Here is a 72089-nt window from a genome sequence, read left to right as displayed (position 1 = left end):
CACAGCTCCTACCTTTATTCCAAATCAAGGGGCTGTATTACCTACTAGGTCCCTCCTATGGGTGGGACCAGGAAGGGGGTGGTTACACCCCCTTTCCTTTGTCCAGTTTCGCACCAGAGCTGGGGCTGGAGTGCCCCAGCACCGGTTTGAACTGGTGTATGCACGGGGACACCTTGTGTGCCCCAGGCATGTCTGATTCTATTCAGCCCTCCCTAGCCCACTACACAAAATCCAGTCTGGGTGGTGCTAGCACCTCCCAAGGCAGGAAACCCTTTGTCCCAGCCTCCCTCGCTGGAAGGACTCCGAGCAGCAGGAGGTCAGACTTGTGTACGTGGTGGCAGCATCCATTTTGTGATGCTGAGGCTTTGTTTAACTTTAACCGGGGTTCTAGTCAGGTACATGTTGTGTCCCTCTAGAAGGGTGGAATGCTACCCCCGTTGCCAGAATAGGCGAGGGGGTAGTATTCCAAATCGTATGACACCTTACTCGACATGTTTTGATAATGTCAAACCATAGTTAGCATTTAACCGCGAGGTTCATAATGCACTTAAGAGTATATGGTAAGACGCTATCATGAAACAGCTAAAGGACATGGTTCCGAAAGCTGCAGACAGGCTCAGCTCATGCTAGAGCACCATCTCACTCATAACCAAGCACTCTGCCTCCAGGATTGTTAAGGCCTGCCATAGGAGTGACTTATAGGTTACTATGTGTCCATATATAGGTTAGATATAGGTATACTATATCTAAAGCAAAGGGTGATTACACCACCTTGCCCCAGCTGAGGGTTTACCAGTTGTGTCAAATGTGGAGGCCAGGCCAGGGGTGGCACAATACATGCTGCAGCCCCTGGTAGGCCTTGGATGCACCTATGCCCTGGGTACCTAGGGTACTCTGTACAGGGGCTCACAATGTGATCCATGATCCAATTGGTAATGTACCTAGGGTACATGGAGTCCATTTTAAAGAGAGAGCAGGTAGCCTGGGGTCCTGAATAGCAGGATCCCAGGCCAACTAAGTCGAAAACCAGCTAAACACTAGGCAAAAATTTGGGGGCAACCATAGTCAGGTATCCACCTTCCTACACAACCCCCCCAAACGAAAGGAGATGAGGCTATCCTTGACCAGGTAAGCCACTATTGCCTAAGTGGCCATATGAGGAAGTACCTGCACTGGCATGGTTACCCCCTATCTCATGGTCCACTAAGCAATCCCTCACCCTAAGGGTATCAGAGGGTCTCCACCATAGGGAATCTCTACCTGTGGTGTGTTTTGGCAAAGTAAAAGGCTGGTGTGGGAATGGAGTATTGGAGTGAGGCTCCACTAATGTTGGGCTCAACTTCCTCCAATCACTATCCACCATATATGCCTTTCTTTCCATGACTGAGTTGCAGTGTGCTCTCAGGGTCAACCTCTGGCTACCTAAAGCTGGAGGCTGGGTCCCTTCTGTTGGCTTACTGGAGAAAAAGGTCAGGTTTGGGGCCCTTAGGTCCCAGGTTTGGCTGTGCCCAACGGAGTCCATCTGGGGGAGGTTCCTAACTGAGTGTAAGGGAGATCCCTCAGGAGTCTTTGGAATTATCACCTTGCTAGGGCTGCTAGCTTTGGTGCCCCTAATCTGCTGATGGGGGGTTCCTGTGGACAGGGGGCCCTTTGTGGTCCACTGGCCTCTCTGAGCTCTACAGCCCTGGGCTGACTGATGCAGGGTAGAGAGGGGCAGGTTACCTGCTCCAGACTGGGGCCCACATTGGAAGGGTGCACTGACATCAGGGGCTCTGCCAGGCTAGGCCTGACTACCCCTGGGTCAGTTCTTTCACAAGGGGTAGAGTCAGTTCCCTGAGGAGGCTGACTCTCACCTACTGTCTGGTGGGAGGGAGACTTTTCTTCCTCCCCAATGCGCTCTGTCTGAGTGGAGTGATCCATAGTTTCAGGCTTCACAACACTAGAATCTGTTGGAGTTTGAACTGTGACCATCACAACCCTACCAACCTTTTCAGGAAGGAACTCTGTCTGGGTGTGGGTTGTGACCATCACAGCCCTGCCAACCTTTTCTGGGAAGTCTGCCTGAGCCTGGGCTCTGACCATCGCAGCCCTTCCAACCTTGTCAGGAAGGAATTCTGCTTGGGCTGGGGCTGTGGCTACCACTGCCCCAATAACCTCTTTGGGAAGGCCTATCATTCTGGAATGTGTTTCTTGTTCTACCTCAGCCCATGCTGAGATCTCTAGATCATTCCCCAGTAGAAAATCTACAGGCAAGTTTGTAGACACTGCCACTCTCTTGGGGCCAGTGACACCTCCCCAGCTGAGATTCACTGCTGCCATGGGATGATCTACCTTCACTCCTTCAATGTTGATCACCTGATAGGTGAACCCAGGTAAAAGTTGTCCTGAGGGGACTAGACTGTTAGTCACCATAGTGATGCTAGCCCATGTGTCTCTGTAGGCTTCAACTTTCTGGCCATTGATGAGGGGCTCCTGTCTGTACTTTCCCAAAGTGTTGGGACAAGTGGTGAAGTTGGCAAACCCCATGCCATTTTCACTGACAAGAGTAGCTAAGTTAGGGGACCTGGTTAGGCCAGAGTCCCCATGCACTCCCAAAGTAAACCCAGCCAAATTCTTGGGGGCACTCCCACCACCTGGGGGATTACTACTAATAGTAACAGGAGGTTTGGGAGTATTACTGGGGGATATGTTCTCCTTATTGTTGGCCTTTGGGCAAATGCTGTCATTCTTTCTGTGGCAAGGCTTTTTACAGTCATGACAATAAGGTTTCTTTTGGGTAGAGCCTTTGGTTGGGGTCCTGAATAGCAGGATCCCAGGCCAACTAAGTCGAAAACCAGCTAAACACTAGGCAAAAATTTGGGGGCAACCATAGTCAGGCATCCACCTTCCTACAACGACTACAACGAATCCAGAACGCCTCGGCACGACTGATCCTCGACGTCCCCCGACGCAGCCACATCACACCCCACCTGAGAGGCCTGCACTGGCTCCCCGTCAACAAGAGAATCACCTTCAAACTCCTCACCCATGCACACAAAGCGCTACACAACACCGGACCAACATACCTCAACAACAGACTCAGCTTCCACACCCCCACCCGCAACCTCTGCTCTGCCACCGTCGCCCTCGCCACAGTTCCCCGTATTCTGAAAACCACCGCCGGTGGCAGATCCTTCTCCTACCTCGCCGCCAAGACCTGGAACGCTCTCTCTACCAGCCTATGACAGACCCAGGACCTGCTGGACTTCATAAGACTTCTCAAGACCTGGCTCTTCGATCAGCGGCAGCCCCCCCCCCAGCGCCTTGAGACCCTCACGGGTATGTAGCGCGCTTTACAAATGCTTGATTGATTGAGAGTTGTTTAACCTGCTTCCAGTCATCTAATTGTGACAGCTGAGAGTGCTGAGATAAAACTATTTCCCCAGGATCATATATCTTGCTCAAGAGACAAAGCCATGATTAGCACCAAGGTTTCCTTGTTCCTCTGTGGGCACTTTCACTAGACCGAGGCCCCATTTCTCCCTTATGTGCTGTTGGTGTAATGTGCGAGGTGTGCACAGCCCTGTTCTACAGCTGGCACCCGTGGCACCCATATATGCCCTGGCACCATTCACTGGCAGCCACGTGTGCACCTAGGGTGCCTCTACAAAAGAGGGCTCTAGGGATCCGGGGACACCTCAGACCAGTGTGACACTTTAACCAACAACAAAGTGTCACTGCACATGCCAGCCGTCATCTATGCAGCTTCCAGCGAGGGGCCGTGTGCAGACACCCTAAGGAAGTGTTTCCAAAGTGGAGGTCCATGCAGGAGGCTCTCTGCAGGGGCGGTGGGAAGGGATACCTTTCAGGGGGTACTGTGAGATGTCTCTGTGAGAGGGCATGTGGCACTGGCTCCGCACCGAGGCATGTTGCTGAGGCATTGTTCCATGCCTGTCTATGTAAAACCATTGCGCTGGGATGAATGTACAGGGCACAGTGCAGGTCTATGTTATGTAGAGTAGCACTGTACACGTTTGGCATCCGACGGTCATTTACAGAGCTATTGTGCATGGGTCTGTTGAAGAGTTATAAGGAAGGAGTCGTGTACTTAAGACTTGTCCTGTGGGCAATGGACAGCAGCATCGCCCAGGGGGCGCCGAAGAGAGAACAGGGTGAAGAGGCAACGTGTGTGTTCTTGCAATGAAGCATGATGCAGGAGCATCAGGCAGGGTTTTTTTCATGGCTTTTCGGTCTGCAATATGATGGGGGCGATATGGGCACTGAACACAGACGTGTTTACATGAAAGGGTTTCGACTTGGACATTATGCATTCCACAAATGTAAAACCGAGTTTACAGCCCAGGTCCATCCTGGCCTCAGTGTTTATGGTCTGACAAATGGCTTTGAGGTCCCAGTCTTTGCAGCCCCTCCTGGCAGTGGAAAGAAGCAAGCATAGCCTCAGGTTGCATTGAGGTAATTTGTGAGGGCATGAACAGGGGCCTGGTAGGGTGCACAGCAGAGCAGACTGGCAGTGGAAAGAAGCAAGCATATCCTCAGGTTGCATTGAGGTCATTTGTGAGGGCATGGACAGGGGCCTGGTAGGGTGCACAGCAGAGCAGACTGGTAGTGGAAAGAAGCAAGCATAGCCTCAGGTTGCATTGAGGTCATTTGTGAGGGCATGGACAGGGGCCTGGTAGGGTGCACAGCAGAGCAGACTGGTAGTGGAAAGAAGCAAGCATATCCTCAGGTTGCATTGAGGTCATTTGTGAGGGCATGGACAGGGGCCTGGTAGGGTGCACAGCAGAGCAGACTGGTAGTGGAAAGAAGCAAGCATAGCCTCAGGTTGCATTGAGGTCATTTGTGAGGGCATGGACAGGGGGCCTCGTAGGGTGCACAGCAGAGCAGACTGGCAGTGGAAAGAAGCAAGCATAGCCTCAGGTTGCATTGAGGTCATTTGTGAGGGCATGGACAGGGGCCCGGTAGGGTGCACAGCAGAGCAGACTGGCAGTGGAAAGAAGCAAGCATATCCTCAGGTTGCATTGAGGTCATTTGTGAGGGCATGGACAGGGGCCTGGTAGGGTGCACAGCAGAGCAGACTGGCAGTGGAAAGAAGCAAGCATAGCCTCAGGTTGCATTGAGGTCATTTGTGAGGGCATGGACAGGGGCCTGGTAGGGTGCACAGCAGAGCAGACTGGTAGTGGAAAGAAGCAAGCATAGCCTCAGGTTGCATTGAGGTCATTTGTGAGGGCATGGACAGGGGGCCTCGCAGGGTGCACAGCAGAGCAGACTGGCAGTGGAAAGAAGCAAGCATAGCCTCAGGTTGCATTGAGGTCATTTGTGAGGGCATGGACAGGGGCCTGGTAGGGTGCACAGCAGAGCAGACTGGCAGTGGAAAGAAGCAAGCATAGCCTCAGGTTGCATTGAGGTCATTTGTGAGGGCATGAACAGGGGCCTGGTAGGGTGCACAGCAGAGCAGACTGGTAGTGGAAAGAAGCAAGCATAGCCTCAGGTTGCATTGAGGTCATTTGTGAGGGCATGGACAGGGGGCCTCGTAGGGTGCACAGCAGAGCAGACTGGCAGTGGAAAGAAGCAAGCATAGCCTCAGGTTGCATTGAGGTCATTTGTGAGGGCATGGACAGGGGCCCGGTAGGGTGCACAGCAGAGCAGACTGGCAGTGGAAAGAAGCAAGCATATCCTCAGGTTGCATTGAGGTCATTTGTGAGGGCATGGACAGGGGCCTGGTAGGGTGCACAGCAGAGCAGACTGGTAGTGGAAAGAAGCAAGCATAGCCTCAGGTTGCATTGAGGTCATTTGTGAGGGCATGGACAGGGGGCCTCGCAGGGTGCACAGCAGAGCAGACTGGCAGTGGAAAGAAGCAAGCATAGCCTCAGGTTGCATTGAGGTCATTTGTGAGGGCATGGACAGGGGCCTGGTAGGGTGCACAGCAGAGCGGACTGGCCGTGGAAAGAAGCAAGCATATCCTCAGGTTGCATTGAGGTCATTTGTGAGGGCATGGACAGGGGCCTGGTAGGGTGCACAGCAGAGCAGACTGGTAGTGGAAAGAAGCAAGCATAGCCTCAGGTTGCATTGAGGTCATTTGTGAGGGCATGGACAGGGGCCTGGTAGGGTGCACAGCAGAGCAGACTGGCAGTGGAAAGAAGCAAGCATAGCCTCAGGTTGCATTGAGGTCATTTGTGAGGGCATGAACAGGGGCCTGGTAGGGTGCACAGCAGAGCAGACTGGCAGTGGAAAGAAGCAAGCATATCCTCAGGTTGCATTGAGGTCATTTGTGAGGGCATGGACAGGGGCCTGGTAGGGTGCACAGCAGAGCAGACTGGCAGTGGAAAGAAGCAAGCATAGCCTCAGGTTACAGCAGAGCAGACTGGCAGTGGAAAGAAGCAAGCATAGCCTCAGGTTACAGCAGAGCAGACTGGCAGTGGAAAGAAGCAAGCATATCCTCAGGTTGCATTGAGGTCATTTGTGAGGGCATGGACAGGGGCCTGGTAGGGTGCACAGCAGAGCAGACTGGTAGTGGAAAGAAGCAAGCATATCCTCAGGTTGCATTGAGGTCATTTGTGAGGGCATGGACAGGGGCCTGGTAGGGTGCACAGCAGAGCAGACTGGTAGTGGAAAGAAGCAAGCATAGCCTCAGGTTGCATTGAGGTCATTTGTGAGGGCATGGACAGGGGCCTGGTAGGGTGCACAGCAGAGCAGACTGGCAGTGGAAAGAAGCAAGCATATCCTCAGGTTGCATTGAGGTCATTTGTGAGGGCATGAACAGGGGCCTGGTAAGGTGCACAGCAGAGCAGACTGGCAGTGGAAAGAAGCAAGCATATCCTCAGGTTGCATTGAGGTCATTTGTGAGGGCATGGACAGGGGCCTGGTAGGGTGCACAGCAGAGCAGACTGGTAGTGGAAAGAAGCAAGCATAGCCTCAGGTTGCATTGAGGTCATTTGTGAGGGCATGGACAGGGGGCCTCGTAGGGTGCACAGCAGAGCAGACTGGCAGTGGAAAGAAGCAAGCATAGCCTCAGGTTGCATTGAGGTCATTTGTGAGGGCATGAACAGGGGCCTGGTAAGGTGCACAGTAGAGCAGACTGGCAGTGGAAAGAAGCAAGCATAGCCTCAGGTTGCATTGAGGTCATTTGTGAGGGCATGGACAGGGGCCTGGTAGGGTGCACAGCAGAGCAGACTGGCAGTGGAAAGAAGCAAGCATAGCCTCAGGTTGCATTGAGGTCATTTGTGAGGGCATGAACAGGGGCCTGGTAGGGTGCACAGCAGAGCAGACTGGCAGTGGAAAGAAGCAAGCATAGCCTCAGGTTGCATTGAGGTCATTTGTGAGGGCATGAACAGGGGCCTGGTAGGGTGCACAGCAGAGCAGACTGGCAGTGGAAAGAAGCAAGCATAGCCTCAGGTTGCATTGAGGTCATTTGTGAGGGCATGAACAGGGGCCTGGTAAGGTGCACAGTAGAGCAGACTGGCAGTGGAAAGAAGCAAGCATAGCCTCAGGTTGCATTGAGGTCATGTGTGAGGGCATGGACAGGGGCCTGGTAGGGTGCACAGCAGAGCAGACTGGCAGTGGAAAGAAGCAAGCATAGCCTCAGGTTGCATTGAGGTCATTTGTGAGGGCATGGACAGGGGCCTGGTAGGGTGCACAGCAGAGCAGACTGGTAGTGGAAAGAAGCAAGCATAGCCTCAGGCTGCATTGAGGTCATTTGTGAGGGCATGAACAGGGGGCCTCGTAGGGTGCACAGCAGAGCAGACTGGCAGTGGAAAGAAGCAAGCATAGCCTCAGGTTGCATTGAGGTCTTTTGTGAGGGCATGGACAGGGGCCTGGTAGGGTGCACAGCAGAGCAGACTGGCAGTGAAAAGAAGCAAGCATTGCCTCAGGTTGCATTGAGGTCATTTGTGAGGGCATGGACAGGGGCCTGGTAGGGTGCACAGCAGAGCAGACTGGCAGTGGAAAGAAGCAAGCATAGCCTCAGGTTACAGCAGAGCAGACTGGCAGTGGAAAGAAGCGTGCATAGCCTCAGGTTGCAGGCTGTGTGGTGTAAACTTTCGGAAAGGAAATCCCAGGAGGCCCCAGCCTTGTCTTCTGACCTGGCCAGGGACTTTACAGTTATCATCTGTTCTGTAAACTGTGATTTGTACATTGCCAACATAAGATGCAGAACTGAAATGGCTCTTGACTTCCAAGAAGTTGGACAGGAATGAATGGCACCGACCGTGTTGCACGTCATCATGTGTTAATTAGAACTTACTGAAATATGAATGAAATGAAATGAAATTTGATTTGTAAAGCGCATGGCTGCCCGAAAGCGTCCCATATCTAAAGGCTGTACATATTGCAAAAACAGGTTTATTTTTGCAGTTTTAGATAGCACTTTATGAACCTACTTGCTTTCTCTAATTTGCTTGAAAATGAATAATTTGCCCACTCTTTTTCCAAAATTGTTGTGGGGGAGAACCCCCTGAAACCTCATTATGCAGTCAGCTCATTCGCTACCAGTCACTCATCCTGAACATTTACGCCTCACCACTTTCAAATGTCACCAGCCGCCACTGTTTTAATGCGTGAATGCTTTCCTCTACCCGCTTTCCGCTTGCTTCGAGTTTTCTTGTTTTGTAATGCTTATTTCTTTTGTTTTCCCCCAGCTCTGGTCTTATAATGTGCCCCAATGAGAAGCTTGCACAGAATGGCGGAGCGCAGCGATGTCAAGGTAAGTTGTACTAAGCGCTATGTTATGTTTGCTGTTGCAGATCTGTCTCTGTCATATTTTTTGTTTAATCCTTATTTCTTTTGTGTTTCCCCAGCTCCGGTCATTTTTTAGTGCTCATTTCGGGGTTTTTTTTAGCTCCGGGCGACATATGCTGCTTGTTTTTTACACCTTCTTTCCAAGGCAGGGAGGCGCCTTCTTGTGAATGGCCCTCGCTCTGCCATCAGTTTGCATCTTGCACAAGTGGAAGATTCAGTCTGATGACTGTTTGTCACCTTCGCACAGTCACAAGTAGAGTCTTTCTTATCGACGGCGCCACCATTTACAACTCATGAATAGCGCCTCGAGCTGCAGCTTGGCGCGCCCTTTCAGCCTCACTACGCGTGTTCGTACACCCCCTTCTATTTGCTAACACTGGTTTGGCTTTGGTTCCACTTACATTTCAAAATAACAAAAAAAATATATCCCTTGTAGCTCTTGGACCTTTCTATACGAAACACAATGTCTATACTGATGTAATTAAAAATATATTTGATGTATAATGCGTGTTGTATTTGCTTTCGCACTAAAAGGAAGATATAATGTATGTGTCGGGTTTGTTACACTCTATTTGTCGTGTCTTTCTTTTCTTAACATTGGCTCCACAGACCTGAAGAGAGCACAGCCTGGAAAAAAACGCTTTTTTTATTCACATCAGGTTGATTTATGGGCAACATAAGTTTTATCGCATTCCTCGAGGCTTCGTGGCACTAAAGGCGCCGACCAGCATTGCAACATTAGACCTAATAAAAGCAATTTACAAAGGGTGGGAATGTTTTGCTTCAATGGTAATTATTTAATGAATAACATTTTACACACGCGTTACTCATAGTTCATGCCTTTCACACGTGAATATGTTTAGAACCTTTTCAGGGGGAGCTATATCAAAGCGCTTTAGATTTTGGGATCAGTGTTAAAGTTTTAAACCATCTTGTAGTAAAGCACTTCCGTTGTTGTCTGTCTGTCTTTCCACCTTTGGAAGCGATCTCTGCAAGAAGTGGCCTGCTGCGTGGCACCGGCTGGTCTTCACCGCCGAAAGCTGCGAGGCGCCCTGAAGTCTCACCCACCCATGCAGCGCCTTCTTCACACCTTCTCGTCTCTGTCGCCACGTTCCGCCCCCCGCTGTGCTCGACCCGCACAAGTGGACCCCCCTCGACCCGCCCTTTCACCCTTGACCTGTGGCCTTCGCACCTCCTCTGCAGACGAGGAAACATTACAAAGCATCCCGAGCTTCTGGTGACACTAAAGGCGAGGGCGAGGCCTTTGTTATTTAACGCCCCCCCCCCAAACTAGTTGGCTACTTAAATGCCCCCAAACCAGCATCACCCGCTCTTCTTGATACGCCACACCTGGACCTCGCAGACGCTCAGAGCTCCACGACCTTTGCTCTATAGACAGTAAGTTTCACAAAGTTTACTTGCGATCGCAGCGCGGGCTTCAACCCGCTGCAGCGTTCAAGGCTAGGATAGGACTGGGGGCTGTGCTTCCTTTTATTAATAATGTACCAGCCGAGAACAAAATTTGGCATGCTGTGTCTGCTTTACAGGCTTGTATGCGGAGTCTGCGCTCCTGCGCGTGTGTGTGCGTGTACGTGTGTGTGCGTGCCTGCCCTCAGCACATGTAAGCTTGTGATTCACTGAAAGCAGCAGTCTATGAGGTGCAGCCCACCCACATGTCGTGGTGCTCCCAGGCACATGTGTGTGTGTGCGTGCGTGTGTGTGCGTGTACGTGTGTGCGTGCCTGCCCTCAGCACATGTAAGCTTGTGATTCAAAGCAGCTCTCTATCAGGTGCGGCTCACCCACATGTCGAGGTGCTCCCAGGAACATGCGTGCGTGCGTGTGTGTGTGCGTGTGTACACAGCCCCTCACCACCTTGTGATTCAGCTGAAAGCTGCTCTCATTGGGGTGCAGCTCACCCACATGTCCTGGTGCTGTGTTATATGTACGGTGCACCCATGAACATGGCCGTATATTTGAAAGCGAGTATGCTCCACCATTGCGAGTTCACCCCTGGCCTTGCCTTGTGCGGTTCCCACTAAGGAACCTGTTTATTTATTATATTAAATGTGGTTCTTGCGATTTCGGCTTCTGGGCGACTTCAGTGTAAAACGGCTCTTCCAGCTTCCATTCCACAGCACCCTTCCACAGCACCCCTGTGGAAGAGGTGCTGTGTGAGGGGTGCTGTGTAGGGGGTGCTGTGTGTGGGGTGCTGTGTGTGGGGTGCTGTGGAAGGGGTGCTGTGGAAGGGGTGCTGTGGAAGAGTGCTGTGGAAGGGGTGCTGTGTGTGGGGTGCTGTGGAAGGGGTGCTGTGTGAGGGGTGCTGTGGAAGGGGTGCTGTGGAAGGGGTGCTGTGTGAGGGGTGCTGTGTGAGGGTTGCTGTGGAAGGGGTGCTGTGTGTGGGGTGCTGTGGAAGGGGTGCTGTGTGAGGGGTGCTGTGGAAGGGGTGCTGTGGAAGGGGTGCTGTGTGAGGGGTGCTGTGTGAGGGTTGCTGTGGAAGGGGTGCTGTGTGAGGGGTGCTGTGTGAGGGGTGCTGTGTGAGGGGTGCTGTGTGAGGGGTGCTGTGTGAGGGGTGCTGTGTGAGGGGTGCTGTGGGACAGTACTGGGAGTCATGTGTGTATGTATTTGGGGTGGTGCAATGTTTCTATCCAGGGCCGTAGCCTCCCCCTTTCACGTGCCATTGTAGTGTGCGCCATGTGAACTTGAAAATACTGGGAGTCATGTGTGTATGTATTTGGGGTGGTGTAATGTTTCTATGCTGGGCCGTACCCTCCCCCTTTCACGTGCCATTGTAGTGTGCACCATGTGAACTTGACAGTACTAGGAGTCATGTGTGTATGTATTTGGGGTGGTGTAATGCTTCTATACAGGGCCGTACCCTCCCCCTTTCACGTGCCATTGTAGTGTGCGCCATGTGAACTTGACAGTTCTGGGAGTCATGTGTATATGTATTTGGGGTGGTGTAATGTTTCTATCCAGGGCCGTACCCTCCCCCTTTCACGTGCCATTGTAGTGTGCGCCATGTGAACTTGACAGTACTGGGAATCATGTGTGTATGTATTTGGGGTGGTGTAATGTTTCTATCCAGGGCCGTACCCTCCGCCTTTCACGTGCCATTGCAGTGTGCACCATGTGAACTGGACAGTACTGAGAATCATGTGTGTATGTATTTGGGGTGGTGTAATGTTTCTATACAGGGCCGTAGCCTCCCCCTTTCACGTGCCATTGTAGTGTGCGCCTCGTGAACTTGAAAGTACTGGGAGTCATGTGTGTATGTATTTGGGGTGGTGTAATGTTTCTATACAGGGCCGTACCCCCCCTTTTACGTGCCATTGCAGTGTGCGCCATGTGAACTTGACAGTACTGGGAGTCATGTGTGTATGTATTTGGGGTGGTGTAATGTTTCTATCCAGGGCCGTACCCTCCCCCTTTCACGTGCCATTGTAGTGTGCGCCATGTGAACTTGACAGTACTGGGAGTCATGTGTTTATGTATTTGGGGTGGTGTAATGTTTCTATAAGGGGCCGTAGCCTCCCCCTTTCACGTACCATTGTAGTGTGCGCCATGTGAACTTGACAGTACTGGGAGTCATGTGTGTATGTATTTGGAGTGGTGTAATGTTTCTATACAGGGCCGTAGCCTCCCCTTTTCACATGCCATTGTAGTGTGCGCCATGTGAACTTGACAGTACTGGGAGTCATGTGTGTATGTATTTGGGGTGATGTAATGTTTCTATCCAGGGCCGTACCCTCCTCCTTTCACGTGCCATTGCAGTGTGCGCCATATGAACTTTACAGTACTGAGAGTCATGTGTGTATGTATTTGGGGTGGTGTAATGTTTCTATCCAGGGCCTTACCCCTCGCCTTTCACGTGCCATTGCAGTGTGCGCCATGTGAACTTGACAGTACTGGGAGTCATATGTGTATGTATTTGGGGTGGTGTAATGTTTCTATACAGGGCCGTAGCCTCCCCCTTTCACGTGCCATTGTAGTGTGCGCCTCGTGAACTTGAAAGTACTGGGAGTCATGTGTGTATGTATTTGGGGTGGTGTAATGTTTCTATACAGGGCCGTACCCCCCCTTTTACGTGCCATTGCAGTGTGCGCCATGTGAACTTGACAGTACTGGGAGTCATGTGTGTATGTATTTGGGGTGGTGTAATGTTTCTATCCAGGGCCGTACCCTCCCCCTTTCACGTGCCATTGTAGTGTGCGCCATGTGAACTTGACAGTACTGGGAGTCATGTGTTTATGTATTTGGGGTGGTGTAATGTTTCTATAAGGGGCCGTAGCCTCCCCCTTTCACGTACCATTGTAGTGTGCGCCATGTGAACTTGACAGTACTGGGAGTCATGTGTGTATGTATTTGGAGTGGTGTAATGTTTCTATACAGGGCCGTAGCCTCCCCTTTTCACATGCCATTGTAGTGTGCGCCATGTGAACTTGACAGTACTGGGAGTCATGTGTGTATGTATTTGGGGTGATGTAATGTTTCTATCCAGGGCCGTACCCTCCTCCTTTCACGTGCCATTGCAGTGTGCGCCATATGAACTTTACAGTACTGAGAGTCATGTGTGTATGTATTTGGGGTGGTGTAATGTTTCTATCCAGGGCCTTACCCCTCGCCTTTCACGTGCCATTGCAGTGTGCGCCATGTGAACTTGACAGTACTGGGAGTCATATGTGTATGTATTTGGGGTGGTGTAATGTTTCTATACAGGGCCGTAGCCTCCCCCTTTCACATGCCATTGTAGTGTGCGCCATGTGAACTTGAAAGTACTGGGAGTCATGTGTGTATTTATTTGGGGTGGTGTAATGTTTCTATCCAGGGCCGTACCCTCCCCCTTTCACGTGCCATTGTAGTGTGCGTGTCGCGAACTTGACAGTACTGGGAGTCATGTATGTATGTATTTGGGGTGGTGTAATGTTTCTATCCAGGGCCGTAGCCTCCCCCTTTCACGTGCCATTGTAGTGTGCGCCATGTGAACTTGACAGTACTGGGAGTCATGTGTGTATGTATTTGGGGTGGAGTAATGTTTCTATACAGGGCCGTAGCCTCCCCCTTTTACCTGCCATTGTAGTGTGCGCCATGTGACTTGACAGTACTGGAAGTCATGGGTGTATGTATTTGGGGTGGTGTAATGTTTCTATACAGGGCCGTACCCTCCCCCTTTCACGTGCCATTGTAGTGTGCGCCATGTGAACTTGACAGTAGTGGGAGTCATGTGTGTATGTATTTGGGGTGGTGTAATGTTTCTATCCAGGGCCGTAGCCTCCCCCTTTCACGTGCCATTGTGGTGAGCGCAATGTGAACTTGACAATACTGGGAGTCATGTGTGTATGTATTTGGGGTGGTGTAATGTTTCTATCCAGGGCCGTACCCTCCCCCTTTCACGTGCCATTGTAGTGTGCGCCTCGTGAACTTGAAAATACTGGGAGTGATGTGTGTATGTATTTAGGGTGGTGTAATGTTTCTATACAGGGCCGTAGCCTCCCCCTTTCATGTGCCTTTGTAGTGTGCGCCATGTGAACTTGACAGTACTGGGAGTCATGTGTGTATGTATTTGGGGTGGTGTAATGTTTCTATACAGGGCCGTAGCCTCCCCCTTTCACATGCCATTGTAGTGTGCGCCATGTGAACTTGAAAGTACTGGGAGTCATGTGTGTATTTATTTGGGGTGCTGTAATGTTTCTATCCAGGGCCGTACCCTCCCCCTTTCACGTGCCATTGTAGTGTGCGTGTCGCGAACTTGACAGTACTGGGAGTCATGTGTGTATGTATTTGGGGTGGTGTAATGTTTCTATCCAGGGCCGTAGCCTCCCCCTTTCACGTGCCATTGTAGTGTGCGCCATGTGAACTTGACAGTACTGGGAGTCATGTGTGTATGTATTTGGGGTGGAGTAATGTTTCTATACAGGGCCGTAGCCTCCCCCTTTTACGTGCCATTGTAGTGTGCGCCATGTGACTTGACAGTACTGGAAGTCATGGGTGTATGTATTTGGGGTGGTGTAATGTTTCTATACAGGGCCGTACCCTCCCCCTTTCACGTGCCATTGTAGTGTGCGCCATGTGAACTTGACAGTAGTGGGAGTCATGTGTGTATGTATTTGGGGTGGTGTAATGTTTCTATCCAGGGCCGTAGCCTCCCCCTTTCACGTGCCATTGTGGTGAGCGCAATGTGAACTTGACAATACTGGGAGTCATGTGTGTATGTATTTGGGGTGGTGTAATGTTTCTATCCAGGGCCGTACCCTCCCCCTTTCACGTGCCATTGTAGTGTGCGCCTCGTGAACTTGAAAATACTGGGAGTGATGTGTGTATGTATTTAGGGTGGTGTAATGTTTCTATACAGGGCCGTAGCCTCCCCCTTTCACGTGCCTTTGTAGTGTGCGCCATGTGAACTTGACAGTACTGGGAGTCATGTGTGTATGTATTTGGGGTGGTGTAATGTTTCTATTAAGGGCCGTACCCTCCCCCTTTCACGTGCCATTGTAGTGTGCGCCTCGTGAACTTGAAAGTACTAGGAGTCATGTGTGTATGTATTTGGGGTGGTGTAATGTTTCTATACAGGGCCGTACCCCCCCTTTTACGTGCCATTGCAGTGTGCGCCATGTGAACTTGACAGTACTGGGAGTCATGTGTGTATGTATTTGGGGTGGTGTAATGTTTCTATCCAGGGCCGTACCCTCCACCTTTCACATGCCATTGTAGTGTGCGCCATGTGAACTTGAAAGTACTGGGAGTCATGTGTGTATTTATTTGGGGTGGTGTAATGTTTCTATCCAGGGCCGTACCCTCCCCCTTTCACGTGCCATTGTAGTGTGCGTGTCGCGAACTTGACAGTACTGGGAGTCATGTGTGTATGTATTTGGGGTGGTGTAATGTTTCTATACAGGGCCGTAGCCTCCCCCTTTTATGTGCCATTGTAGTGTGCGCCATGTGACTTGACAGTACTGGAAGTCATGGGTGTATGTATTTGGGGTGGTGTAATGTTTCTATACAGGGCCGTACCCTCCCCCTTTCACGTGCCATTGTAGTGTGCGCCATGTGAACTTGACAGTAGTGGGAGTCATGTGTGTATGTATTTGGGGTGGTGTAATGTTTCTATCCAGGGCCGTAGCCTCCCCCTTTCACGTGCCATTGTGGTGAGCGCAATGTGAACTTGACAATACTGGGAGTCATGTGTGTATGTATTTGGGGTGGTGTAATGTTTCTATCCAGGGCCGTACCCTCCCCCTTTCACGTGCCATTGTAGTGTGCGCCTCGTGAACTTGAAAATACTGGGAGTGATATGTGTATGTATTTAGGGTGGTGTAATGTTTCTATACAGGGCCGTAGCCTCCCCCTTTCACGTGCCTTTGTAGTGTGCGCCATGTGAACTTGACAGTACTGGGAGTCATGTATGTATGTATTTGGGGTGGTGTAATGTTTCTATTAAGGGCCGTACCCTCCCCCTTTCACGTGCCATTGTAGTGTGTGCCATGTAAACTTGACAGTACTGGGAGTCATGTGTGTATGTATTTGGGGTGGTGTAATGCTTTTATACAGGGCCGTACCCTCCTCCTTTCACGTGCCATTGTAGTGTGCGCCATGTGAACTTGACAGTACAGGGAGTCATGTGTATATGTATTTGGGGTGGTGTAATGTTTCTATCCAGGGCCTTACCCCTCGCCTTTCACGTGCCATTGCAGTGTGCGCCATGTGAACTTGACAGTACTGGGAGTCATATGTGTATGTATTTGGGGTGGTGTAATGTTTCTATACAGGGCCGTAGCCTCCCCCTTTCACATGCCATTGTAGTGTGCGCCATGTGAACTTGACAGTAGTGGGAGTCATGTGTGTATGTATTTGGGGTGGTGTAATGTTTCTATCCAGGGCCGTAGCCTCCCCCTTTCACGTGCCATTGTGGTGAGCGCAATGTGAAGTTGACAATACTGGGAGTCATGTGTGTATGTATTTGGGGTGGTGTAATGTTTCTATCCAGGGCCGTACCCTCTTCCTTTCACGTGCCATTGTAGTGTGCGCCTCGTGAACTTGAAAATACTGGGAGTGATGTGTGTATGTATTTGGGGTGGTGTAATGTTTCTATACAGGGCCGTAGCCTCCCCCTTTCACATGCCTTTGTAGTGTGCGCCATGTGAACTTGACAGTACTGGGAGTCATGTGTGTATGTATTTGGGGTGGTGTAATGTTTCTATCCAGGGCCGTACCCTCTCCCTTTCACGTGCCATTGTAGTGTGCGCCATGTGAACTTGACAGTTCTGGGAGTCATGTGTGTATGTATTTGGGGTGGTGCAATGTTTCTATGCTGGGCCGTACCCTCCCCCTTTCACGTGCCATTGTAGTGTGCGCCATGTGAACTTTACAGTACTGGGAATCATGTGTGTATGTATTTGGGGTGGTGTAATGCTTCTATACAGGGCCGTACCCTCCCCTTTTCACGTGCCATTGTAGTGTGCGCCATGTGAACTTGACAGTACTGGGAGTCATGTGTGTATGTATTTGGGGTGGTGTAATGTTTCTATACCGGGCTGTACCCTCCGCCTTTCACGTGCCATTGTAGTGTGCGCCATGTGAACTTGACAGTACTGGGAGTCATGTGTATATGTATTTGGGGTGGTGTAATGTTTCTATCCAGGGCCGTACCCTCCTCCTTTCACGTGCCATTGTAGTGTGCGTGTGAGGAACTTGAAAGTACTGGGAGTCATGTGTGTATGTATTTGGGGTGGTGTAATATTTCTATACAGGGCTGTACCCTCCCCCTTTCACGTGCCATTGTAGTGTGCGCCATGTGAACTTGACAGTACTGGGAGTCATGTGTGTATGTATTTGGGGTGGTGTAATGTTTCTATCCAGGGCCGTACCCTCTTCCTTTCACGTGCCATTGTAGAGTGCGCCATGTGAACTTGAAAGTACTGAGAGTCATGTATGTATGTATGTATTTGGGGTGGTGTAATGTTTCTATACAGGGCCGTACCCTCCGCCTTTGACGTGCCATTGTAGTGTGCGCCATATGAACTTGATAGTACTGGGAGTCATATGTGTATGTATTTGGGTTGGTGTAATGTTTCTATACAGGGCCGTAGCCTCCCCCTTTTTCACATGCCATTGTAGTGTGCGCCATGTGAACTTGACAGTACTGGTTGTCATGTGTGTATGTATTTGGGGTGGTGTAATGTTTCTATCCAGGGCCATAGCCTCCCCCTTTCAGGTGCCATTGTAGTGTGCGCCATCTGAACTTGAAAGTACTGGGAGTCATGTGTGTATGTATTTGGGGTGGTGTAATGTTTCTATACAAGGCTGTACCCTCCCCCTTTCACGTGCCATTGTAGTGTACGCCTCGTGAACTTGAAAGTACTGGGAGTCATGTGTGTATGTATTTGAGGTGGTGTAATGTTTCTATCCAGGGCCGTACCCTCCCCCTTTCACGTGCCATTGTAGTGTGCGCCATGTGAACTTGACAGTATTGGGAGTCATGTGTGTATGTATTTGGGGTTGTGTAATGTTTCTATCCAGGGCCGTAGCCTCCCCCTTTCACGTGCCATTGTGGTGAGCGCAATATGAACTTGACAATACTGGGAGTCATGTGTGTATGTATTTGGGGTGGTGTAATGTTTCTATCCAGGGCCGTACCCCATTCCTTTCACGTGCCATTGTAGTGTGCGCCTCGTGAACTTGAAAATACTGGGAGTGATGTGTGTATGTATTTGGGGTGGTGTAATGTTTCTATACAGGGCCGTAGCCTCCCCCTTTCACGTGCCTTTGTAGTGTGCGCCATGTGAACTTGACAGTACTGGGAGTCATGTGTGTATGTATTTGGGGTGGTGTAATCTTTCTATCCAGGGCCGTATCCTCCCCCTTTCACGTGCCATTGTAGTGTGCGCCATGTGAACGTGACAGTACTGGGAGTCATGTGTGTATGTATTTGGGGTGGTGCAATGTTTCTATGCTGGGCCGTACCCTCCCCCTTTCACGTGCCATTGTAGTGTGCGCCATGTGAACTTTACAGTACTGGGAATCATGTGTGTATGTATTTGGGGTAGTGTAATGCTTCTATACAGGGCCGTACCCTACCCCTTTCACGTGCCATTGTAGTGTGCGCCATGTGAACTTGACAGTACTGGGAGTCATGTGTGTATGTATTTGGGGTGGTGTAATGTTTCTATCCAGGGCCGTACCCTCCTCCTTTCACGTGCCATTGTAGTGTGCGCGTTGTGAACTTGAAAGTACTGAGAGTCATGTGTGTATGTATTTGGGGTGGTGTAATGTTTCTATCCAGGGCCGTACCCTCCGCCTTTCACGTGCCATTGCAGTGTGCGCCATATGAACTTTACAGTACTGGGAATCATGTGTGTATGTATTTGGGGTGGTGTAATGTTTCTATCCAGGGCCTTACCCCTCGCCTTTCACGTGCCATTGCAGTGTGCGCCATGTGAACTTGACAGTACTGGGAGTCATATGTGTATGTTTTTGGGGTGGTGTAATGTTTCTATACAGGGCCGTAGCCTCCCCCTTTCACATGCCATTGTAGTGTGCGCCATGTGAACTTGAAAGTACTGGGAGTCATGTGGGTATTTATTTGGGGTGGTGTAATGTTTCTATCCAGGGCCGTACCCTCCCCCTTTCACGTGCCATTGTAGTGTGCGTGTCGCGAACTTGACAGTACTGGGAGTCATGTGTGTATGTATTTGGGGTGGTGTAATGTTTCTATCCAGGGCCGTAGCCTCCCCCTTTCACGTGCCATTGTAGTGTGCGCCATGTGAACTTGACAGTACTGGGAGTCATGTGTGTATTTATTTGGGGTGGAGTAATGTTTCTATACAGGGCCGTAGCCTCCCCCTTTTACGTGCCATTGTAGTGTGCGCCATGTGACTTGACAGTACTGGAAGTCATGGGTGTATGTATTTGGGGTGGTGTAATGTTTCTATACAGGGCCGTACCCTCCCCCTTTCACGTGCCATTGTAGTGTGCGCCATGTGAACTTGACAGTAGTGGGAGTCATGTGTGTATGTATTTGGGGTGGTGTAATGTTTCTATCCAGGGCCGTAGCCTCCCCCTTTCACGTGCCATTGTGGTGAGCGCAATGTGAACTTGACAATACTGGGAGTCATGTGTGTATGTATTTGGGGTGGTGTAATGTTTCTATCCAGGGCCGTACCCTCCCCCTTTCACGTGCCATTGTAGTGTGCGCCTCGTGAACTTGAAAATACTGGGAGTGATGTGTGTATGTATTTAGGGTGGTGTAATGTTTCTATACAGGGCCGTAGCCTCCCCCTTTCACGTGCCTTTGTAGTGTGCGCCATGTGAACTTGACAGTACTGGGAGTCATGTGTGTATGTATTTGGGGTGGTGTAATGTTTCTATTAAGGGCCGTACCCTCCCCCTTTCACGTGCCATTGTAGTGTGCGCCTCGTGAACTTGAAAGTACTGGGAGTCATGTGTGTATGTATTTGGGGTGGTGTAATGTTTCTATACAGGGCCGTACCCCCCCTTTTACGTGCCATTGCAGTGTGCGCCATGTGAACTTGACAGTACTGGGAGTCATGTGTGTATGTATTTGGGGTGGTGTAATGTTTCTATCCAGGGCCGTACCCTCCCCCTTTCACGTGCCATTGTAGTGTGCGCCATGTGAACTTGACAGTACTGGGAGTCATGTGTTTATGTATTTGGGGTGGTGTAATGTTTCTATAAGGGGCCGTAGCCTCCCCCTTTCACATGCCATTGTAGTGTGCGCGTCGTGAACTTGAAAGTACTGGGAGTCATGTGTGTATGTATTTGGGGTGGTGTAATGTTTCTATACAGGGCCGTAGCCTCCCCCTTTCACGTACCATTGTAGTGTGCGCCATGTGAACTTGACAGTACTGGGAGTCATGTGTGTATGTATTTGGAGTGGTGTAATGTTTCTATACAGGGCCGTAGCCTCCCCTTTTCACATGCCATTGTAGTGTGCGCCATGTGAACTTGACAGTACTGGGAGTCATGTGTGTATGCATTTGGGGTGGTGTAATGTTTCTATCCAGGGCCGTACCCTCCTCCTTTCACGTGCCATTGTAGTGTGCGCGTTGTGAACTTGAAAGTACTGAGAGTCATGTGTGTATGTATTTGGGGTGGTGTAATGTTTCTAACAAGGGCCGTACCCTCCGCCTTTCACGTGCCATTGCAGTGTGCGCCATATGAACTTTACAGTACTGGGAATCATGTGTGTATGTATTTGGGGTGGTGTAATGTTTCTATCCAGGGCCTTACCCCTCGCCTTTCACGTGCCATTGCAGTGTGCGCCATGTGAACTTGACAGTACTTGGAGTCATATGTGTATGTATTTGGGGTGGTGTAATGTTTCTATACAGGGCCGTAGCCTCCCCCTTTCACATGCCATTGTAGTGTGCGCCATGTGAACTTGAAAGTACTGGGAGTCATGTGGGTATTTATTTGGGGTGGTGTAATGTTTCTATCCAGGGCCGTACCCTTCCCCTTTCACGTGCCATTGTAGTGTGCGTGTCGCGAACTTGACAGTACTGGGAGTCATGTGTGTATGTATTTGGGGTGGTGTAATGTTTCTATCCAGGGCCGTAGCCTCCCCCTTTCACGTGCCATTGTAGTGTGCGCCATGTGAACTTGACAGTACTGGGAGTCATGTGTGTATGTATTTGGGGTGGAGTAATGTTTCTATACAGGGCCGTAGCCTCCCCCTTTTACGTGCCATTGTAGTGTGCGCCATGTGACTTGACAGTACTGGAAGTCATGGGTGTATGTATTTGGGGCGGTGTAATGTTTCTATACAGGGCCGTACCCTCCCCCTTTCACGTGCCATTGTAGTGTGCGCCATGTGAACTTGACAGTAGTGGGAGTCATGTGTTTATGTATTTGGGGTGGAGTAATGTTTCTATCCAGGGCCGTAGCCTCCCCCTTTCACGTGCCATTGTGGTGAGCGCAATATGAACTTGACAATACTGGGAGTCATGTGTGTATGTATTTGGGGTGGTGTAATGTTTCTAACCAGGGCCGTACCCTCTTCCTTTCACGTGCCATTGTAGTGTGCGCCTCGTGAACTTGAACATACTGGGAGTGATGTGTGTATGTATTTGGGGTGGTGTAATGTTTCTATACAGGGCCGTAGCCTCCCCCTTTCACGTGCCTTTGTAGTGTGCGCCATGTGAACTTGACAGTACTGGGAGTCATGTGTGTATGTATTTGGGGTGGTGTAATCTTTCTATCCAGGGCCGTATCCTCCCCCTTTCACGTGCCATTGTAGTGTGCGCCATGTGAACGTGACAGTACTGGGAGTCATGTGTGTATGTATTTGGGGTGGTGCAATGTTTCTATGCTGGGCCGTACCCTCCCCCTTTCACGTGCCATTGTAGTGTGCGCCATGTGAACTTTACGGTACTGGGAATCATGTGTGTATGTATTTGGGTAGTGTAATGCTTCTATACAGGGCCGTACCCTACCCCTTTCATGTGCCATTGTAGTGTGCGCCATGTGAACTTGACAGTACTGGGAGTCATGTGTGTATGTATTTGGGGTGGTGTAATGTTTCTATCCAGGGCCGTACCCTCCTCCTTTCACGTGCCATTGTAGTGTGAGCGTTGTGAACTTGAAAGTACTGAGAGTCATGTGTGTATGTATTTGGGGTGGTGTAATGTTTCTATCCAGGGCCGTACCCTCCGCCTTTCACGTGCCATTGCAGTGTGCGCCATATGAACTTTACAGTACTGGGAATCATGTGTGTATGTATTTGGGGTGGTGTAATGTTTCTATCCAGGGCCTTACCCCTCGCCTTTCACGTGCCATTGCAGTGTGCGCCATGTGAACTTGACAGTACTGGGAGTCATATGTGTATGTATTTGGGGTGGTGTAATGTTTCTAGACAGGGCCGTAGCCTCCCCCTTTCACATGCCATTGTAGTGTGCGCCATGTGAACTTGAAAGTACTGGGAGTCATGTGTGTATGTATTTGGGGTGGTGTAATATTTCTATACAGGGCTGTACCCTCCCCCTTTCACGTGCCATTGTAGTGTGCGCCATGTGAACTTGACAGTACTGGGAGTCATGTGTGTATGTATTTGGGGTGGTGTAATGTTTCTATCCAGGGCCGTACCCTCTTCCTTTCACGTGCCATTGTAGAGTGCGCCATGTGAACTTGAAAGTACTGAGAGTCATGTATGTATGTATGTATTTGGGGTGGTGTAATGTTTCTATACAGGGCCGTACCCTCCGCCTTCGACGTGCCATTGTAGTGTGCGCCATATGAACTTGATAGTACTGGGAGTCATATGTGTATGTATTTGGGGTGGTGTAATGTTTCTATACAGGGCCGTAGCCTCCCCCTTTTTCACATGCCATTGTAGTGTGCGCCATGTGAACTTGACAGTACTGGGTGTCATGTGTGTATGTATTTGGGGTGGTGTAATGTTTCTATCCAGGGCCGTAGCCTCCCCCTTTCAGGTGCCATTGTAGTGTGCGCCATCTGAACTTGAAAGTACTGGGAGTCATGTGTGTATGTATTTGGGGTGGTGTAATGTTTCTATACAAGGCTGTACCCTCCCCCTTTCACGTGCCATTGTAGTGTGCGCCTCGTGAACTTGAAAGTACTGGGAGTCATGTGTGTATGTATTTGAGGTGGTGTAATGTTTCTATCCAGGGCCGTACCCTCCCCCTTTCACGTGCCATTGTAGTGTGCGCCATGTGAACTTGACAGTATTGGGAGTCATGTGTGTATGTATTTGGGGTGGTGTAATGTTTCTATCCAGGGCCGTAGCCTCCCCCTTTCACGTGCCATTGTGGTGAGCGCAATATGAACTTGACAATACTGGGAGTCATGTGTGTATGTATTTGGGGTGGTGTAATGTTTCTATCCAGGGCCGTACCCTCTTCCTTTCACTTGCCATTGTAGTGTGCGCCTCGTGAACTTGAAAATACTGGGAGTGATGTGTGTATGTATTTGGGGTGGTGTAATGTTTCTATACAGGGCCGTAGCCTCCCCCTTTCACGTGCCTTTGTAGTGTGCGCCATGTGAACTTGACAGTACTGGGAGTCATGTGTGTATGTATTTGGGGTGGTGTAATCTTTCTATCCAGGGCCGTATCCTCCCCCTTTCACGTGCCATTGTAGTGTGCGCCATGTGAACGTGACAGTACTGGGAGTCATGTGTGTATGTATTTGGGGTGGTGTAATATTTCTATACAGGGCTGTACCCTCCCCCTTTCACGTGCCATTGTAGTGTGCGCCATGTGAACTTGACAGTACTGGGAGTCATGTGTGTATGTATTTGGGGTGGTGTAATGTTTCTATCCAGGGCCGTACCCTCTTCCTTTCACGTGCCATTGTAGAGTGCGCCATGTGAACTTGAAAGTACTGAGAGTCATGTATGTATGTATGTATTTGGGGTGGTGTAATGTTTCTATACAGGGCCGTACCCTCCGCCTTTGACGTGCCATTGTAGTGTGCGCCATATGAACTTGATAGTACTGGGAGTCATATGTGTATGTATTTGGGTTGGTGTAATGTTTCTATATAGGGCCGTAGCCTCCCCCTTTTTCACATGCCATTGTAGTGTGCGCCATGTGAACTTGACAGTACTGGTTGTCATGTGTGTATGTATTTGGGGTGGTGTAATGTTTCTATCCAGGGCCGTAGCCTCCCCCTTTCAGGTGCCATTGTAGTGTGCGCCATCTGAACTTGAAAGTACTGGGAGTCATGTGTGTATGTATTTGGGGTGGTGTAATGTTTCTATACAAGGCTGTACCCTCCCCCTTTCACGTGCCATTGTAGTGTACGCCTCGTGAACTTGAAAGTACTGGGAGTCATGTGTGTATGTATTTGAGGTGGTGTAATGTTTCTATCCAGGGCCGTACCCTCCTCCTTTCACGTGCCATTGTAGTGTGCGTGTGAGGAACTTGAAAGTGCTGGGAGTCATGTGTGTATGTATTTGGGGTGGTGTAATGTTTCTATCCAGGGCCGTACCCTCCCCCTTTCACGTGCCATTGTAGTGTGCGCCATGTGAACTTGACAGTATTGGGAGTCATGTGTGTATGTATTTGGGGTGGTGTAATGTTTCTATCCAGGGCCGTAGCCTCCCCCTTTCACGTGCCATTGTGGTGAGCGCAATATGAACTTGACAATACTGGGAGTCATGTGTGTATGTATTTGGGGTGGTGTAATGTTTCTATCCAGGGCCGTACCCCATTCCTTTCACGTGCCATTGTAGTGTGCGCCTCGTGAACTTGAAAATACTGGGAGTGATGTGTGTATGTATTTGGGGTGGTGTAATGTTTCTATACAGGGCCGTAGCCTCCCCCTTTCACGTGCCTTTGTATGTATTTGGGGTAGTGTAATGCTTCTATACAGGGCCGTACCCTACCCCTTTCACGTGCCATTGTAGTGTGCGCCATGTGAACTTTACAGTACTGGGAATCATGTGTGTATGTATTTGGGGTAGTGTAATGCTTCTATACAGGGCCGTACCCTACCCCTTTCACGTGCCATTGTAGTGTGCGCCATGTGAACTTGACAGTACTGGGAGTCATGTGTGTATGTATTTGGGGTGGTGTAATGTTTCTATCCAGGGCCGTACCCTCCTCCTTTCACGTGCCATTGTAGTGTGCGCGTTGTGAACTTGAAAGTACTGAGAGTCATGTGTGTATGTATTTGGGGTGGTGTAATGTTTCTATCCAGGGCCGTACCCTCCGCCTTTCACGTGCCATTGCAGTGTGCGCCATATGAACTTTACAGTACTGGGAATCATGTGTGTATGTATTTGGGGTGGTGTAATGTTTCTATCCAGGGCCTTACCCCTCGCCTTTCACGTGCCATTGCAGTGTGCGCCATGTGAACTTGACAGTACTGGGAGTCATATGTGTATTTATTTGGGGTGGTGTAATGTTTCTATACAGGGCCGTAGCCTCCCCCTTTCACATGCCATTGTAGTGTGCGCCATGTGAACTTGAAAGTACTGGGAGTCATGTGGGTATTTATTTGGGGTGGTGTAATGTTTCTATCCAGGGCCGTACCCTCCCCCTTTCACGTGCCATTGTAGTGTGCGTGTCGCGAACTTGACAGTACTGGGAGTCATGTGTGTATGTATTTGGGGTGGTGTAATGTTTCTATCCAGGGCCGTAGCCTCCCCCTTTCACGTGCCATTGTAGTGTGCGCCATGTGAACTTGACAGTACTGGGAGTCATGTGTGTATTTATTTGGGGTGGAGTAATGTTTCTATACAGGGCCGTAGCCTCCCCCTTTTACGTGCCATTGTAGTGTGCGCCATGTGACTTGACAGTACTGGAAGTCATGGGTGTATGTATTTGGGGTGGTGTAATGTTTCTATACAGGGCCGTACCCTCCCCCTTTCACGTGCCATTGTAGTGTGCGCCATGTGAACTTGACAGTAGTGGGAGTCATGTGTGTATGTATTTGGGGTGGTGTAATGTTTCTATCCAGGGCCGTAGCCTCCCCCTTTCACGTGCCATTGTGGTGAGCGCAATGTGAACTTGACAATACTGGGAGTCATGTGTGTATGTATTTGGGGTGGTGTAATGTTTCTATCCAGGGCCGTACCCTCCCCCTTTCACGTGCCATTGTAGTGTGCGCCTCGTGAACTTGAAAATACTGGGAGTGATGTGTGTATGTATTTAGGGTGGTGTAATGTTTCTATACAGGGCCGTAGCCTCCCCCTTTCACGTGCCTTTGTAGTGTGCGCCATGTGAACTTGACAGTACTGGGAGTCATGTGTGTATGTATTTGGGGTGGTGTAATGTTTCTATTAAGGGCCGTACCCTCCCCCTTTCACGTGCCATTGTAGTGTGCGCCTCGTGAACTTGAAAGTACTGGGAGTCATGTGTGTATGTATTTGGGGTGGTGTAATGTTTCTATACAGGGCCGTACCCCCCCTTTTACGTGCCATTGCAGTGTGCGCCATGTGAACTTGACAGTACTGGGAGTCATGTGTGTATGTATTTGGGGTGGTGTAATGTTTCTATCCAGGGCCGTACCCTCCCCCTTTCACGTGCCATTGTAGTGTGCGCGTCGTGAACTTGAAAGTACTGGGAGTCATGTGTGTATGTATTTGGGGTGGTGTAATGTTTCTATACAGGGCCGTAGCCTCCCCCTTTCACGTACCATTGTAGTGTGCGCCATGTGAACTTGACAGTACTGGGAGTCATGTGTGTATGTATTTGGAGTGGTGTAATGTTTCTATACAGGGCCGTAGCCTCCCCTTTTCACATGCCATTGTAGTGTGCGCCATGTGAACTTGACAGTACTGGGAGTCATGTGTGTATGCATTTGGGGTGGTGTAATGTTTCTATCCAGGGCCGTACCCTCCTCCTTTCACGTGCCATTGTAGTGTGCGCGTTGTGAACTTGAAAGTACTGAGAGTCATGTGTGTATGTATTTGGGGTGGTGTAATGTTTCTATCCAGGGCCGTACCCTCTTCCTTTCACGTGCCATTGTAGAGTGCGCCATGTGAACTTGAAAGTACTGAGAGTCATGTATGTATGTATGTATTTGGGGTGGTGTAATGTTTCTATACAGGGCCGTACCCTCCGCCTTTGACGTGCCATTGTAGTGTGCGCCATATGAACTTGATAGTACTGGGAGTCATATGTGTATGTATTTGGGTTGGTGTAATGTTTCTATATAGGGCCGTAGCCTCCCCCTTTTTCACATGCCATTGTAGTGTGCGCCATGTGAACTTGACAGTACTGGTTGTCATGTGTGTATGTATTTGGGGTGGTGTAATGTTTCTATCCAGGGCCGTAGCCTCCCCCTTTCAGGTGCCATTGTAGTGTGCGCCATCTGAACTTGAAAGTACTGGGAGTCATGTGTGTATGTATTTGGGGTGGTGTAATGTTTCTATACAAGGCTGTACCCTCCCCCTTTCACGTGCCATTGTAGTGTACGCCTCGTGAACTTGAAAGTACTGGGAGTCATGTGTGTATGTATTTGAGGTGGTGTAATGTTTCTATCCAGGGCCGTACCCTCCTCCTTTCACGTGCCATTGTAGTGTGCGTGTGAGGAACTTGAAAGTGCTGGGAGTCATGTGTGTATGTATTTGGGGTGGTGTAATGTTTCTATCCAGGGCCGTACCCTCCCCCTTTCACGTGCCATTGTAGTGTGCGCCATGTGAACTTGACAGTATTGGGAGTCATGTGTGTATGTATTTGGGGTGGTGTAATGTTTCTATCCAGGGCCGTAGCCTCCCCCTTTCACGTGCCATTGTGGTGAGCGCAATATGAACTTGACAATACTGGGAGTCATGTGTGTATGTATTTGGGGTGGTGTAATGTTTCTATCCAGGGCCGTACCCCATTCCTTTCACGTGCCATTGTAGTGTGCGCCTCGTGAACTTGAAAATACTGGGAGTGATGTGTGTATGTATTTGGGGTGGTGTAATGTTTCTATCCAGGGCCGTACCCTCCTCCTTTCACGTGCCATTGTAGTGTGCGTGTGAGGAACTTGAAAGTGCTGGGAGTCATGTGTGTATGTATTTGGGGTGGTGTAATGTTTCTATACAAGGCTGTACCCTCCCCCTTTCACGTGCCATTGTAGTGTACGCCTCGTGAACTTGAAAGTACTGGGAGTCATGTGTGTATGTATTTGAGGTGGTGTAATGTTTCTATCCAGGGCCGTACCCTCCTCCTTTCACGTGCCATTGTAGTGTGCGTGTGAGGAACTTGAAAGTGCTGGGAGTCATGTGTGTATGTATTTGGGGTGGTGTAATGTTTCTATCCAGGGCCGTACCCTCCCCCTTTCACGTGCCATTGTAGTGTGCGCCATGTGAACTTGAAAGTACTGGGAGTCATGTGTGTATGTATTTGGGGTGGTGTAATATTTCTATACAGGGCTGTACCCTCCCCCTTTCACGTGCCATTGTAGTGTGCGCCATGTGAACTTGACAGTACTGGGAGTCATGTGTGTATGTATTTGGGGTGGTGTAATGTTTCTATCCAGGGCCGTACCCTCTTCCTTTCACGTGCCATTGTAGAGTGCGCCATGTGAACTTGAAAGTACTGAGAGTCATGTATGTATGTATGTATTTGGGGTGGTGTAATGTTTCTATACAGGGCCGTACCCTCCGCCTTCGACGTGCCATTGTAGTGTGCGCCATATGAACTTGATAGTACTGGGAGTCATATGTGTATGTATTTGGGGTGGTGTAATGTTTCTATACAGGGCCGTAGCCTCCCCCTTTTTCACATGCCATTGTAGTGTGCGCCATGTGAACTTGACAGTACTGGGTGTCATGTGTGTATGTATTTGGGGTGGTGTAATGTTTCTATCCAGGGCCGTAGCCTCCCCCTTTCAGGTGCCATTGTAGTGTGCGCCATCTGAACTTGAAAGTACTGGGAGTCATGTGTGTATGTATTTGGGGTGGTGTAATGTTTCTATACAAGGCTGTACCCTCCCCCTTTCACGTGCCATTGTAGTGTGCGCCTCGTGAACTTGAAAGTACTGGGAGTCATGTGTGTATGTATTTGAGGTGGTGTAATGTTTCTATCCAGGGCCGTACCCTCCCCCTTTCACGTGCCATTGTAGTGTGCGCCATGTGAACTTGACAGTATTGGGAGTCATGTGTGTATGTATTTGGGGTGGTGTAATGTTTCTATCCAGGGCCGTAGCCTCCCCCTTTCACGTGCCATTGTGGTGAGCGCAATATGAACTTGACAATACTGGGAGTCATGTGTGTATGTATTTGGGGTGGTGTAATGTTTCTATCCAGGGCCGTACCCTCTTCCTTTCACTTGCCATTGTAGTGTGCGCCTCGTGAACTTGAAAATACTGGGAGTGATGTGTGTATGTATTTGGGGTGGTGTAATGTTTCTATACAGGGCCGTAGCCTCCCCCTTTCACGTGCCTTTGTAGTGTGCGCCATGTGAACTTGACAGTACTGGGAGTCATGTGTGTATGTATTTGGGGTGGTGTAATCTTTCTATCCAGGGCCGTATCCTCCCCCTTTCACGTGCCATTGTAGTGTGCGCCATGTGAACGTGACAGTACTGGGAGTCATGTGTGTATGTATTTGGGGTGGTGTAATATTTCTATACAGGGCTGTACCCTCCCCCTTTCACGTGCCATTGTAGTGTGCGCCATGTGAACTTGACAGTACTGGGAGTCATGTGTGTATGTATTTGGGGTGGTGTAATGTTTCTATCCAGGGCCGTACCCTCTTCCTTTCACGTGCCATTGTAGAGTGCGCCATGTGAACTTGAAAGTACTGAGAGTCATGTATGTATGTATGTATTTGGGGTGGTGTAATGTTTCTATACAGGGCCGTACCCTCCGCCTTTGACGTGCCATTGTAGTGTGCGCCATATGAACTTGATAGTACTGGGAGTCATATGTGTATGTATTTGGGTTGGTGTAATGTTTCTATATAGGGCCGTAGCCTCCCCCTTTTTCACATGCCATTGTAGTGTGCGCCATGTGAACTTGACAGTACTGGTTGTCATGTGTGTATGTATTTGGGGTGGTGTAATGTTTCTATCCAGGGCCGTAGCCTCCCCCTTTCAGGTGCCATTGTAGTGTGCGCCATCTGAACTTGAAAGTACTGGGAGTCATGTGTGTATGTATTTGGGGTGGTGTAATGTTTCTATACAAGGCTGTACCCTCCCCCTTTCACGTGCCATTGTAGTGTACGCCTCGTGAACTTGAAAGTACTGGGAGTCATGTGTGTATGTATTTGAGGTGGTGTAATGTTTCTATCCAGGGCCGTACCCTCCTCCTTTCACGTGCCATTGTAGTGTGCGTGTGAGGAACTTGAAAGTGCTGGGAGTCATGTGTGTATGTATTTGGGGTGGTGTAATGTTTCTATCCAGGGCCGTACCCTCCCCCTTTCACGTGCCATTGTAGTGTGCGCCATGTGAACTTGACAGTATTGGGAGTCATGTGTGTATGTATTTGGGGTGGTGTAATGTTTCTATCCAGGGCCGTAGCCTCCCCCTTTCACGTGCCATTGTGGTGAGCGCAATATGAACTTGACAATACTGGGAGTCATGTGTGTATGTATTTGGGGTGGTGTAATGTTTCTATCCAGGGCCGTACCCCATTCCTTTCACGTGCCATTGTAGTGTGCGCCTCGTGAACTTGAAAATACTGGGAGTGATGTGTGTATGTATTTGGGGTGGTGTAATGTTTCTATACAGGGCCGTAGCCTCCCCCTTTCACGTGCCTTTGTAGTGTGCGCCATGTGAACTTGACAGTACTGGGAGTCATGTGTGTATGTATTTGGGGTGGTGTAATGTTTCTATCCAGGGCCGTACCCTCCTCCTTTCACGTGCCATTGTAGTGTGCGCGTTGTGAACTTGAAAGTACTGAGAGTCATGTGTGTATGTATTTGGGGTGGTGTAATGTTTCTATCCAGGGCCGTACCCTCCGCCTTTCACGTGCCATTGCAGTGTGCGCCATATGAACTTTACAGTACTGGGAATCATGTGTGTATGTATTTGGGGTGGTGTAATGTTTCTATCCAGGGCCTTACCCCTCGCCTTTCACGTGCCATTGCAGTGTGCGCCATGTGAACTTGACAGTACTGGGAGTCATATGTGTATTTATTTGGGGTGGTGTAATGTTTCTATACAGGGCCGTAGCCTCCCCCTTTCACATGCCATTGTAGTGTGCGCCATGTGAACTTGAAAGTACTGGGAGTCATGTGGGTATTTATTTGGGGTGGTGTAATGTTTCTATCCAGGGCCGTACCCTCCCCCTTTCACGTGCCATTGTAGTGTGCGTGTCGCGAACTTGACAGTACTGGGAGTCATGTGTGTATGTATTTGGGGTGGTGTAATGTTTCTATCCAGGGCCGTAGCCTCCCCCTTTCACGTGCCATTGTAGTGTGCGCCATGTGAACTTGACAGTACTGGGAGTCATGTGTGTATTTATTTGGGGTGGAGTAATGTTTCTATACAGGGCCGTAGCCTCCCCCTTTTACGTGCCATTGTAGTGTGCGCCATGTGACTTGACAGTACTGGAAGTCATGGGTGTATGTATTTGGGGTGGTGTAATGTTTCTATACAGGGCCGTACCCTCCCCCTTTCACGTGCCATTGTAGTGTGCGCCATGTGAACTTGACAGTAGTGGGAGTCATGTGTGTATGTATTTGGGGTGGTGTAATGTTTCTATCCAGGGCCGTAGCCTCCCCCTTTCACGTGCCATTGTGGTGAGCGCAATGTGAACTTGACAATACTGGGAGTCATGTGTGTATGTATTTGGGGTGGTGTAATGTTTCTATCCAGGGCCGTACCCTCCCCCTTTCACGTGCCATTGTAGTGTGCGCCTCGTGAACTTGAAAATACTGGGAGTGATGTGTGTATGTATTTAGGGTGGTGTAATGTTTCTATACAGGGCCGTAGCCTCCCCCTTTCACGTGCCTTTGTAGTGTGCGCCATGTGAACTTGACAGTACTGGGAGTCATGTGTGTATGTATTTGGGGTGGTGTAATGTTTCTATTAAGGGCCGTACCCTCCCCCTTTCACGTGCCATTGTAGTGTGCGCCTCGTGAACTTGAAAGTACTGGGAGTCATGTGTGTATGTATTTGGGGTGGTGTAATGTTTCTATACAGGGCCGTACCCCCCCTTTTACGTGCCATTGCAGTGTGCGCCATGTGAACTTGACAGTACTGGGAGTCATGTGTGTATGTATTTGGGGTGGTGTAATGTTTCTATCCAGGGCCGTACCCTCCCCCTTTCACGTGCCATTGTAGTGTGCGCGTCGTGAACTTGAAAGTACTGGGAGTCATGTGTGTATGTATTTGGGGTGGTGTAATGTTTCTATACAGGGCCGTAGCCTCCCCCTTTCACGTACCATTGTAGTGTGCGCCATGTGAACTTGACAGTACTGGGAGTCATGTGTGTATGTATTTGGAGTGGTGTAATGTTTCTATACAGGGCCGTAGCCTCCCCTTTTCACATGCCATTGTAGTGTGCGCCATGTGAACTTGACAGTACTGGGAGTCATGTGTGTATGCATTTGGGGTGGTGTAATGTTTCTATCCAGGGCCGTACCCTCCTCCTTTCACGTGCCATTGTAGTGTGCGCGTTGTGAACTTGAAAGTACTGAGAGTCATGTGTGTATGTATTTGGGGTGGTGTAATGTTTCTAACAAGGGCCGTACCCTCCGCCTTTCACGTGCCATTGCAGTGTGCGCCATATGAACTTTACAGTACTGGGAATCATGTGTGTATGTATTTGGGGTGGTGTAATGTTTCTATCCAGGGCCTTACCCCTCGCCTTTCACGTGCCATTGCAGTGTGCGCCATGTGAACTTGACAGTACTTGGAGTCATATGTGTATGTATTTGGGGTGGTGTAATGTTTCTATACAGGGCCGTAGCCTCCCCCTTTCACATGCCATTGTAGTGTGCGCCATGTGAACTTGAAAGTACTGGGAGTCATGTGGGTATTTATTTGGGGTGGTGTAATGTTTCTATCCAGGGCCGTACCCTTCCCCTTTCACGTGCCATTGTAGTGTGCGTGTCGCGAACTTGACAGTACTGGGAGTCATGTGTGTATGTATTTGGGGTGGTGTAATGTTTCTATCCAGGGCCGTAGCCTCCCCCTTTCACGTGCCATTGTAGTGTGCGCCATGTGAACTTGACAGTACTGGGAGTCATGTGTGTATGTATTTGGGGTGGAGTAATGTTTCTATACAGGGCCGTAGCCTCCCCCTTTTACGTGCCATTGTAGTGTGCGCCATGTGACTTGACAGTACTGGAAGTCATGGGTGTATGTATTTGGGGCGGTGTAATGTTTCTATACAGGGCCGTACCCTCCCCCTTTCACGTGCCATTGTAGTGTGCGCCATGTGAACTTGACAGTAGTGGGAGTCATGTGTTTATGTATTTGGGGTGGAGTAATGTTTCTATCCAGGGCCGTAGCCTCCCCCTTTCACGTGCCATTGTGGTGAGCGCAATATGAACTTGACAATACTGGGAGTCATGTGTGTATGTATTTGGGGTGGTGTAATGTTTCTAACCAGGGCCGTACCCTCTTCCTTTCACGTGCCATTGTAGTGTGCGCCTCGTGAACTTGAACATACTGGGAGTGATGTGTGTATGTATTTGGGGTGGTGTAATGTTTCTATACAGGGCCGTAGCCTCCCCCTTTCACGTGCCTTTGTAGTGTGCGCCATGTGAACTTGACAGTACTGGGAGTCATGTGTGTATGTATTTGGGGTGGTGTAATCTTTCTATCCAGGGCCGTATCCTCCCCCTTTCACGTGCCATTGTAGTGTGCGCCATGTGAACGTGACAGTACTGGGAGTCATGTGTGTATGTATTTGGGGTGGTGCAATGTTTCTATGCTGGGCCGTACCCTCCCCCTTTCACGTGCCATTGTAGTGTGCGCCATGTGAACTTTACGGTACTGGGAATCATGTGTGTATGTATTTGGGTAGTGTAATGCTTCTATACAGGGCCGTACCCTACCCCTTTCATGTGCCATTGTAGTGTGCGCCATGTGAACTTGACAGTACTGGGAGTCATGTGTGTATGTATTTGGGGTGGTGTAATGTTTCTATCCAGGGCCGTACCCTCCCCCTTTCACGTGCCATTGTAGTGTGCGTGTCGCGAACTTGACAGTACTGGGAGTCATGTGTGTATGTATTTGGGGTGGTGTAATGTTTCTATCCAGGGCCGTAGCCTCCCCCTTTCACGTGCCATTGTAGTGTGCGCCATGTGAACTTGACAGTACTGGGAGTCATGTGTGTATTTATTTGGGGTGGAGTAATGTTTCTATACAGGGCCGTAGCCTCCCCCTTTTACGTGCCATTGTAGTGTGCGCCATGTGACTTGACAGTACTGGAAGTCATGGGTGTATGTATTTGGGGTGGTGTAATGTTTCTATACAGGGCCGTACCCTCCCCCTTTCACGTGCCATTGTAGTGTGCGCCATGTGAACTTGACAGTAGTGGGAGTCATGTGTGTATGTATTTGGGGTGGTGTAATGTTTCTATCCAGGGCCGTAGCCTCCCCCTTTCACGTGCCATTGTGGTGAGCGCAATGTGAACTTGACAATACTGGGAGTCATGTGTGTATGTATTTGGGGTGGTGTAATGTTTCTATCCAGGGCCGTACCCTCCCCCTTTCACGTGCCATTGTAGTGTGCGCCTCGTGAACTTGAAAATACTGGGAGTGATGTGTGTATGTATTTAGGGTGGTGTAATGTTTCTATACAGGGCCGTAGCCTCCCCCTTTCACGTGCCTTTGTAGTGTGCGCCATGTGAACTTGACAGTACTGGGAGTCATGTGTGTATGTATTTGGGGTGGTGTAATGTTTCTATTAAGGGCCGTACCCTCCCCCTTTCACGTGCCATTGTAGTGTGCGCCTCGTGAACTTGAAAGTACTGGGAGTCATGTGTGTATGTATTTGGGGTGGTGTAATGTTTCTATACAGGGCCGTACCCCCCCTTTTACGTGCCATTGCAGTGTGCGCCATGTGAACTTGACAGTACTGGGAGTCATGTGTGTATGTATTTGGGGTGGTGTAATGTTTCTATCCAGGGCCGTACCCTCCCCCTTTCACGTGCCATTGTAGTGTGCGCGTCGTGAACTTGAAAGTACTGGGAGTCATGTGTGTATGTATTTGGGGTGGTGTAATGTTTCTATACAGGGCCGTAGCCTCCCCCTTTCACGTACCATTGTAGTGTGCGCCATGTGAACTTGACAGTACTGGGAGTCATGTGTGTATGTATTTGGAGTGGTGTAATGTTTCTATACAGGGCCGTAGCCTCCCCTTTTCACATGCCATTGTAGTGTGCGCCATGTGAACTTGACAGTACTGGGAGTCATGTGTGTATGCATTTGGGGTGGTGTAATGTTTCTATCCAGGGCCGTACCCTCCTCCTTTCACGTGCCATTGTAGTGTGCGCGTTGTGAACTTGAAAGTACTGAGAGTCATGTGTGTATGTATTTGGGGTGGTGTAATGTTTCTAACAAGGGCCGTACCCTCCGCCTTTCACGTGCCATTGCAGTGTGCGCCATATGAACTTTACAGTACTGGGAATCATGTGTGTATGTATTTGGGGTGGTGTAATGTTTCTATCCAGGGCCTTACCCCTCGCCTTTCACGTGCCATTGCAGTGTGCGCCATGTGAACTTGACAGTACTTGGAGTCATATGTGTATGTATTTGGGGTGGTGTAATGTTTCTATACAGGGCCGTAGCCTCCCCCTTTCACATGCCATTGTAGTGTGCGCCATGTGAACTTGAAAGTACTGGGAGTCATGTGGGTATTTATTTGGGGTGGTGTAATGTTTCTATCCAGGGCCGTACCCTTCCCCTTTCACGTGCCATTGTAGTGTGCGTGTCGCAAACTTGACAGTACTGGGAGTCATGTGTGTATGTATTTGGGGTGGTGTAATGTTTCTATCCAGGGCCGTAGCCTCCCCCTTTCACGTGCCATTGTAGTGTGCGCCATGTGAACTTGACAGTACTGGGAGTCATGTGTGTATGTATTTGGGGTGGAGTAATGTTTCTATACAGGGCCGTAGCCTCCCCCTTTTACGTGCCATTGTAGTGTGCGCCATGTGACTTGACAGTACTGGAAGTCATGGGTGTATGTATTTGGGGCGGTGTAATGTTTCTATACAGGGCCGTACCCTCCCCCTTTCACGTGCCATTGTAGTGTGCGCCATGTGAACTTGACAGTAGTGGGAGTCATGTGTTTATGTATTTGGGGTGGAGTAATGTTTCTATCCAGGGCCGTAGCCTCCCCCTTTCACGTGCCATTGTGGTGAGCGCAATATGAACTTGACAATACTGGGAGTCATGTGTGTATGTATTTGGGGTGGTGTAATGTTTCTAACCAGGGCCGTACCCTCTTCCTTTCACGTGCCATTGTAGTGTGCGCCTCGTGAACTTGAACATACTGGGAGTGATGTGTGTATGTATTTGGGGTGGTGTAATGTTTCTATACAGGGCCGTAGCCTCCCCCTTTCACGTGCCTTTGTAGTGTGCGCCATGTGAACTTGACAGTACTGGGAGTCATGTGTGTATGTATTTGGGGTGGTGTAATCTTTCTATCCAGGGCCGTATCCTCCCCCTTTCACGTGCCATTGTAGTGTGCGCCATGTGAACGTGACAGTACTGGGAGTCATGTGTGTATGTATTTGGGGTGGTGCAATGTTTCTATGCTGGGCCGTACCCTCCCCCTTTCACGTGCCATTGTAGTGTGCGCCATGTGAACTTTACGGTACTGGGAATCATGTGTGTATGTATTTGGGTAGTGTAATGCTTCTATACAGGGCCGTACCCTACCCCTTTCATGTGCCATTGTAGTGTGCGCCATGTGAACTTGACAGTACTGGGAGTCATGTGTGTATGTATTTGGGGTGGTGTAATGTTTCTATCCAGGGCCGTACCCTCCTCCTTTCACGTGCCATTGTAGTGTGAGCGTTGTGAACTTGAAAGTACTGAGAGTCATGTGTGTATGTATTTGGGGTGGTGTAATGTTTCTATCCAGGGCCGTACCCTCCGCCTTTCACGTGCCATTGCAGTGTGCGCCATATGAACTTTACAGTACTGGGAATCATGTGTGTATGTATTTGGGGTGGTGTAATGTTTCTATCCAGGGCCTTACCCCTCGCCTTTCACGTGCCATTGCAGTGTGCGCCATGTGAACTTGACAGTACTGGGAGTCATATGTGTATGTATTTGGGGTGGTGTAATGTTTCTATCCAGGGCCGTACCCTCCCCCTTTCACGTGCCATTGTAGTGTGCGCCATGTGAACTTGACAGTATTGGGAGTCATGTGTGTATGTATTTGGGGTGGTGTAATGTTTCTATCCAGGGCCGTAGCCTCCCCCTTTCACGTGCCATTGTGGTGAGCGCAATATGAACTTGACAATACTGGGAGTCATGTGTGTATGTATTTGGGGTGGTGTAATGTTTCTATCCAGGGCCGTACCCTCTTCCTTTCACTTGCCATTGTAGTGTGCGCCTCGTGAACTTGAAAATACTGGGAGTGATGTGTGTATGTATTTGGGGTGGTGTAATGTTTCTATACAGGGCCGTAGCCTCCCCCTTTCACGTGCCTTTGTAGTGTGCGCCATGTGAACTTGACAGTACTGGGAGTCATGTGTGTATGTATTTGGGGTGGTGTAATCTTTCTATCTAGGGCCGTATCCTCCCCCTTTCACGTGCCATTGTAGTGTGCGCCATGTGAACGTGACAGTACTGGGAGTCATGTGTGTATGTATTTGGGGTGGTGTAATATTTCTATACAGGGCTGTACCCTCCCCCTTTCACGTGCCATTGTAGTGTGCGCCATGTGAACTTGACAGTACTGGGAGTCATGTGTGTATGTATTTGGGGTGGTGTAATGTTTCTATCCAGGGCCGTACCCTCTTCCTTTCACGTGCCATTGTAGAGTGCGCCATGTGAACTTGAAAGTACTGAGAGTCATGTATGTATGTATGTATTTGGGGTGGTGTAATGTTTCTATACAGGGCCGTACCCTCCGCCTTTGACGTGCCATTGTAGTGTGCGCCATATGAACTTGATAGTACTGGTTGTCATGTGTGTATGTATTTGGGGTGGTGTAATGTTTCTATCCAGGGCCGTAGCCTCCCCCTTTCAGGTGCCATTGTAGTGTGCGCCATCTGAACTTGAAAGTACTGGGAGTCATGTGTGTATGTATTTGGGGTGGTGTAATGTTTCTATACAAGGCTGTACCCTCCCCCTTTCACGTGCCATTGTAGTGTACGCCTCGTGAACTTGAAAGTACTGGGAGTCATGTGTGTATGTATTTGAGGTGGTGTAATGTTTCTATCCAGGGCCGTACCCTCCTCCTTTCACGTGCCATTGTAGTGTGCGTGTGAGGAACTTGAAAGTGCTGGGAGTCATGTGTGTATGTATTTGGGGTGGTGTAATGTTTCTATCCAGGGCCGTACCCTCCCCCTTTCACGTGCCATTGTAGTGTGCGCCATGTGAACTTGAAAGTACTGGGAGTCATGTGTGTATGTATTTGGGGTGGTGTAATATTTCTATACAGGGCTGTACCCTCCCCCTTTCACGTGCCATTGTAGTGTGCGCCATGTGAACTTGACAGTACTGGGAGTCATGTGTGTATGTATTTGGGGTGGTGTAATGTTTCTATCCAGGGCCGTACCCTCTTCCTTTCACGTGCCATTGTAGAGTGCGCCATGTGAACTTGAAAGTACTGAGAGTCATGTATGTATGTATGTATTTGGGGTGGTGTAATGTTTCTATACAGGGCCGTACCCTCCGCCTTCGACGTGCCATTGTAGTGTGCGCCATATGAACTTGATAGTACTGGGAGTCATATGTGTATGTATTTGGGGTGGTGTAATGTTTCTATACAGGGCCGTAGCCTCCCCCTTTTTCACATGCCATTGTAGTGTGCGCCATGTGAACTTGACAGTACTGGGTGTCATGTGTGTATGTATTTGGGGTGGTGTAATGTTTCTATCCAGGGCCGTAGCCTCCCCCTTTCAGGTGCCATTGTAGTGTGCGCCATCTGAACTTGAAAGTACTGGGAGTCATGTGTGTATGTATTTGGGGTGGTGTAATGTTTCTATACAAGGCTGTACCCTCCCCCTTTCACGTGCCATTGTAGTGTGCGCCTCGTGAACTTGAAAGTACTGGGAGTCATGTGTGTATGTATTTGAGGTGGTGTAATGTTTCTATCCAGGGCCGTACCCTCCCCCTTTCACGTGCCATTGTAGTGTGCGCCATGTGAACTTGACAGTATTGGGAGTCATGTGTGTATGTATTTGGGGTGGTGTAATGTTTCTATCCAGGGCCGTAGCCTCCCCCTTTCACGTGCCATTGTGGTGAGCGCAATATGAACTTGACAATACTGGGAGTCATGTGTGTATGTATTTGGGGTGGTGTAATGTTTCTATCCAGGGCCGTACCCTCTTCCTTTCACTTGCCATTGTAGTGTGCGCCTCGTGAACTTGAAAATACTGGGAGTGATGTGTGTATGTATTTGGGGTGGTGTAATGTTTCTATACAGGGCCGTAGCCTCCCCCTTTCACGTGCCTTTGTAGTGTGCGCCATGTGAACTTGACAGTACTGGGAGTCATGTGTGTATGTATTTGGGGTGGTGTAATCTTTCTATCTAGGGCCGTATCCTCCCCCTTTCACGTGCCATTGTAGTGTGCGCCATGTGAACGTGACAGTACTGGGAGTCATGTGTGTATGTATTTGGGGTGGTGTAATATTTCTATACAGGGCTGTACCCTCCCCCTTTCACGTGCCATTGTAGTGTGCGCCATGTGAACTTGACAGTACTGGGAGTCATGTGTGTATGTATTTGGGGTGGTGTAATGTTTCTATCCAGGGCCGTACCCTCTTCCTTTCACGTGCCATTGTAGAGTGCGCCATGTGAACTTGAAAGTACTGAGAGTCATGTATGTATGTATGTATTTGGGGTGGTGTAATGTTTCTATACAGGGCCGTACCCTCCGCCTTTGACGTGCCATTGTAGTGTGCGCCATATGAACTTGATAGTACTGGTTGTCATGTGTGTATGTATTTGGGGTGGTGTAATGTTTCTATCCAGGGCCGTAGCCTCCCCCTTTCAGGTGCCATTGTAGTGTGCGCCATCTGAACTTGAAAGTACTGGGAGTCATGTGTGTATGTATTTGGGGTGGTGTAATGTTTCTATACAAGGCTGTACCCTCCCCCTTTCACGTGCCATTGTAGTGTACGCCTCGTGAACTTGAAAGTACTGGGAGTCATGTGTGTATGTATTTGAGGTGGTGTAATGTTTCTATCCAGGGCCGTACCCTCCTCCTTTCACGTGCCATTGTAGTGTGCGTGTGAGGAACTTGAAAGTGCTGGGAGTCATGTGTGTATGTATTTGGGGTGGTGTAATGTTTCTATCCAGGGCCGTACCCTCCCCCTTTCACGTGCCATTGTAGTGTGCGCCATGTGAACTTGACAGTATTGGGAGTCATGTGTGTATGTATTTGGGGTGGTGTAATGTTTCTATCCAGGGCCGTAGCCTCCCCCTTTCACGTGCCATTGTGGTGAGCGCAATATGAACTTGACAATACTGGGAGTCATGTGTGTATGTATTTGGGGTGGTGTAATGTTTCTATCCAGGGCCGTACCCCATTCCTTTCACGTGCCATTGTAGTGTGCGCCTCGTGAACTTGAAAATACTGGGAGTGATGTGTGTATGTATTTGGGGTGGTGTAATGTTTCTATACAGGGCCGTAGCCTCCCCCTTTCACGTGCCTTTGTATGTATTTGGGGTAGTGTAATGCTTCTATACAGGGCCGTACCCTACCCCTTTCACGTGCCATTGTAGTGTGCGCCATGTGAACTTGACAGTACTGGGAGTCATGTGTGTATGTATTTGGGGTGGTATAATGTTTCTATCCAGGGCCGTACCCTCCTCCTTTCACGTGCCATTGTAGTGTGCGCGTTGTGAACTTGAAAGTACTGAGAGTCATGTGTGTATGTATTTGGGGTGGTGTAATGTTTCTATCCAGGGCCGTACCCTCCGCCTTTCACGTGCCATTGCAGTGTGCGCCATATGAACTTTACAGTACTGGGAATCATGTGTGTATGTATTTGGGGTGGTGTAATGTTTCTATCCAGGGCCTTACCCCTCGCCTTTCACGTGCCATTGCAGTGTGCGCCATGTGAACTTGACAGTACTGGGAGTCATATGTGTATGTATTTGGGGTGGTGTAATGTTTCTATACAGGGCCGTAGCCTCCCCCTTTCACATGCCATTGTAGTGTGCGCCATGTGAACTTGAAAGTACTGGGAGTCATGTGGGTATTTATTTGGGGTGGTGTAATGTTTCTATCCAGGGCCGTACCCTCCCCCTTTCACGTGCCATTGTAGTGTGCGTGTCGCGAACTTGACAGTACTGGGAGTCATGTGTGTATGTATTTGGGGTGGTGTAATGTTTCTATCCAGGGCCGTAGCCTCCCCCTTTCACGTGCCATTGTAGTGTGCGCCATGTGAACTTGACAGTACTGGGAGTCATGTGTGTATTTATTTGGGGTGGAGTAATGTTTCTATACAGGGCCGTAGCCTCCCCCTTTTACGTGCCATTGTAGTGTGCGCCATGTGACTTGACAGTACTGGAAGTCATGGGTGTATGTATTTGGGGTGGTGTAATGTTTCTATACAGGGCCGTACCCTCCCCCTTTCACGTGCCATTGTAGTGTGCGCCATGTGAACTTGACAGTAGTGGGAGTCATGTGTGTATGTATTTGGGGTGGTGTAATGTTTCTATCCAGGGCCGTAGCCTCCCCCTTTCACGTGCCATTGTGGTGAGCGCAATGTGAACTTGACAATACTGGGAGTCATGTGTGTATGTATTTGGGGTGGTGTAATGTTTCTATCCAGGGCCGTACCCTCCCCCTTTCACGTGCCATTGTAGTGTGCGCCTCGTGAACTTGAAAATACTGGGAGTGATGTGTGTATGTATTTAGGGTGGTGTAATGTTTCTATACAGGGCCGTAGCCTCCCCCTTTCACGTGCCTTTGTAGTGTGCGCCATGTGAACTTGACAGTACTGGGAGTCATGTGTGTATGTATTTGGGGTGGTGTAATGTTTCTATTAAGGGCCGTACCCTCCCCCTTTCACGTGCCATTGTAGTGTGCGCCTCGTGAACTTGAAAGTACTGGGAGTCATGTGTGTATGTATTTGGGGTGGTGTAATGTTTCTATACAGGGCCGTACCCCCCCTTTTACGTGCCATTGCAGTGTGCGCCATGTGAACTTGACAGTACTGGGAGTCATGTGTGTATGTATTTGGGGTGGTGTAATGTTTCTATCCAGGGCCGTACCCTCCCCCTTTCACGTGCCATTGTAGTGTGCGCCATGTGAACTTGACAGTACTGGGAGTCATGTGTTTATGTATTTGGGGTGGTGTAATGTTTCTATAAGGGGCCGTAGCCTCCCCCTTTCACGTGCCATTGTAGTGTGCGCGTCGTGAACTTGAAAGTACTGGGAGTCATGTGTGTATGTATTTGGGGTGGTGTAATGTTTCTATACAGGGCCGTAGCCTCCCCCTTTCACGTACCATTGTAGTGTGCGCCATGTGAACTTGACAGTACTGGGAGTCATGTGTGTATGTATTTGGAGTGGTGTAATGTTTCTATACAGGGCCGTAGCCTCCCCTTTTCACATGCCATTGTAGTGTGCGCCATGTGAACTTGACAGTACTGGGAGTCATGTGTGTATGCATTTGGGGTGGTGTAATGTTTCTATCCAGGGCCGTACCCTCCTCCTTTCACGTGCCATTGTTGTGTGCGCGTTGTGAACTTGAAAGTACTGAGAGTCATGTGTGTATGTATTTGGGGTGGTGTAATGTTTCTATCCAGGGCCGTACCCTCCGCCTTTCACGTGCCATTGCAGTGTGCGCCATATGAACTTTATAGTACTGGGAATCATGTGTGTATGTATTTGGGGTGGTGTAATGTTTCTATCCAGGGCCTTACCCCTCGCCTTTCACGTGCCATTGCAGTGTGCGCCATGTGAACTTGACAGTACTTGGAGTCATATGTGTATGTATTTGGGGTGGTGTAATGTTTCTATACAGGGCCGTAGCCTCCCCCTTTCACATGCCATTGTAGTGTGCGCCATGTGAACTTGAAAGTACTGGGAGTCATGTGGGTATTTATTTGGGGTGGTGTAATGTTTCTATCCAGGGCCGTACCCTTCCCCTTTCACGTGCCATTGTAGTGTGCGTGTCGCGAACTTGACAGTACTGGGAGTCATGTGTGTATGTATTTGGGGTGGTGTAATGTTTCTATCCAGGGCCGTAGCCTCCCCCTTTCACGTGCCATTGTAGTGTGCGCCATGTGAACTTGACAGTACTGGGAGTCATGTGTGTATGTATTTGGGGTGGAGTAATGTTTCTATACAGGGCCGTAGCCTCCCCCTTTTACGTGCCATTGTAGTGTGCGCCATGTGACTTGACAGTACTGGAAGTCATGGGTGTATGTATTTGGGGCGGTGTAATGTTTCTATACAGGGCCGTACCCTCCCCCTTTCACGTGCCATTGTAGTGTGCGCCATGTGAACTTGACAGTAGTGGGAGTCATGTGTTTATGTATTTGGGGTGGAGTAATGTTTCTATCCAGGGCCGTAGCCTCCCCCTTTCACGTGCCATTGTGGTGAGAGCAATATGAACTTGACAATACTGGGAGTCATGTGTGTATGTATTTGGGGTGGTGTAATGTTTCTATACAGGGCCGTAGCCTCCCCCTTTCACGTGCCTTTGTAGTGTGCGCCATGTGAACTTGACAGTACTGGGAGTCATGTGTGTATGTATTTGGGGTGGTGTAATCTTTCTATCCAGGGCCGTATCCTCCCCCTTTCACGTGCCATTGTAGTGTGCGCCATGTGAACTTTACGGTACTGGGAATCATGTGTGTATGTATTTGGGGTAGTGTAATGCTTCTATACAGGGCCGTATCCTCCCCCTTTCACGTGCCATTGTAGTGTGCGCCATGTGAACTTGACAGTAGTGGGAGTCATGTGTTTATGTATTTGGGGTGGAGTAATGTTTCTATCCAGGGCCGTAGCCTCCCCCTTTCACGTGCCATTGTGGTGAGTGCAATATGAACTTGACAATACTGGGAGTCATGTGTGTATGTATTTGGGGTGGTGTAATGTTTCTATACAGGGCCGTAGCCTCCCCCTTTCACGTGCCTTTGTAGTGTGCGCCATGTGAACTTGACAGTACTGGGAGTCATGTGTGTATGTATTTGGGGTGGTGTAATCTTTCTATCCAGGGCCGTATCCTCCCCCTTTCACGTGCCATTGTAGTGTGCGCCATGTGAACTTTACGGTACTGGGAATCATGTGTGTATGTATTTGGGGTAGTGTAATGCTTCTATACAGGGCCATACCCTACCCCTTTCATGTGCCATTGTAGTGTGCGCCATGTGAACTTGACAGTACTGGGAGTCATGTGTGTATGTATTTGGGGTGGTGTAATGTTTCTATCCAGGGCCGTACCCTCTTCCTTTCACGTGCCATTGTAGAGTGCGCCATGTGAACTTGAAAGTACTGAGAGTCATGTATGTATGTATGTATTTGGGGTGGTGTAATGTTTCTATACAGGGCCGTACCCTCCGCCTTTGACGTGCCATTGTAGTGTGCGCCATATGAACTTGATAGTACTGGGAGTCATATGTGTATGTATTTGGGTTGGTGTAATGTTTCTATACAGGGCCGTAGCCTCCCCCTTTTTCACATGCCATTGTAGTGTGCGCCATGTGAACTTGACAGTACTGGTTGTCATGTGTGTATGTATTTGGGGTGGTGTAATGTTTCTATCCAGGGCCGTAGCCTCCCCCTTTCAGGTGCCATTGTAGTGTGCGCCATCTGAACTTGAAAGTACTGGGAGTCATGTGTGTATGTATTTGGGGTGGTGTAATGTTTCTATACAAGGCTGTACCCTCCCCCTTTCACGTGCCATTGTAGTGTACGCCTCGTGAACTTGAAAGTACTGGGAGTCATGTGTGTATGTATTTGAGGTGGTGTAATGTTTCTATCCAGGGCCGTACCCTCCTCCTTTCACGTGCCATTGTAGTGTGCGTGTGAGGAACTTGAAAGTACTGGGAGTCATGTGTGTATGTATTTGGGGTGGTGTAATGTTTCTATCCAGGGCCGTACCCTCCCCCTTTCACGTGCCATTGTAGTGTGCGCCATGTGAACTTGACAGTATTGGGAGTCATGTGTGTATGTATTTGGGGTGGTGTAATGTTTCTATCCAGGGCCGTAGCCTCCCCCTTTCACGTGCCATTGTGGTGAGCGCAATATGAACTTGACAATACTGGGAGTCATGTGTGTATGTATTTGGGGTGGTGTAATGTTTCTATCCAGGGCCGTACCCCATTCCTTTCACGTGCCATTGTAGTGTGCGCCTCGTGAACTTGAAAATACTGGGAGTGATGTGTGTATGTATTTGGGGTGGTGTAATGTTTCTATACAGGGCCGTAGCCTCCCCCTTTCACGTGCCTCTGTAGTGTGCGCCATGTGAACTTGACAGTACTGGGAGTCATGTGTGTATGTATTTGGGGTGGTGTAATCTTTCTATCCAGGGCCGTATCCTCCCCCTTTCACGTGCCATTGTAGTGTGCGCCATGTGAACGTGACAGTACTGGGAGTCATGTGTGTATGTATTTGGGGTGGTGCAATGTTTCTATGCTGGGCCGTACCCTCCCCCTTTCACGTGCCATTGTAGTGTGCGCCATGTGAACTTTACAGTACTGGGAATCATGTGTGTATGTATTTGGGGTAGTGTAATGCTTCTATACAGGGCCGTACCCTACCCCTTTCACGTGCCATTGTAGTGTGCGCCATGTGAACTTGACAGTACTGGGAGTCATGTGTGTATGTATTTGGGGTGGTGTAATGTTTCTATCCAGGGCCGTACCCTCCTCCTTTCACGTGCCATTGTAGTGTGCGCGTTGTGAACTTGAAAGTACTGAGAGTCATGTGTGTATGTATTTGGGGTGGTGTAATGTTTCTATCCAGGGCCGTACCCTCCGCCTTTCACGTGCCATTGCAGTGTGCGCCATATGAACTTTACAGTACTGGGAATCATGTGTGTATGTATTTGGGGTGGTGTAATGTTTCTATCCAGGGCCTTACCCCTCGCCTTTCACGTGCCATTGCAGTGTGCGCCATGTGAACTTGACAGTACTGGGAGTCATATGTGTATTTATTTGGGGTGGTGTAATGTTTCTATACAGGGCCGTAGCCTCCCCCTTTCACATGCCATTGTAGTGTGCGCCATGTGAACTTGAAAGTACTGGGAGTCATGTGGGTATTTATTTGGGGTGGTGTAATGTTTCTATCCAGGGCCGTACCCTCCCCCTTTCACGTGCCATTGTAGTGTGCGTGTCGCGAACTTGACAGTACTGGGAGTCATGTGTGTATGTATTTGGGGTGGTGTAATGTTTCTATCCAGGGCCGTAGCCTCCCCCTTTCACGTGCCATTGTAGTGTGCGCCATGTGAACTTGACAGTACTGGGAGTCATGTGTGTATTTATTTGGGGTGGAGTAATGTTTCTATACAGGGCCGTAGCCTCCCCCTTTTACGTGCCATTGTAGTGTGCGCCATGTGACTTGACAGTACTGGAAGTCATGGGTGTATGTATTTGGGGTGGTGTAATGTTTCTATACAGGGCCGTACCCTCCCCCTTTCACGTGCCATTGTAGTGTGCGCCATGTGAACTTGACAGTAGTGGGAGTCATGTGTGTATGTATTTGGGGTGGTGTAATGTTTCTATCCAGGGCCGTAGCCTCCCCCTTTCACGTGCCATTGTGGTGAGCGCAATGTGAACTTGACAATACTGGGAGTCATGTGTGTATGTATTTGGGGTGGTGTAATGTTTCTATCCAGGGCCGTACCCTCCCCCTTTCACGTGCCATTGTAGTGTGCGCCTCGTGAACTTGAAAATACTGGGAGTGATGTGTGTATGTATTTAGGGTGGTGTAATGTTTCTATACAGGGCCGTAGCCTCCCCCTTTCACGTGCCTTTGTAGTGTGCGCCATGTGAACTTGACAGTACTGGGAGTCATGTGTGTATGTATTTGGGGTGGTGTAATGTTTCTATTAAGGGCCGTACCCTCCCCCTTTCACGTGCCATTGTAGTGTGCGCCTCGTGAACTTGAAAGTACTGGGAGTCATGTGTGTATGTATTTGGGGTGGTGTAATGTTTCTATACAGGGCCGTACCCCCCCTTTTACGTGCCATTGCAGTGTGCGCCATGTGAACTTGACAGTACTGGGAGTCATGTGTGTATGTATTTGGGGTGGTGTAATGTTTCTATCCAGGGCCGTACCCTCCCCCTTTCACGTGCCATTGTAGTGTGCGCCATGTGAACTTGACAGTACTGGGAGTCATGTGTTTATGTATTTGGGGTGGTGTAATGTTTCTATAAGGGGCCGTAGCCTCCCCCTTTCACGTGCCATTGTAGTGTGCGCGTCGTGAACTTGAAAGTACTGGGAGTCATGTGTGTATGTATTTGGGGTGGTGTAATGTTTCTATACAGGGCCGTAGCCTCCCCCTTTCACGTACCATTGTAGTGTGCGCCATGTGAACTTGACAGTACTGGGAGTCATGTGTGTATGTATTTGGAGTGGTGTAATGTTTCTATACAGGGCCGTAGCCTCCCCTTTTCACATGCCATTGTAGTGTGCGCCATGTGAACTTGACAGTACTGGGAGTCATGTGTGTATGCATTTGGGGTGGTGTAATGTTTCTATCCAGGGCCGTACCCTCCTCCTTTCACGTGCCATTGTAGTGTGCGCGTTGTGAACTTGAAAGTACTGAGAGTCATGTGTGTATGTATTTGGGGTGGTGTAATGTTTCTATCCAGGGCCGTACCCTCCGCCTTTCACGTGCCATTGCAGTGTGCGCCAAATGAACTTTATAGTACTGGGAATCATGTGTGTATGTATTTGGGTTGGTGTAATGTTTCTATACAGGGCCGTAGCCTCCCCCTTTTTCACATGCCATTGTAGTGTGCGCCATGTGAACTTGACAGTACTGGTTGTCATGTGTGTATGTATTTGGGGTGGTGTAATGTTTCTATCCAGGGCCGTAGCCTCCCCCTTTCAGGTGCCATTGTAGTGTGCGTCATCTGAACTTGAAAGTACTGGGAGTCATGTGTGTATGTATTTGGGGTGGTGTAATGTTTCTATACAAGGCTGTACCCTCCCCCTTTCACGTGCCATTGTAGTGTACGCCTCGTGAACTTGAAAGTACTGGGAGTCATGTGTGTATGTATTTGAGGTGGTGTAATGTTTCTATCCAGGGCCGTACCCTCCTCCTTTCACGTGCCATTGTAGTGTGCGTGTGAGGAACTTGAAAGTACTGGGAGTCATGTGTGTATGTATTTGGGGTGGTGTAATGTTTCTATCCAGGGCCGTACCCTCCCCCTTTCACGTGCCATTGTAGTGTGCGCCATGTGAACTTGACAGTATTGGGAGTCATGTGTGTATGTATTTGGGGTGGTGTAATGTTTCTATCCAGGGCCGTAGCCTCCCCCTTTCACGTGCCATTGTGGTGAGCGCAATATGAACTTGACAATACTGGGAGTCATGTGTGTATGTATTTGGGGTGGTGTAATGTTTCTATCCAGGGCCGTACCCCATTCCTTTCACGTGCCATTGTAGTGTGCGCCTCGTGAACTTGAAAATACTGGGAGTGATGTGTGTATGTATTTGGGGTGGTGTAATCTTTCTATCCAGGGCCGTATCCTCCCCCTTTCACGTGCCATTGTAGTGTGCGCCATGTGAACGTGACAGTACTGGGAGTCATGTGTGTATGTATTTGGGGTGGTGCAATGTTTCTATGCTGGGCCGTACCCTCCCCCTTTCACGTGCCATTGTAGTGTGCGCCATGTGAACTTTACAGTACTGGGAATCATGTGTGTATGTATTTGGGGTAGTGTAATGCTTCTATACAGGGCCGTACCCTACCCCTTTCACGTGCCATTGTAGTGTGCGCCATGTGAACTTGACAGTACTGGGAGTCATGTGTGTATGTATTTGGGGTGGTGTAATGTTTCTATCCAGGGCCGTACCCTCCTCCTTTCACGTGCCATTGTAGTGTGCGCGTTGTGAACTTGAAAGTACTGAGAGTCATGTGTGTATGTATTTGGGGTGGTGTAATGTTTCTATCCAGGGCCGTACCCTCCGCCTTTCACGTGCCATTGCAGTGTGCGCCATATGAACTTTACAGTACTGGGAATCATGTGTGTATGTATTTGGGGTGGTGTAATGTTTCTATCCAGGGCCTTACCCCTCGCCTTTCACGTGCCATTGCAGTGTGCGCCATGTGAACTTGACAGTACTGGGAGTCATATGTGTATTTATTTGGGGTGGTGTAATGTTTCTATACAGGGCCGTAGCCTCCCCCTTTCACATGCCATTGTAGTGTGCGCCATGTGAACTTGAAAGTACTGGGAGTCATGTGGGTATTTATTTGGGGTGGTGTAATGTTTCTATCCAGGGCCGTACCCTCCCCCTTTCACGTGCCATTGTAGTGTGCGTGTCGCGAACTTGACAGTACTGGGAGTCATGTGTGTATGTATTTGGGGTGGTGTAATGTTTCTATCCAGGGCCGTAGCCTCCCCCTTTCACGTGCCATTGTAGTGTGCGCCATGTGAACTTGACAGTACTGGGAGTCATGTGTGTATTTATTTGGGGTGGAGTAATGTTTCTATACAGGGCCGTAGCCTCCCCCTTTTACGTGCCATTGTAGTGTGCGCCATGTGACTTGACAGTACTGGAAGTCATGGGTGTATGTATTTGGGGTGGTGTAATGTTTCTATACAGGGCCGTACCCTCCCCCTTTCACGTGCCATTGTAGTGTGCGCCATGTGAACTTGACAGTAGTGGGAGTCATGTGTGTATGTATTTGGGGTGGTGTAATGTTTCTATCCAGGGCCGTAGCCTCCCCCTTTCACGTGCCATTGTGGTGAGCGCAATGTGAACTTGACAATACTGGGAGTCATGTGTGTATGTATTTGGGGTGGTGTAATGTTTCTATCCAGGGCCGTACCCTCCCCCTTTCACGTGCCATTGTAGTGTGCGCCTCGTGAACTTGAAAATACTGGGAGTGATGTGTGTATGTATTTAGGGTGGTGTAATGTTTCTATACAGGGCCGTAGCCTCCCCCTTTCACGTGCCTTTGTAGTGTGCGCCATGTGAACTTGACAGTACTGGGAGTCATGTGTGTATGTATTTGGGGTGGTGTAATGTTTCTATTAAGGGCCGTACCCTCCCCCTTTCACGTGCCATTGTAGTGTGCGCCTCGTGAACTTGAAAGTACTGGGAGTCATGTGTGTATGTATTTGGGGTGGTGTAATGTTTCTATACAGGGCCGTACCCCCCCTTTTACGTGCCATTGCAGTGTGCGCCATGTGAACTTGACAGTACTGGGAGTCATGTGTGTATGTATTTGGGGTGGTGTAATGTTTCTATCCAGGGCCGTACCCTCCCCCTTTCACGTGCCATTGTAGTGTGCGCCATGTGAACTTGACAGTACTGGGAGTCATGTGTTTATGTATTTGGGGTGGTGTAATGTTTCTATAAGGGGCCGTAGCCTCCCCCTTTCACGTGCCATTGTAGTGTGCGCGTCGTGAACTTGAAAGTACTGGGAGTCATGTGTGTATGTATTTGGGGTGGTGTAATGTTTCTATACAGGGCCGTAGCCTCCCCCTTTCACGTACCATTGTAGTGTGCGCCATGTGAACTTGACAGTACTGGGAGTCATGTGTGTATGTATTTGGAGTGGTGTAATGTTTCTATACAGGGCCGTAGCCTCCCCTTTTCACATGCCATTGTAGTGTGCGCCATGTGAACTTGACAGTACTGGGAGTCATGTGTGTATGCATTTGGGGTGGTGTAATGTTTCTATCCAGGGCCGTACCCTCCTCCTTTCACGTGCCATTGTAGTGTGCGCGTTGTGAACTTGAAAGTACTGAGAGTCATGTGTGTATGTATTTGGGGTGGTGTAATGTTTCTATCCAGGGCCGTACCCTCCGCCTTTCACGTGCCATTGCAGTGTGCGCCAAATGAACTTTATAGTACTGGGAATCATGTGTGTATGTATTTGGGGTGGTGTAATGTTTCTATCCAGGGCCTTACCCCTCGCCTTTCACGTGCCATTGCAGTGTGCGCCATGTGAACTTGACAGTACTTGGAGTCATATGTGTATGTATTTGGGGTGGTGTAATGTTTCTATACAGGGCCGTAGCCTCCCCCTTTCACATGCCATTGTAGTGTGCGCCATGTGAACTTGAAAGTACTGGGAGTCATGTGGGTATTTATTTGGGGTGGTGTAATGTTTCTATCCAGGGCCGTACCCTTCCCCTTTCACGTGCCATTGTAGTGTGCGTGTCGCGAACTTGACAGTACTGGGAGTCATGTGTGTATGTATTTGGGGTGGTGTAATGTTTCTATCCAGGGCCGTAGCCTCCCCCTTTCACGTGCCATTGTAGTGTGCGCCATGTGAACTTGACAGTACTGGGAGTCATGTGTGTATGTATTTGGGGTGGAGTAATGTTTCTATACAGGGCCGTAGCCTCCCCCTTTTACGTGCCATTGTAGTGTGCGCCATGTGACTTGACAGTACTGGAAGTCATGGGTGTATGTATTTGGGGCGGTGTAATGTTTCTATACAGGGCCGTACCCTCCCCCTTTCACGTGCCATTGTAGTGTGCGCCATGTGAACTTGACAGTAGTGGGAGTCATGTGTTTATGTATTTGGGGTGGAGTAATGTTTCTATCCAGGGCCGTAGCCTCCCCCTTTCACGTGCCATTGTGGTGAGCGCAATATGAACTTGACAATACTGGGAGTCATGTGTGTATGTATTTGGGGTGGTGTAATGTTTCTATCCAGGGCCGCACGCTCTTCCTTTCACGTGCCATTGTAGTGTGCGCCTCGTGAACTTGAACATACTGGGAGTGATGTGTGTATGTATTTGGGGTGGTGTAATGTTTCTATACAGGGCCGTAGCCTCCCCCTTTCACGTGCCTTTGTAGTGTGCGCCATGTGAACTTGACAGTACTGGGAGTCATGTGTGTATGTATTTGGGGTGGTGTAATCTTTCTATCCATGGCCGTATCCTCCCCCTTTCACGTGCCATTGTAGTGTGCGCCATGTGAACGTGACAGTACTGGGAGTCATGTGTGTATGTATTTGGGGTGGTGCAATGTTTCTATGCTGGGCCGTACCCTCCCCCTTTCACGTGCCATTGTAGTGTGCGCCATGTGAACTTTACGGTACTGGGAATCATGTGTGTATGTATTTGGGGTAGTGTAATGCTTCTATACAGGGCCGTACCCTACCCCTTTCATGTGCCATTGTAGTGTGCGCCATGTGAACTTGACAGTACTGGGAGTCATGTGTGTATGTATTTGGGGTGGTGTAATGTTTCTATCCAGGGCCGTACCCTCCTCCTTTCACGTGCCATTGTAGTGTGAGCGTTGTGAACTTGAAAGTACTGAGAGTCATGTGTGTATGTATTTGGGGTGGTGTAATGTTTCTATCCAGGGCCGTACCCTCCGCCTTTCACGTGCCATTGCAGTGTGCGCCATATGAACTTTACAGTACTGGGAATCATGTGTGTATGTATTTGGGGTGGTGTAATGTTTCTATCCAGGGCCTTACCCCTCGCCTTTCACGTGCCATTGCAGTGTGCGCCATGTGAACTTGACAGTACTGGGAGTCATATGTGTATGTATTTGGGGTGGTGTAATGTTTCTAGACAGGGCCGTAGCCTCCCCCTTTCACATGCCATTGTAGTGTGCGCCATGTGAACTTGAAAGTACTGGGAGTCATGTGTGTATGTATTTGGGGTGGTGTAATATTTCTATACAGGGCTGTACCCTCCCCCTTTCACGTGCCATTGTAGTGTGCGCCATGTGAACTTGACAGTACTGGGAGTCATGTGTGTATGTATTTGGGGTGGTGTAATGTTTCTATCCAGGGCCGTACCCTCTTCCTTTCACGTGCCATTGTAGAGTGCGCCATGTGAACTTGAAAGTACTGAGAGTCATGTATGTATGTATGTATTTGGGGTGGTGTAATGTTTCTATACAGGGCCGTACCCTCCGCCTTCGACGTGCCATTGTAGTGTGCGCCATATGAACTTGATAGTACTGGGAGTCATATGTGTATGTATTTGGGGTGGTGTAATGTTTCTATACAGGGCCGTAGCCTCCCCCTTTTTCACATGCCATTGTAGTGTGCGCCATGTGAACTTGACAGTACTGGGTGTCATGTGTGTATGTATTTGGGGTGGTGTAATGTTTCTATCCAGGGCCGTAGCCTCCCCCTTTCAGGTGCCATTGTAGTGTGCACCATCTGAACTTGAAAGTACTGGGAGTCATGTGTGTATGTATTTGGGGTGGTGTAATGTTTCTATACAAGGCTGTACCCTCCCCCTTTCACGTGCCATTGTAGTGTGCGCCTCGTGAACTTGAAAGTACTGGGAGTCATGTGTGTATGTATTTGAGGTGGTGTAATGTTTCTATCCAGGGCCGTACCCTCCCCCTTTCACGTGCCATTGTAGTGTGCGCCATGTGAACTTGACAGTATTGGGAGTCATGTGTGTATGTATTTGGGGTGGTGTAATGTTTCTATCCAGGGCCGTAGCCTCCCCCTTTCACGTGCCATTGTGGTGAGCGCAATATGAACTTGACAATACTGGGAGTCATGTGTGTATGTATTTGGGGTGGTGTAATGTTTCTATCCAGGGCCGTACCCTCTTCCTTTCACGTGCCATTGTAGTGTGCGCCTCGTGAACTTGAAAATACTGGGAGTGATGTGTGTATGTATTTGGGGTGGTGTAATGTTTCTATACAGGGCCGTAGCCTCCCCCTTTCACGTGCCTTTGTAGTGTGCGCCATGTGAACTTGACAGTACTGGGAGTCATGTGTGTATGTATTTGGGGTGGTGTAATCTTTCTATCCAGGGCCGTATCCTCCCCCTTTCACGTGCCATTGTAGTGTGCGCCATGTGAACGTGACAGTACTGGGAGTCATGTGTGTATGTATTTGGGGTGGTGTAATCTTTCTATCCAGGGCCGTATCCTCCCCCTTTCACGTGCCATTGTAGTGTGCGCCATGTGAACTTTACAGTACTGGGAATCATGTGTGTATGTATTTGGGGTAGTGTAATGCTTCTATACAGGGCCGTACCCTACCCCTTTCACGTGCCATTGTAGTGTGCGCCATGTGAACTTGACAGTAGTGGGAGTCATGTGTGTATGTATTTGGGGTGGTGTAATGTTTCTATCCAGGGCCGTACCCTCCTCCTTTCACGTGCCATTGTAGTGTGCACGTTGTGAACTTGAAAGTACTGAGAGTCATGTGTGTATGTATTTGGGGTGGTGTAATGTTTCTATCCAGGGCCGTACCCTCCGCCTTTCACGTGCCATTGCAGTGTGCGCCATATGAACTTTACAGTACTGGGAATCATGTGTGCATGTATTTGGGGTGGTGTAATGTTTCTATCCAGGGCCTTACCCCTCGCCTTTCACGTGCCATTGCAGTGTGCGCCATGTGAACTTGACAGTACTGGGAGTCATATGTGTATGTATTTGGGGTGGTGTAATGTTTCTATACAGGGCCGTAGCCTCCCCCTTTCACATGCCATTGTAGTGTGCGCCATGTGAACTTGAAAGTACTGGGAGTCATGTGGGTATTTATTTGGGGTGGTGTAATGTTTCTATCCAGGGCCGTACCCTCCCCCTTTCACGTGCCATTGTAGTGTGCGTGTCGCGAACTTGACAGTACTGGGAGTCATGTGTGTATGTATTTGGGGTGGTGTAATGTTTCTATCCAGGGCCGTAGCCTCCCCCTTTCACGTGCCATTGTAGTGTGCGCCATGTGAACTTGACAGTACTGGGAGTCATGTGTGTATTTATTTGGGGTGGAGTAATGTTTCTATACAGGGCCGTAGCCTCCCCCTTTTACGTGCCATTGTAGTGTGCGCCATGTGACTTGACAGTACTGGAAGTCATGGGTGTATGTATTTGGGGTGGTGTAATGTTTCTATACAGGGCCGTACCCTCCCCCTTTCACGTGCCATTGTAGTGTGCGCCATGTGAACTTGACAGTAGTGGGAGTCATGTGTGTATGTATTTGGGGTGGTGTAATGTTTCTATCCAGGGCCGTAGCCTCCCCCTTTCACGTGCCATTGTGGTGAGCGCAATGTGAACTTGACAATACTGGGAGTCATGTGTGTATGTATTTGGGGTGGTGTAATGTTTCTATCCAGGGCCGTACCCTCCCCCTTTCACGTGCCATTGTAGTGTGCGCCTCGTGAACTTGAAAATACTGGGAGTGATGTGTGTATGTATTTAGGGTGGTGTAATGTTTCTATACAGGGCCGTAGCCTCCCCCTTTCACGTGCCTTTGTAGTGTGCGCCATGTGAACTTGACAGTACTGGGAGTCATGTGTGTATGTATTTGGGGTGGTGTAATGTTTCTATTAAGGGCCGTACCCTCCCCCTTTCACGTGCCATTGTAGTGTGCGCCTCGTGAACTTGAAAGTACTGGGAGTCATGTGTGTATGTATTTGGGGTGGTGTAATGTTTCTATACAGGGCCGTACCCCCCCTTTTACGTGCCATTGCAGTGTGCGCCATGTGAACTTGACAGTACTGGGAGTCATGTGTGTATGTATTTGGGGTGGTGTAATGTTTCTATCCAGGGCCGTACCCTCCCCCTTTCACGTGCCATTGTAGTGTGCGCCATGTGAACTTGACAGTACTGGGAGTCATGTGTTTATGTATTTGGGGTGGTGTAATGTTTCTATAAGGGGCCGTAGCCTCCCCCTTTCACGTGCCATTGTAGTGTGCGCGTCGTGAACTTGAAAGTACTGGGAGTCATGTGTGTATGTATTTGGGGTGGTGTAATGTTTCTATACAGGGCCGTAGCCTCCCCCTTTCACGTACCATTGTAGTGTGCGCCATGTGAACTTGACAGTACTGGGAGTCATGTGTGTATGTATTTGGAGTGGTGTAATGTTTCTATACAGGGCCGTAGCCTCCCCTTTTCACATGCCATTGTAGTGTGCGCCATGTGAACTTGACAGTACTGGGAGTCATGTGTGTATGCATTTGGGGTGGTGTAATGTTTCTATCCAGGGCCGTACCCTCCTCCTTTCACGTGCCATTGTAGTGTGCGCGTTGTGAACTTGAAAGTACTGAGAGTCATGTGTGTATGTATTTGGGGTGGTGTAATGTTTCTATCCAGGGCCGTACCCTCCGCCTTTCACGTGCCATTGCAGTGTGCGCCATATGAACTTTACAGTACTGGGAATCATGTGTGTATGTATTTGGGGTGGTGTAATGTTTCTATCCAGGGCCTTACCCCTCGCCTTTCACGTGCCATTGCAGTGTGCGCCATGTGAACTTGACAGTACTTGGAGTCATATGTGTATGTATTTGGGGTGGTGTAATGTTTCTATACAGGGCCGTAGCCTCCCCCTTTCACATGCCATTGTAGTGTGCGCCATGTGAACTTGAAAGTACTGGGAGTCATGTGGGTATTTATTTGGGGTGGTGTAATGTTTCTATCCAGGGCCGTACCCTTCCCCTTTCACGTGCCATTGTAGTGTGCGTGTCGCGAACTTGACAGTACTGGGAGTCATGTGTGTATGTATTTGGGGTGGTGTAATGTTTCTATCCAGGGCCGTAGCCTCCCCCTTTCACGTGCCATTGTAGTGTGCGCCATGTGAACTTGACAGTACTGGGAGTCATGTGTGTATGTATTTGGGGTGGAGTAATGTTTCTATACAGGGCCGTAGCCTCCCCCTTTTACGTGCCATTGTAGTGTGCGCCATGTGACTTGACAGTACTGGAAGTCATGGGTGTATGTATTTGGGGCGGTGTAATGTTTCTATACAGGGCCGTACCCTCCCCCTTTCACGTGCCATTGTAGTGTGCGCCATGTGAACTTGACAGTAGTGGGAGTCATGTGTTTATGTATTTGGGGTGGAGTAATGTTTCTATCCAGGGCCGTAGCCTCCCCCTTTCACGTGCCATTGTGGTGAGCGCAATATGAACTTGACAATACTGGGAGTCATGTGTGTATGTATTTGGGGTGGTGTAATGTTTCTATCCAGGGCCGTACCCTCTTCCTTTCACGTGCCATTGTAGTGTGCGCCTCGTGAACTTGAACATACTGGGAGTGATGTGTGTATGTATTTGGGGTGGTGTAATGTTTCTATACAGGGCCGTAGCCTCCCCCTTTCACGTGCCTTTGTAGTGTGCGCCATGTGAACTTGACAGTACTGGGAGTCATGTGTGTATGTATTTGGGGTGGTGTAATCTTTCTATCCAGGGCCGTATCCTCCCCCTTTCACGTGCCATTGTAGTGTGCGCCATGTGAACGTGACAGTACTGGGAGTCATGTGTGTATGTATTTGGGGTGGTGTAATCTTTCTATCCAGGGCCGTATCCTCCCCCTTTCACGTGCCATTGTAGTGTGCGCCATGTGAACTTTACAGTACTGGGAATCATGTGTGTATGTATTTGGGGTAGTGTAATGCTTCTATACAGGGCCGTACCCTACCCCTTTCACGTGCCATTGTAGTGTGCGCCATGTGAACTTGACAGTAGTGGGAGTCATGTGTGTATGTATTTGGGGTGGTGTAATGTTTCTATCCAGGGCCGTACCCTCCTCCTTTCACGTGCCATTGTAGTGTGCACGTTGTGAACTTGAAAGTACTGAGAGTCATGTGTGTATGTATTTGGGGTGGTGTAATGTTTCTATCCAGGGCCGTACCCTCCGCCTTTCACGTGCCATTGCAGTGTGCGCCATATGAACTTTACAGTACTGGGAATCATGTGTGTATGTATTTGGGGTGGTGTAATGTTTCTATCCAGGGCCTTACCCCTCGCCTTTCACGTGCCATTGCAGTGTGCGTCATGTGAACTTGACAGTACTGGGAGTCATATGTGTATGTATTTGGGGTGGTGTAATGTTTCTATACAGGGCCGTAGCCTCCCCCTTTCACATGCCATTGTAGTGTGCGCCATGTGAACTTGAAAGTACTGGGAGTCATGTGGGTATTTATTTGGGGTGGTGTAATGTTTCTATCCAGGGCCGTACCCTCCCCCTTTCACGTGCCATTGTAGTGTGCGTGTCGCGAACTTGACAGTACTGGGAGTCATGTGTGTATGTATTTGGGGTGGTGTAATGTTTCTATCCAGGGCCGTAGCCTCCCCCTTTCACGTGCCATTGTAGTGTGCGCCATGTGAACTTGACAGTACTGGGAGTCATGTGTGTATTTATTTGGGGTGGAGTAATGTTTCTATACAGGGCCGTAGCCTCCCCCTTTTACGTGCCATTGTAGTGTGCGCCATGTGACTTGACAGTACTGGAAGTCATGGGTGTATGTATTTGGGGTGGTGTAATGTTTCTATACAGGGCCGTACCCTCCCCCTTTCACGTGCCATTGTAGTGTGCGCCATGTGAACTTGACAGTAGTGGGAGTCATGTGTGTATGTATTTGGGGTGGTGTAATGTTTCTATCCAGGGCCGTAGCCTCCCCCTTTCACGTGCCATTGTGGTGAGCGCAATGTGAACTTGACAATACTGGGAGTCATGTGTGTATGTATTTGGGGTGGTGTAATGTTTCTATCCAGGGCCGTACCCTCCCCCTTTCACGTGCCATTGTAGTGTGCGCCTCGTGAACTTGAAAATACTGGGAGTGATGTGTGTATGTATTTAGGGTGGTGTAATGTTTCTATACAGGGCCGTAGCCTCCCCCTTTCACGTGCCTTTGTAGTGTGCGCCATGTGAACTTGACAGTACTGGGAGTCATGTGTGTATGTATTTGGGGTGGTGTAATGTTTCTATTAAGGGCCGTACCCTCCCCCTTTCACGTGCCATTGTAGTGTGCGCCTCGTGAACTTGAAAGTACTGGGAGTCATGTGTGTATGTATTTGGGGTGGTGTAATGTTTCTATACAGGGCCGTACCCCCCCTTTTACGTGCCATTGCAGTGTGCGCCATGTGAACTTGACAGTACTGGGAGTCATGTGTGTATGTATTTGGGGTGGTGTAATGTTTCTATCCAGGGCCGTACCCTCCCCCTTTCACGTGCCATTGTAGTGTGCGCCATGTGAACTTGACAGTACTGGGAGTCATGTGTTTATGTATTTGGGGTGGTGTAATGTTTCTATAAGGGGCCGTAGCCTCCCCCTTTCACGTGCCATTGTAGTGTGCGCGTCGTGAACTTGAAAGTACTGGGAGTCATGTGTGTATGTATTTGGGGTGGTGTAATGTTTCTATACAGGGCCGTAGCCTCCCCCTTTCACGTACCATTGTAGTGTGCGCCATGTGAACTTGACAGTACTGGGAGTCATGTGTGTATGTATTTGGAGTGGTGTAATGTTTCTATACAGGGCCGTAGCCTCCCCTTTTCACATGCCATTGTAGTGTGCGCCATGTGAACTTGACAGTACTGGGAGTCATGTGTGTATGCATTTGGGGTGGTGTAATGTTTCTATCCAGGGCCGTACCCTCCTCCTTTCACGTGCCATTGTAGTGTGCGCGTTGTGAACTTGAAAGTACTGAGAGTCATGTGTGTATGTATTTGGGGTGGTGTAATGTTTCTATCCAGGGCCGTACCCTCCGCCTTTCACGTGCCATTGCAGTGTGCGCCATATGAACTTTACAGTACTGGGAATCATGTGTGTATGTATTTGGGGTGGTGTAATGTTTCTATCCAGGGCCTTACCCCTCGCCTTTCACGTGCCATTGCAGTGTGCGCCATGTGAACTTGACAGTACTTGGAGTCATATGTGTATGTATTTGGGGTGGTGTAATGTTTCTATACACGGCCGTAGCCTCCCCCTTTCACATGCCATTGTAGTGTGCGCCATGTGAACTTGAAAGTACTGGGAGTCATGTGGGTATTTATTTGGGGTGGTGTAATGTTTCTATCCAGGGCCGTACCCTTCCCCTTTCACGTGCCATTGTAGTGTGCGTGTCGCGAACTTGACAGTACTGGGAGTCATGTGTGTATGTATTTGGGGTGGTGTAATGTTTCTATCCAGGGCCGTAGCCTCCCCCTTTCACGTGCCATTGTAGTGTGCGCCATGTGAACTTGACAGTACTGGGAGTCATGTGTGTATGTATTTGGGGTGGAGTAATGTTTCTATACAGGGCCGTAGCCTCCCCCTTTTACGTGCCATTGTAGTGTGCGCCATGTGACTTGACAGTACTGGAAGTCATGGGTGTATGTATTTGGGGCGGTGTAATGTTTCTATACAGGGCCGTACCCTCCCCCTTTCACGTGCCATTGTAGTGTGCGCCATGTGAACTTGACAGTAGTGGGAGTCATGTGTTTATGTATTTGGGGTGGAGTAATGTTTCTATCCAGGGCCGTAGCCTCCCCCTTTCACGTGCCATTGTGGTGAGCGCAATATGAACTTGACAATACTGGGAGTCATGTGTGTATGTATTTGGGGTGGTGTAATGTTTCTATCCAGGGCCGTACCCTCTTCCTTTCACGTGCCATTGTAGTGTGCGCCTCGTGAACTTGAACATACTGGGAGTGATGTGTGTATGTATTTGGGGTGGTGTAATGTTTCTATACAGGGCCGTAGCCTCCCCCTTTCACGTGCCTTTGTAGTGTGCGCCATGTGAACTTGACAGTACTGGGAGTCATGTGTGTATGTATTTGGGGTGGTGTAATCTTTCTATCCAGGGCCGTATCCTCCCCCTTTCACGTGCCATTGTAGTGTGCGCCATGTGAACGTGACAGTACTGGGAGTCATGTGTGTATGTATTTGGGGTGGTGCAATGTTTCTATGCTGGGCCGTACCCTCCCCCTTTCACGTGCCATTGTAGTGTGCGCCATGTGAACTTTACGGTACTGGGAATCATGTGTGTATGTATTTGGGGTAGTGTAATGCTTCTATACAGGGCCGTACCCTACCCCTTTCATGTGCCATTGTAGTGTGCGCCATGTGAACTTGACAGTACTGGGAGTCATGTGTGTATGTATTTGGGGTGGTGTAATGTTTCTATCCAGGGCCGTACCCTCCTCCTTTCACGTGCCATTGTAGTGTGAGCGTTGTGAACTTGAAAGTACTGAGAGTCATGTGTGTATGTATTTGGGGTGGTGTAATGTTTCTATCCAGGGCCGTACCCTCCGCCTTTCACGTGCCATTGCAGTGTGCGCCATATGAACTTTACAGTACTGGGAATCATGTGTGTATGTATTTGGGGTGGTGTAATGTTTCTATCCAGGGCCTTACCCCTCGCCTTTCACGTGCCATTGCAGTGTGCGCCATGTGAACTTGACAGTACTGGGAGTCATATGTGTATGTATTTGGGGTGGTGTAATGTTTCTAGACAGGGCCGTAGCCTCCCCCTTTCACATGCCATTGTAGTGTGCGCCATGTGAACTTGAAAGTACTGGGAGTCATGTGTGTATGTATTTGGGGTGGTGTAATATTTCTATACAGGGCTGTACCCTCCCCCTTTCACGTGCCATTGTAGTGTGCGCCATGTGAACTTGACAGTACTGGGAGTCATGTGTGTATGTATTTGGGGTGGTGTAATGTTTCTATCCAGGGCCGTACCCTCTTCCTTTCACGTGCCATTGTAGAGTGCGCCATGTGAACTTGAAAGTACTGAGAGTCATGTATGTATGTATGTATTTGGGGTGGTGTAATGTTTCTATACAGGGCCGTACCCTCCGCCTTCGACGTGCCATTGTAGTGTGCGCCATATGAACTTGATAGTACTGGGAGTCATATGTGTATGTATTTGGGGTGGTGTAATGTTTCTATACAGGGCCGTAGCCTCCCCCTTTTTCACATGCCATTGTAGTGTGCGCCATGTGAACTTGACAGTACTGGTTGTCATGTGTGTATGTATTTGGGGTGGTGTAATGTTTCTATCCAGGGCCGTAGCCTCCCCCTTTCAGGTGCCATTGTAGTGTGCGCCATCTGAACTTGAAAGTACTGGGAGTCATGTGTGTATGTATTTGGGGTGGTGTAATGTTTCTATACAAGGCTGTACCCTCCCCCTTTCACGTGCCATTGTAGTGTGCGCCTCGTGAACTTGAAAGTACTGGGAGTCATGTGTGTATGTATTTGAGGTGGTGTAATGTTTCTATCCAGGGCCGTACCCTCCCCCTTTCACGTGCCATTGTAGTGTGCGCCATGTGAACTTGACAGTATTGGGAGTCATGTGTGTATGTATTTGGGGTGGTGTAATGTTTCTATCCAGGGCCGTAGCCTCCCCCTTTCACGTGCCATTGTGGTGAGCGCAATATGAACTTGACAATACTGGGAGTCATGTGTGTATGTATTTGGGGTGGTGTAATGTTTCTATCCAGGGCCGTACCCTCTTCCTTTCACGTGCCATTGTAGTGTGCGCCTCGTGAACTTGAAAATACTGGGAGTGATGTGTGTATGTATTTGGGGTGGTGTAATGTTTCTATACAGGGCCGTAGCCTCCCCCTTTCACGTGCCTTTGTAGTGTGCGCCATGTGAACTTGACAGTACTGGGAGTCATGTGTGTATGTATTTGGGGTGGTGTAATGTTTCTATACAGGGCCGTAGCCTCCCCCTTTCACGTACCATTGTAGTGTGCGCCATGTGAACTTGACAGTACTGGGAGTCATGTGTGTATGTATTTGGAGTGGTGTAATGTTTCTATACAGGGCCGTAGCCTCCCCTTTTCACATGCCATTGTAGTGTGCGCCATGTGAACTTGACAGTACTGGGAGTCATGTGTGTATGCATTTGGGGTGGTGTAATGTTTCTATCCAGGGCCGTACCCTCCTCCTTTCACGTGCCATTGTAGTGTGCGCGTTGTGAACTTGAAAGTACTGAGAGTCATGTGTGTATGTATTTGGGGTGGTGTAATGTTTCTATCCAGGGCCGTACCCTCCGCCTTTCACGTGCCATTGCAGTGTGCGCCATATGAACTTTACAGTACTGGGAATCATGTGTGTATGTATTTGGGGTGGTGTAATGTTTCTATCCAGGGCCTTACCCCTCGCCTTTCACGTGCCATTGCAGTGTGCGCCATGTGAACTTGACAGTACTTGGAGTCATATGTGTATGTATTTGGGGTGGTGTAATGTTTCTATACACGGCCGTAGCCTCCCCCTTTCACATGCCATTGTAGTGTGCGCCATGTGAACTTGAAAGTACTGGGAGTCATGTGGGTATTTATTTGGGGTGGTGTAATGTTTCTATCCAGGGCCGTACCCTTCCCCTTTCACGTGCCATTGTAGTGTGCGTGTCGCGAACTTGACAGTACTGGGAGTCATGTGTGTATGTATTTGGGGTGGTGTAATGTTTCTATCCAGGGCCGTAGCCTCCCCCTTTCACGTGCCATTGTAGTGTGCGCCATGTGAACTTGACAGTACTGGGAGTCATGTGTGTATGTATTTGGGGTGGAGTAATGTTTCTATACAGGGCCGTAGCCTCCCCCTTTTACGTGCCATTGTAGTGTGCGCCATGTGACTTGACAGTACTGGAAGTCATGGGTGTATGTATTTGGGGCGGTGTAATGTTTCTATACAGGGCCGTACCCTCCCCCTTTCACGTGCCATTGTAGTGTGCGCCATGTGAACTTGACAGTAGTGGGAGTCATGTGTTTATGTATTTGGGGTGGAGTAATGTTTCTATCCAGGGCCGTAGCCTCCCCCTTTCACGTGCCATTGTGGTGAGCGCAATATGAACTTGACAATACTGGGAGTCATGTGTGTATGTATTTGGGGTGGTGTAATGTTTCTATCCAGGGCCGTACCCTCTTCCTTTCACGTGCCATTGTAGTGTGCGCCTCGTGAACTTGAACATACTGGGAGTGATGTGTGTATGTATTTGGGGTGGTGTAATGTTTCTATACAGGGCCGTAGCCTCCCCCTTTCACGTGCCTTTGTAGTGTGCGCCATGTGAACTTGACAGTACTGGGAGTCATGTGTGTATGTATTTGGGGTGGTGTAATCTTTCTATCCAGGGCCGTATCCTCCCCCTTTCACGTGCCATTGTAGTGTGCGCCATGTGAACGTGACAGTACTGGGAGTCATGTGTGTATGTATTTGGGGTGGTGCAATGTTTCTATGCTGGGCCGTACCCTCCCCCTTTCACGTGCCATTGTAGTGTGCGCCATGTGAACTTTACGGTACTGGGAATCATGTGTGTATGTATTTGGGGTAGTGTAATGCTTCTATACAGGGCCGTACCCTACCCCTTTCATGTGCCATTGTAGTGTGCGCCATGTGAACTTGACAGTACTGGGAGTCATGTGTGTATGTATTTGGGGTGGTGTAATGTTTCTATCCAGGGCCGTACCCTCCTCCTTTCACGTGCCATTGTAGTGTGAGCGTTGTGAACTTGAAAGTACTGAGAGTCATGTGTGTATGTATTTGGGGTGGTGTAATGTTTCTATCCAGGGCCGTACCCTCCGCCTTTCACGTGCCATTGCAGTGTGCGCCATATGAACTTTACAGTACTGGGAATCATGTGTGTATGTATTTGGGGTGGTGTAATGTTTCTATCCAGGGCCTTACCCCTCGCCTTTCACGTGCCATTGCAGTGTGCGCCATGTGAACTTGACAGTACTGGGAGTCATATGTGTATGTATTTGGGGTGGTGTAATGTTTCTAGACAGGGCCGTAGCCTCCCCCTTTCACATGCCATTGTAGTGTGCGCCATGTGAACTTGAAAGTACTGGGAGTCATGTGTGTATGTATTTGGGGTGGTGTAATATTTCTATACAGGGCTGTACCCTCCCCCTTTCACGTGCCATTGTAGTGTGCGCCATGTGAACTTGACAGTACTGGGAGTCATGTGTGTATGTATTTGGGGTGGTGTAATGTTTCTATCCAGGGCCGTACCCTCTTCCTTTCACGTGCCATTGTAGAGTGCGCCATGTGAACTTGAAAGTACTGAGAGTCATGTATGTATGTATGTATTTGGGGTGGTGTAATGTTTCTATACAGGGCCGTACCCTCCGCCTTCGACGTGCCATTGTAGTGTGCGCCATATGAACTTGATAGTACTGGGAGTCATATGTGTATGTATTTGGGGTGGTGTAATGTTTCTATACAGGGCCGTAGCCTCCCCCTTTTTCACATGCCATTGTAGTGTGCGCCATGTGAACTTGACAGTACTGGTTGTCATGTGTGTATGTATTTGGGGTGGTGTAATGTTTCTATCCAGGGCCGTAGCCTCCCCCTTTCAGGTGCCATTGTAGTGTGCGCCATCTGAACTTGAAAGTACTGGGAGTCATGTGTGTATGTATTTGGGGTGGTGTAATGTTTCTATACAAGGCTGTACCCTCCCCCTTTCACGTGCCATTGTAGTGTGCGCCTCGTGAACTTGAAAGTACTGGGAGTCATGTGTGTATGTATTTGAGGTGGTGTAATGTTTCTATCCAGGGCCGTACCCTCCCCCTTTCACGTGCCATTGTAGTGTGCGCCATGTGAACTTGACAGTATTGGGAGTCATGTGTGTATGTATTTGGGGTGGTGTAATGTTTCTATCCAGGGCCGTAGCCTCCCCCTTTCACGTGCCATTGTGGTGAGCGCAATATGAACTTGACAATACTGGGAGTCATGTGTGTATGTATTTGGGGTGGTGTAATGTTTCTATCCAGGGCCGTACCCTCTTCCTTTCACGTGCCATTGTAGTGTGCGCCTCGTGAACTTGAAAATACTGGGAGTGATGTGTGTATGTATTTGGGGTGGTGTAATGTTTCTATACAGGGCCGTAGCCTCCCCCTTTCACGTGCCTTTGTAGTGTGCGCCATGTGAACTTGACAGTACTGGGAGTCATGTGTGTATGTATTTGGGGTGGTGTAATCTTTCTATCCAGGGCCGTATCCTCCCCCTTTCACGTGCCATTGTAGTGTGCGCCATGTGAACGTGACAGTACTGGGAGTCATGTGTGTATGTATTTGGGGTGGTGCAATGTTTCTATGCTGGGCCGTACCCTCCCCCTTTCACGTGCCATTGTAGTGTGCGCCATGTGAACTTTACAGTACTGGGAATCATGTGTGTATGTATTTGGGGTAGTGTAATGCTTCTATACAGGGCCGTACCCTACCCCTTTCACGTGCCATTGTAGTGTGCGCCATGTGAACTTGACAGTACTGGGAGTCATGTGTGTATGTATTTGGGGTGGTGTAATGTTTCTATCCAGGGCCGTACCCTCCTCCTTTCACGTGCCATTGTAGTGTGCACGTTGTAAACTTGAAAGTACTGAGAGTCATGTGTGTATGTATTTGGGGTGGTGTAATGTTTCTATCCAGGGCCGTACCCTCCGCCTTTCACGTGCCATTGCAGTGTGCGCCATATGAACTTTACAGTACTGGGAATCATGTGTGTATGTATTTGGGGTGGTGTAATGTTTCTATCCAGGGCCGTACCCTCCCCTTTTCACGTGCCATTGTAGTGTGCGCCATGTGAACTTGACAGTACTGGGAGTCATGTGTGTATGTATTTGGGGTGGTGTAATGTTTCTATACCGGGCTGTACCCTCCGCCTTTCACGTGCCATTGTAGTGTGCGCCATGTGAACTTGACAGTACTGGGAGTCATGTGTATATGTATTTGGGGTGGTGTAATGTTTCTATCCAGGGCCGTACCCTCCTCCTTTCACGTGCCATTGTAGTGTGCGTGTGAGGAACTTGAAAGTACTGGGAGTCATGTGTGTATGTATTTGGGGTGGTGTAATATTTCTATACAGGGCTGTACCCTCCCCCTTTCACGTGCCATTGTAGTGTGCGCCATGTGAACTTGACAGTACTGGGAGTCATGTGTGTATGTATTTGGGGTGGTGTAATGTTTCTATCCAGGGCCGTACACTCTTCCTTTCACGTGCCATTGTAGAGTGCGCCATGTGAACTTGAAAGTACTGAGAGTCATGTATGTATGTATGTATTTGGGGTGGTGTAATGTTTCTATACAGGGCCGTACCCTCCGCCTTTGACGTGCCATTGTAGTGTGCGCCATATGAACTTGATAGTACTGGGAGTCATATGTGTATGTATTTGGGTTGGTGTAATGTTTCTATACAGGGCCGTAGCCTCCCCCTTTTTCACATGCCATTGTAGTGTGCGCCATGTGAACTTGACAGTACTGGTTGTCATGTGTGTATGTATTTGGGGTGGTGTAATGTTTCTATCCAGGGCCGTAGCCTCCCCCTTTCAGGTGCCATTGTAGTGTGCGCCATCTGAACTTGAAAGTACTGGGAGTCATGTGTGTATGTATTTGGGGTGGTGTAATGTTTCTATACAAGGCTGTACCCTCCCCCTTTCACGTGCCATTGTAGTGTACGCCTCGTGAACTTGAAAGTACTGGGAGTCATGTGTGTATGTATTTGAGGTGGTGTAATGTTTCTATCCAGGGCCGTACCCTCCTCCTTTCACGTGCCATTGTAGTGTGCGTGTGAGGAACTTGAAAGTACTGGGAGTCATGTGTGTATGTATTTGGGGTGGTGTAATGTTTCTATCCAGGGCCGTACCCTCCCCCTTTCACGTGCCATTGTAGTGTGCGCCATGTGAACTTGACAGTATTGGGAGTCATGTGTGTATGTATTTGGGGTGGTGTAATGTTTCTATCCAGGGCCGTAGCCTCCCCCTTTCACGTGCCATTGTGGTGAGCGCAATATGAACTTGACAATACTGGGAGTCATGTGTGTATGTATTTGGGGTGGTGTAATGTTTCTATCCAGGGCCGTACCCCATTCCTTTCACGTGCCATTGTAGTGTGCGCCTCGTGAACTTGAAAATACTGGGAGTGATGTGTGTATGTATTTGGGGTGGTGTAATGTTTCTATACAGGGCCGTAGCCTCCCCCTTTCACGTGCCTTTGTAGTGTGCGCCATGTGAACTTGACAGTACTGGGAGTCATGTGTGTACGTATTTGGGGTGGTGTAATCTTTCTATCCAGGGCCGTATCCTCCCCCTTTCACGTGCCATTGTAGTGTGCGCCATGTGAACGTGACAGTACTGGGAGTCATGTGTGTATGTATTTGGGGTGGTGCAATGTTTCTATGCTGGGCCGTACCCTCCCCCTTTCACGTGCCATTGTAGTGTGCGCCATGTGAACTTTACAGTACTGGGAATCATGTGTGTATGTATTTGGGGTAGTGTAATGCTTCTATACAGGGCCGTACCCTACCCCTTTCACGTGCCATTGTAGTGTGCGCCATGTGAACTTGACAGTACTGGGAGTCATGTGTGTATGTATTTGGGGTGGTGTAATGTTTCTATCCAGGGCCGTACCCTCCTCCTTTCACGTGCCATTGTAGTGTGCGCGTTGTGAACTTGAAAGTACTGAGAGTCATGTGTGTATGTATTTGGGGTGGTGTAATGTTTCTATCCAGGGCCGTACCCTCCGCCTTTCACGTGCCATTGCAGTGTGCGCCATATGAACTTTACAGTACTGGGAATCATGTGTGTATGTATTTGGGGTGGTGTAATGTTTCTATCCAGGGCCTTACCCCTCGCCTTTCACGTGCCATTGCAGTGTGCGCCATGTGAACTTGACAGTACTGGGAGTCATATGTGTATGTATTTGGGGTGGTGTAATGTTTCTATACAGGGCCGTAGCCTCCCCCTTTCACATGCCATTGTAGTGTGCGCCATGTGAACTTGAAAGTACTGGGAGTCATGTGGGTATTTATTTGGGGTGGTGTAATGTTTCTATCCAGGGCCGTACCCTCCCCCTTTCACGTGCCATTGTAGTGTGCGTGTCGCGAACTTGACAGTACTGGGAGTCATGTGTGTATGTATTTGGGGTGGTGTAATGTTTCTATCCAGGGCCGTAGCCTCCCCCTTTCACGTGCCATTGTAGTGTGCGCCATGTGAACTTGACAGTACTGGGAGTCATGTGTGTATTTATTTGGGGTGGAGTAATGTTTCTATACAGGGCCGTAGCCTCCCCCTTTTACGTGCCATTGTAGTGTGCGCCATGTGACTTGACAGTACTGGAAGTCATGGGTGTATGTATTTGGGGTGGTGTAATGTTTCTATACAGGGCCGTACCCTCCCCCTTTCACGTGCCATTGTAGTGTGCGCCATGTGAACTTGACAGTAGTGGGAGTCATGTGTGTATGTATTTGGGGTGGTGTAATGTTTCTATCCAGGGCCGTAGCCTCCCCCTTTCACGTGCCATTGTGGTGAGCGCAATGTGAACTTGACAATACTGGGAGTCATGTGTGTATGTATTTGGGGTGGTGTAATGTTTCTATCCAGGGCCGTACCCTCCCCCTTTCACGTGCCATTGTAGTGTGCGCCTCGTGAACTTGAAAATACTGGGAGTGATGTGTGTATGTATTTAGGGTGGTGTAATGTTTCTATACAGGGCCGTAGCCTCCCCCTTTCACGTGCCTTTGTAGTGTGCGCCATATGAACTTGACAGTACTGGGAGTCATGTGTGTATGTATTTGGGGTGGTGTAATGTTTCTATTAAGGGCCGTACCCTCCCCCTTTCACGTGCCATTGTAGTGTGCGCCTCGTGAACTTGAAAGTACTGGGAGTCATGTGTGTATGTATTTGGGGTGGTGTAATGTTTCTATACAGGGCCGTACCCACCCTTTTACGTGCCATTGCAGTGTGCGCCATGTGAACTTGACAGTACTGGGAGTCATGTGTGTATGTATTTGGGGTGGTGTAATGTTTCTATCCAGGGCCGTACCCTCCCCCTTTCACGTGCCATTGTAGTGTGCGCCATGTGAACTTGACAGTACTGGGAGTCATGTGTTTATGTATTTGGGGTGGTGTAATGTTTCTATAAGGGGCCGTAGCCTCCCCCTTTCACGTGCCATTGTAGTGTGCGCGTCGTGAACTTGAAAGTACTGGGAGTCATGTGTGTATGTATTTGGGGTGGTGTAATGTTTCTATACAGGGCCGTAGCCTCCCCCTTTCACGTACCATTGTAGTGTGCGCCATGTGAACTTGACAGTACTGGGAGTCATGTGTGTATGTATTTGGAGTGGTGTAATGTTTCTATACAGGGCCGTAGCCTCCCCTTTTCACATGCCATTGTAGTGTGCGCCATGTGAACTTGACAGTACTGGGAGTCATGTGTGTATGCATTTGGGGTGGTGTAATGTTTCTATCCAGGGCCGTACCCTCCTCCTTTCACGTGCCATTGTAGTGTGCGCGTTGTGAACTTGAAAGTACTGAGAGTCATGTGTGTATGTATTTGGGGTGGTGTAATGTTTCTATCCAGGGCCGTACCCTCCGCCTTTCACGTGCCATTGCACTGTGCGCCATATGAACTTTATAGTACTGGGAATCATGTGTGTATGTATTTGGGGTGGTGTAATGTTTCTATCCAGGGCCTTACCCCTCGCCTTTCACGTGCCATTGCAGTGTGCGCCATGTGAACTTGACAGTACTTGGAGTCATATGTGTATGTATTTGGGGTGGTGTAATGTTTCTATACAGGGCCGTAGCCTCCCCCTTTCACATGCCATTGTAGTGTGCGCCATGTGAACTTGAAAGTACTGGGAGTCATGTGGGTATTTATTTGGGGTGGTGTAATGTTTCTATCCAGGGCCGTACCCTTCCCCTTTCACGTGCCATTGTAGTGTGCGTGTCGCGAACTTGACAGTACTGGGAGTCATGTGTGTATGTATTTGGGGTGGTGTAATGTTTCTATCCAGGGCCGTAGCCTCCCCCTTTCACGTGCCATTGTAGTGTGCGCCATGTGAACTTGACAGTACTGGGAGTCATGTGTGTATGTATTTGGGGTGGAGTAATGTTTCTATACAGGGCCGTAGCCTCCCCCTTTTACGTGCCATTGTAGTGTGCGCCATGTGACTTGACAGTACTGGAAGTCATGGGTGTATGTATTTGGGGCGGTGTAATGTTTCTATACAGGGCCGTACCCTCCCCCTTTCACGTGCCATTGTAGTGTGCGCCATGTGAACTTGACAGTAGTGGGAGTCATGTGTTTATGTATTTGGGGTGGAGTAATGTTTCTATCCAGGGCCGTAGCCTCCCCCTTTCACGTGCCATTGTGGTGAGCGCAATATGAACTTGACAATACTGGGAGTCATGTGTGTATGTATTTGGGGTGGTGTAATGTTTCTATCCAGGGCCGTACCCTCCCCCTTTCACGTGCCATTGTAGTGTGCGCCTCGTGAACTTGAAAATACTGGGAGTGATGTGTGTATGTATTTAGGGTGGTGTCATGTTTCTATACAGGGCCGTAGCCTCCCCCTTTCACGTGCCTTTGTAGTGTGCGCCATGTGAACTTGACAGTACTGGGAGTCATGTGTGTATGTATTTGGGGTGGTGTAATCTTTCTATCCAGGGCCGTATCCTCCCCCTTTCACGTGCCATTGTAGTGTGTGCCATGTGAACTTGAAAGTACTGGGAGTCATATGTGTATGTATTTGGGGTGGTGTAATGTTTCTATAAGGGGCCGTAGCCTCCCCCTTTCACGTGCCTTTGTAGTGTGCGCCATGTGAACTTGACAGTACTGGGAGTCATGTGTGTATGTATTTGGGGTGGTGTAATGTTTCTATTAAGGGCCGTACCCTCCCCCTTTCACGTGCCATTGTAGTGTGTGCCATGTGAACTTGACAGTACTGGGAGTCATGTGTGTATGTATTTGGGGTGGTGTAATGCTTTTATACAGGGCCGTACCCTCCTCCTTTCACGTGCCATTGTAGTGTGCTCCATGTGAACTTGACAGTACGGGGAGTCATGTGTATATGTATTTGGGGTGGTGTAATGTTTCTATCCAGGGCCGTACCCTCCCCCTTTCACGTGCCATTGTAGTGTGTGCCATGTGAACTGGACAGTACTGAGAATCATGTGTGTATGTATTTGGGGTGGTGTAATGTTTCTATACAGGGCCGTAGCCTCCCCCTTTCACGTGCCATTGTAGTGTGCGCCTCGTGAAC

Source organism: Lissotriton helveticus, chromosome 1_1 (genome assembly GCF_964261635.1).
Source record: "Lissotriton helveticus chromosome 1_1, aLisHel1.1, whole genome shotgun sequence".
NCBI lineage: Eukaryota > Metazoa > Chordata > Amphibia > Caudata > Salamandridae > Lissotriton > Lissotriton helveticus.
This window is presented reverse-complemented; position numbering follows the sequence as displayed.